A 72,089-nucleotide genomic window follows, 5' to 3' on the forward strand; every position below is an offset into this window, starting at 1 on the left:
GATCTCTGGCTGTAGGATCCAACACCTGTCAGATCTCTGGCTGTATGGTCAAACCTCTGTCAGATATCTCTGCATGGTCAAACACCTGTCAGATCTCTCTGCATGTCAAACATTATCAAATCTCTGGCTGTTGAGTCCAACATCTGTCAGATCTCTGGCTGTAGGTTGTCCATCTGCAGGTCCCTGGCAGTAGGGGCCAACAACACCTGTCAGATCTCAGGCTGTAGGGTCAAACATCTGTCAGATCTCTGGCTGTAGGTTAGGACATCTGTCAGATTTCTTGGTATATGGTCCAATGTCTGCCAGATCTCTGGCTGTACGGTCAATCATCTGTCAGATCTATTCCCCAAGGGTCCAATATCTGTCCGATGTCTGGCTGAACGGTCAAACATCTATCAGATCTCGTTGTACCGTCAAACATTGTCTGATCTCTGGCTGTAACTTCAAACAAATGTCAGAACTCTGGCTGTAGGCTCCAACAACTGTCAGATCCCTAACTGTACGGTCAAACATCTGTCAGATCTTTGGCTGTAGGGTCCAACATCTGTTATATGTCTGGCTTTGGGTCCAACATCGGTCAGCTCTCTGGCAGTATAGTCAAACATCTGGCTGTAGGGTGGAACATCTGTCAGATCTTTTCATGTAGGATCCAACATCCATCAGATTCCTGACTGTAAGGTCAAACATCTGTCAGAACTCTAGACGTAGGGTCCAATATCTGTAGGATCTCTGAGTGTACAGTCAAATATCTGACCGATCTATTGATGTAGGGTCCAACATCTGTCAGGTCTCTGCCTGCTCGGTCATACATCTGTCAGATCTCTGGCAATGGGGTCCAACATCAGTCAGATCTCTGGCTGTAGGTTAGAATACTTGTCAGATCTCTTGGTGTAGGGTCCAATATCTTTCCGATCTCTGGCTGCATGGTCAAACATCTGTCGGATCTCTGGCTGTAGGGTCCAACACCTGTCAGATTTCTGGCTGTAGGTTAGAACATTTGTGAGATATCTTGGCGTAGGGTCCAACATCTGACAGAACACTGGCTGTACAGTTAAACATCTATCTGATCTACGGCTGTAGGGTCCAACATATGTCAGATCTCTGGCTGCAGGTTGGAACATCTGTCAGATCTCTTGGCGTAGTTTCCAACGTCTGTCAGATCTCTGGCTGTACAGCAAACATCTATCAGATTTGGCTGTATGGCCAAACATCGTCAGAATTCTGGCTGTAGGATCCAACATTTGTCAGATCCCTGACTGTACAGCGAAACATTGTCAGATCTTTGCCTGTATGGTCAAACATCTGTCAGATCTTTGGCTGCAGGGTCCAACATCTGGCAGATTTCTGGCTGTGGGGTAGAACATCTGTCAGATCTCTTGGTGTAGGTTCCAACATCTGTCACATCTCTAGCTGTATGGTCCAATATCTGTCAGATCTCTAGCTGTACGGTAAAATATTTGTCAGATTTATCTGCATGGCCACAGATTGTCAGATATCTCACTCTATGGTCAAACATTTGCAGATCTCTGGCTGTAGGATCCAACATCTTTCAGATCACTGGCTGTACGGTAAAACATCTGTCAGACCTCTCTGCAAGATCATACATTGTCAGATCTCTGGCTGTATTGTCAAACAACAATCAGATCTCTGGCAGTAGGTTCCAGCATCTGTCAGATCTCCGGCTGTACAGTCAAACATTTATCAGATATTTAGCTGTAGTATCTAACATTTGTCAGATCTCAGTCTTTAGGGTCCAACATCTGTCAGGTCTCTGGCTGTAGGTTCCAGTATCTGTCAGATCTCTGGCTGTACAGTCAAACATTTATCAGATATTTACCTGTAGTATCTAACATCTGTCAGATCTCAGGCTGTAGGGTCCAACATCTGTCAGGTCTCTGACTGTAGGTTTCAACATCTGTCAGATCTCTGGCTGTAGGTCCAACTTTGGTCAGCTCTCCAGCAGGATGGTCAAACAACAGTCAGATCTCTGGTGGTAGGTTCCAATATCTGTCAGATCTCTGGCTGTATGGTCAAACATCTGTCAGATATCTAGCTGTAGGGTCCAACATCTGTCACACCTTTGTCTGTAAGGTCCAACACCTGTCAGATCTCTGGCTGTAGGGTGGGAAATCTGTCAGATCATTGGCTGTATGGTCGAACACCTGTCAGACCTTTGGCTGTAGGTTCCAACATCAGCCAGATCTCTGGCTGTCAGTTAGAACATCCGTCAGATCTCTTGGCTTAGGGCCCAACATCTGCTAGATCTCTGGCTGTAGGATACAACACCTGTCAGATCTCTGGCTGCATAGTCAAATGTCTGTCAGATCACTGTATGGTCAAACATCTGTCAGATCTCTCTGCATGGTCAAACAGTATCAGATCTCTGGCTGTTGAGTCCAACATCTGTCAGATCTCTGGCTGTAGGTTGACCATCTGCTGGTCTCTGGTAGTAGGGCCAACAACACCTGTCAGATCTCAGGCTGTAGGGTCAAACATCTGTTTGATCTCTTGATGAAGAGACCAACATCTGTCAGATCTTTGGGTGTAGGGTCCAACATCTGTCAGATCTCTGGCTGTAGGTTGAACATCTGCAGATCTCTGGCAATAGGTTAGAATATCTGTCAGATCTCTGGCTGTAAGGTCCAACATCTGTCAGATCTCTGGCTGTAGGTTAGAACATCTGTCAGATTTCTTGATGTGGGGTCCAACATCTGCCAGATCTCTGGCTGTACGGTCAAAAATCTGTCACATCTCTGACTGTACAGTGAAACTTTGTTGAATCTCTGCCTGTATGGTCAAACGTCGGTCAGATCTTTGTCTGTAGCGTCCAACAGCTGTCAGGTTTCTGGCTGTAGGTTAGAACATCTGTCAGATCTCTTGGCGTAGGGTCCAACATCTGATAGGTCTCTGGCTGTACAGTTAACATCTGTCAGATCTACAACTGTAGGATCCAACAACTGTTAGATCTCTGGCTGTACGGTAAAACATTTATCAGATATCTAGCTGTAACACCCATCATGTTAGAACATCTGTCAGATCTTTGGGTGTTGGGTCCAATATCTGTCAGATCGCTGGCTCCATGGACAAACATCTGTCTGATCTCTGGCTGTAGGGTATAACATCTGTCAGATCTTCGGCTGTACAGTCAAACATCTGTGAGATCTCTGGCTGTAGGGTCCAACATCTGTCAGATCGCTGGCTGTCGGTTAGAACGTCTGTCAGATTTCTTGGTGTAGGGTCCAACATCTACCAGATTTCTGGCTGTACGGTCAAACATCGGTCAGATCACTTGCTCTAGGGTCCAATGTCTGGCCGTACGTCAAACATTTATCAGATCTCGCTGTACCGTCAAACATTGTCAGATCTTTGGCTGTAGGTTCAAACAAATGTCAGAACTCTGGCTGTAGACTCAAACAACTGTCAGATCTCTGGCTGTACGGTCCAACATCTGTCATATCTTTGTCTGTAGGGTCTAACATCTGTCAGATCTCTGGCTGTAGGGTAAAACATCTGTCCAATCTCTGGCTGTACGGTCAAACACCTGTCAGATCTCTGGCTGTAGGTTCCAACATCAGCCAGATCTCTGTCTGTTGGTTCGAACATCTGTCACATCTCTTGGCTTAAGGTCCAACATCTTCCAGATCTCTGGCTGTACAGCTAAACATTGTTAAAGCTCTAGCTGTAGGTTCAAACATAGTCAGATCACTGGTTGTAGGATCCAACATCTGTCAGATATCTGGCTGTATGGTCAAACATCTGTCAGATCTCTCTGCATGGTCAAACATTATCAGATCTCTGGCTGTAGAGTCCAACATCTGTCAGATCTCTGGCTGTAGATTGAACATCTGCAGGTCTCTGACAGTAGGGGCCAACAACATCTGCCAGATCTCTGGCTGTAGGGTCAAACATAGTCAGATCACTGGTTGTAGGATCCAACATCTGTCAGATATCTGGCTGTATGGTCAAACATCTGTCAGATCTCTCTGCATGGTCAAACATTATCAGATCTCTGGCTGTAGAGTCCAACATCTGTCAGATCTCTGGCTGTAGATTGAACATCTGCAGGTCTCTGACAGTAGGGGCCAACAACATCTGCCAGATCTCTGGCTGTAGGGTCAAACATCTGTCTGATCTCTTGATGTAGAGACCAACAACTGTCAGATCTCTTGCTCCAGAGTAAAATAAATGTCAGATATTTGGTTGTAGTGTAGAACATCTGTCAGATCTTTGGGTGTAGGGCCTAACATCTGTCAGATCGCTGGCCTTATGGACACACATCTGTCCGATCTCTGGCTGCAGGATAGAACATCTGTCAGATCTTTGGCTGCATGGTCCAACATCTGCCAGATCTCTGGCTGTACGGTCAAACATCTGTCAGATCTTTGGCTGTAGAGGCCAACTTGTGTCAGATTTCTGGCTGTTGTGTAGAACATCAATTAAATATCTTGGTGTAGGTCCAACATCTGTTACATGTCTGGCTTTGGGTCTGCCATCGGTCAGCTCTCTGGCAGTATTGTCAAACATCTGTCAGGAGGGTCCAACATGTGTCAGATCTCTGGCTGTAGGTAGAACATCTGTCATATCTTTTGATGTAGGATCCAACATCTGTCAGATTCTTGTCTGTAGGGTCAAACATCTGTCAGAACTCTAGGTGTAGGGTCCAACATCTGTCAGATCTCTGCCTGCATGGTCAAACATCTGTCAGATCTCTGCCTGCACAGTCAAACATCTGTCAGATCTCTGGCGGTAGGGTTCAACATCAGTCAGATCTCTGGCTGTAGATTAGAATACTTGCCAGATCTCTTGGTGTAGGGTTCAATGTTTGTCCGATCTCTGGTTGTATGGTCAATCATCTATCAGATCTCTGGCTGTAGGTCCAAACCTGTCAAATCTCTGGCAGTACGGCCAAACATCTGTCAGACCTCGAGGTGTAGACTCCAATATCTGTCAGTTGTCTGGGTGTACGGTCAATTACCTGTCAGATCTCTTGCTGTGCGATCGAACGTCTATCAGATCTCCGGCTGTGCGGTCAAGCATCTGTCAGATCCCTGATTGTGCAGTCAAACATTGTCAGATCACTGTCTGCACAGTCAAACATCTGTCAAATCTCTTGCTTAAGTTTCAACATCTGTCAGGTCTCTGGATGTACGGTCAAACATCTGCCAGATCTCGCTGTATGGTCAAACATTGTCAGATCTCTGGCTGTACGGTCAAACATCTATCAGAGGTCTAGCTGCAGGGTCCAACATCTGTCAGATCTCTGGCTGTAGGGTAGAATATCTGCCAGAGCTTTTGGTGTAGTACCAATAACTGTCAGATCTCTGGCTGCATGGTCGAACATCTGTCAGATCTCTTGCTTTAGGATCCAACATCTGTCATATCTCTGGCTGTACGCTAAACATCTATCAGATATCTAGCTGTAGGATCCAACATCTGTCAAATCTCTGTAGAGTACAATATCTGTCAGATCTCTGACTGTAGTGTTCAACATCAGTCAGCTCTCTGGCCATACGGTCAAACAACTGTGAGATCTCTGCCAGTATGGGCAAACGTCTGTCAGCATTCTTGCTGGTGTGTTTAACATCTGTCAGCTCTCTGGCTGTACTGTCAAACATCTCTCAGTTAACTAGCTGTAGGTTCCAACATCTGTCAGTTCACTGGCTGTAAGGCCCAACATCTGTCAGATCCCTGGCTCGATGGTCAAACATCTGTCAAACACCACCTTCTCAAGGGCAATTAGGGATGGGCAATAAAAGCTGGCCTTGCCCACATCCCATGAACGAATTTTTAAAAATGTCAGATCGCCGGCTGTACGGTCAAACATCTGTCAGATTTCTGGCTGAATGGTAGAACATCTGTCGGATCTCTTGACATAGGGCTCAACATCTGTCATGTCTCTGGCTTTTGGTCAAACATCTGTCAGATCTCTGGCTGTACGGTCCAGCATCTGTCAGATCTATGGCTGTACGATCAAACATCTGACAGATCTCTTGGTGTAGGGATCAACATTTGTCAGATATCTGTCTGTACCGTCAAACATCTGTCAGATCTCTGGCTGCAGGGTCCAAAATCAGTCCGATCTCTTGGTGTAGGGTCCAATATCTGTTAGATCTATGGCTGTATGGTCAGACATCTGTCCCGATCTCTTGGTGTATGTTTCAACATTTGTCACGTCTCTGGCTATAGGGTCAAACATCTGTCAGATCACTGGATGTAGGGTCCAGCATCTGTCAGATCATTGGATGTGGCCTCTAGCATCTGTCAAATCATTGGATGTTATATCCAGCATCTTACAGATCACTGGATGTTGTCTCCAGTTGTCAGAGCACTGGATGTAGGGTCCCGCATCTGTTGGAACTTCGCAGTGCTGCGTGTTGGGATCCAGCATCCTGCTGGTGATGCCCTACATGGAGAGCTGCTGCTCCCAGCTGTGCGGCCGAGGAAGATCTGGAGGGGGTCCAGGTTCGAGAGAGAGAGTGAGAACAGCACTGACACCCTTTGGCCTCGTGTGCATCTCCTGAAACCCAGTTACAGTTGGCCAGTGGCACATAACAGAGAGTGGCTCAGTTGGGTTCTGATGCAACGATTAATTCACCTCAAGAAGGGAAAATATAAAATGTCCTGACAAAATGAATGAGTTTCAGAATTAAGTTTTATTTGAAATTTTAGCAGAAACACAAACAAGTACAAACCTACCCTCCCCCAATTATTAGTGTCACCTTTTGTGACTGAATAAACCCTTTAGAGTGAGTTTAGTATCGATACCCGACCCGATGGTACAGAGGGCAGAGAGTGTGTCTGCTGTGCTGTGTTGCTGAACATTGTCCTGTCTCCCAGTCTACACACAATCCTGGAACATAATGAGGAATTAGAAATGGAGCTGATCACTGCCCCGTGACCTGTAACTGAAGGATAAATCTTGGGCTCTCCCAGTGGCTCTTTTTTGGAAAAGGAAGTGTATATCTGGGCCGAACAGACCAGAAAATCCCAGATTCAGATCCTGATATCAGCCAGGGCAGCAGTTGGGAGCTACGATTGGTTTCAACCTCCCTGGGCCAGAGAGATGAACACTTGGCCAGGGTTCCTGCTGGAGTGACTCCCACTGGAAAGTGTGTCCGTGTGCAATTAGGTGAGGACAGACTTTGGCCATGTATGCCCTTGGACAAATAACTTGTCGACACTCACGGCCACATACGAAGAATGGGTACCTGGGTGAGCTAGTGGAGGGCACCGTTACCCATAGGACAATGTCCTGGCATGTGTCAGGACCTTTAAAAATTGAGGACGAATGTTGGCGATTCCTTGCACTTGCTCACTTAAATTGGCTCCTGATCCAGCAATGCCTCGATTTTAAAATTCTCATCCTTGTGTTCAAATCCCTCCATGGCCTCGTCCCTCCCTATCTCTGTAACCTCCTCCAACCTTATAACCCTCCGAGATCTCTGGGCTCCTCCAATTCTGGCCTCTCGTGCGTCCCCAATTTCCTTTGCCCCACCATTGGCAGCCGTGCCTTCAGCCGTCAAGGCCCTGAGCTCTGGAATTCCCTCCCTAAACCTCTTTACCTCTCTCCTCCTTTAAGACGTTCCTTAAAATCGACTTCTTTGATCAAGTTTTTGCTCACCTGCCTAATATGTCTTTATGTTGTTCGATGTCAATTTTTGTCTGATTAATGCTCCTGTGAAGCACCTTGTTAAAGGCACTATATAAATGCAATTTGATGTTGTGTGAGTCTCTCCACAGTTTGGAAAGTCCTAGCAGTCAAACTTATTTCAGTCGCATGTTAATTTTAAATTTTCTTAATCAGCGACTTTTCACCCTCAAAGTTTTTGGCTGAAGATTTTGAGATATATTTTAAAAAGTAATGACTTCATTCTCCCAATGGCCGTCAGAGCCTTCAGTTTTAATGAGGAGGAATCAGCTGATGACCATGTCTGGTCTCTTTCTGCCGAACGCCCACATCTCCCCTGCCATGGCAATCAGCTCGAAAACAGTTTTTGTTTTACTGACTGACAGAGTGCGTTTACTCTGGCCGCAGTGAGGAGTGACATTGTAAATATGTTTGAGATCTCCTCTGGCAGGAGTTCTGCGTTTGTCATTTGTCACATAGTGACTGACGTCGTCTCTCCCTCAAATTCGTAAACAAGCAGGGTGAAAACAATTGCTTTATAACTACGTTTGCCTTCGTCAGGAGCCAGGGTCTGTGGTCAGACTCCCTAGGTCACTGACAGCCACACCAGGGGTTGTGCAATCACAGGTCTGTAGTCAAAGTGCAAAGTATTCAAATAGTGATTTCAGAGCCTTGTTAACATTGGGCTGTTATACAAATCTCTGTCAACGAGGCTCAGTTACCCTCCTCTAGTTCACATTTCTCGAGCGTCTTTCACGACGATAGGACGTCCCAAAGCGCTTTACAGCCAATGAAATACTTTTGAAGTGTAGTCACTGTTGTAATGTTGGAAATGCAGCAGCAAATTTGTGCAGAGCAAGATCCCACAAACAGCAATGAGCTAATGACCAGATAATTTGTTTTAGTGATGTTGGTTGAGGGATAAATATTGGCCAGGGCACCAGGGAGAACTCCCCTGCTCTTCTTCGAATAATGCCATGGGATTTTTCACATCCACCTGAGAGAGTAGAAAGCCTCAGTTTGACGTCTCATCCCAAAGACGGCACCTCTGACAGCAGCACTCCCTCAGTACTGAAGTGTCAGCCTAGATTTTGTGCTCAAGTCTCTGGCGTGGGGCTCAAACCCACAACCTTCTGGCTCAAAGGCAAGAGTGCTACCACTGAGCCTCAGCTGACACGTGAACACGACGACATGTGTTGGCTGGTGTACAATACAAGTGACACCTGAAGGAATTAAGTGCTGACACCAGGTCAGAATCGACCCTCTGAGCACCAACACAATCTGTCAGATTTCCACTCTGTCCAGGCCTGAGCTTCCAGTGGTTACTCGAGACACAAATGTCCCTCCCACGTACACAAGAACTGCTGCAGCTGTACATCGAGTATCTACATCAATCCATCCACACAGAATATCAGCAGTACAGTTTCAGGTCGTGCTTGTCCTTCCTGTGGAATTCTCTCCCAGGCAGTGTCGTCGGCTGGGGTTTTTACTCTTGTACGAAGCAGTTCAGGTGCAAACTGACCCAGGGTTGGCAGACAATGCATTCGATGAAGGGAAGTCCTTGACTGGCTCATTGAGACATCAATACAGTTTCTAAAAATCATTATGTGTTTCCTGCAGCCTCATGGTTAATCGTTTCATTGCTATTCTTCAGTACTGGAGGTTGAAGAATCAGGCAGTAAGTTACTCTTCACTAATGGGAATGAAGAATCAGGCAGTGATTTACTCTTCACTAATGGAGAATGAAGAATCAGGCAGTGAGTTACTCTTCAGTAATGGGAATTGAAGAATCAGGCAGTGAGTTACTCTTCACTAATGGAGAATGAAGAATCAGGCAGTGAGTTACTCTTCAGTACTGGAGGTTGAAGAATCAGGCAGTGAGTTACTCTTCAGTAATGGAGAATGAAGAATCAGGCAGTGAGTTACTCTTCACTAATGGGGAATGAAGAATCAGGCAGTGAGTTACTCTTCAGTAATGGAGATTGAAGAATCAGGCAGTGAGTTACTCTTCAGTAATGGGGATTGAAGAATCAGGCAGTGAGTTACTCTTCAGTAATGGAGAATGAAGAATCAGGCAGTGAGTTACTCTTCACTAATGGAGAATGAAGAATCGGGCAGTGAGTTACTCTTCAGTAATGGAGATTGAAGAATCAGGCAGTGAGTTACTCTTCAGTAATGGATATTGAAGAATCAGGCAGTGAGTTACTCTTCAGTAATGGAGATTGAAGAATCAGGCAGCGAGTTACTCTTCAGTAATGGAGAATGAAGAATCAGGCCGTGAGCTACTCTTCAGTAATGGGGATTGAAGAATCAGTCAGTGAGTTACTCTTCAATAATGGAGATTGAAGAATCAGGCAGTGAGTTACTCTTCAGTAATGGAGATTGAAGAATCAGGCAGTGAGTTACTCTTCAGTAATGGAGAATGAAGAATCGGGCAGTGAGTTACTCTTCAGTAATGGGAATTGAAGAATCGGGCAGTGAGTTACTCTTCAGTAATGGAGATTGAAGAATCAGGCAGTGAGTTACTCTTCAGTAATGGAGATTGAAGAATCAGGCAGTAAGTTACTCTTCAATAATGGAGATTGAAGAATCAGGCAGTGAGTTACTCTTCAGTAATGGAGATTGAAGAATCAGGCAGTGAGTTACTCTTCAGTAATGAAGAGTGAAGAATCAGGCCGTGAGCTACTCTTCAGTAATGGAATGTGAAGAATCAGGCGGTAAGGTAGATTTCCAGGAGATTGCCAGCAGAATGCATCCTGTAAAAAACTCCTAACGGCAGCCCAAAATTCAGGATGGCAAACCAGACAGAAAATCCATAGAATCGTTTCTCAAGTCCATTTTCTAGCTGGGGGTGAGCTCCAAATGCAGGCATAATCCAGAGCTGGAAAGGAACAAAACTCAGTCACTCACTCTGTAGGGTCACATCTGCTATCAGCTACAAATCAGGACTCATTTACTAATGAAAAACATTGGGTTGTGCATAAACAAAACATACAGCTAGAGCACATCACAGTGTAATACACCTCTACACCTGGACAATGTAACCGAGTCTGTACTTTGAGACATTGCGACCTGTGGGTGTTTGATGGGACAGTGTAGAGGGAGCTTTACTCTGTATCTAACCCGTGCTGTACCTGCCCTGGGAGTGTTTGATGGGACAGTGTAGAGGGAGCTTTACTCTGTATCTAACCCGTGCTGTACCTGCCCTGGGAGTGTTTGATGGGACAGTGTAGAGGGAGCTTTACTCTGTATCTAACCCGTGCTGTACCTGCCCTGGGAGTGTTTGATGGGACAGTGTAGAGGGAGCTTTACTCTGTATCTAACCCGTGCTGTACCTGCCCTGGGTGTGTTTGATGGGACAGTGTAGAGTGAGCTTTACTCTGTATCTAACCTGTGCTGTACCTGTCCTGGGAGTGTTTGATGGGACAGTGTAGAGGGAGCTTTACTCTGTATCTAACCCGTGCTGTACCTGCCCTGGGAGTGTTTGATGGGACAGTGTAGAGGGAGCTTTACTCTGTATCTAACTCGTGCTGTACCCGCCCTGGGAGTGTTTGATGGGACAGTGTAGAGGGAGCTTTACTCTGTATCTAACCCGTGCTGTCCCTGCCCCGGGAGTGTTTGATGGGACAGTGTAGAGGGAGCTTTACTCTGTATCTAACCCGTGCTGTACCTGCCCTGGGAGTGTTTGATGGGACAGTGTAGAGGGAGCTTTACTCTGTATCTAACCCGTGCTGTACCTGCCCTGGGAGTGTTTGATGGGACAGTGTAGAGGGAGCTTTACTCTGTATCTAACCCGTGCTGTACCTGCCCTGGGAGTGTTTGATGGGACAGTGTAGAGGGAGCTTTACTCTGTATCTAACCCGTGCTGTACCTGCCCTGGGAGTGTTTGATGGGACAGTGTAGAGGGAGCTTTACTCTGTATCTAACCCGTGCTGTACCTGCCCCGGGAGTGTTTGATGGGACAGTGTAGAGGGAGCTTTACTCTGTATCTAACCCGTGCTGTACCTGCCCTGGGAGTGTTTGATGGGACAGTGTAGAGGGAGCTTTACTCTGTATCTAACCCGTGCTGTACCTGCCCTGGGAGTGTTTGATGGGACAGTGTAGAGGGAGCTTTACTCTGTATCTAACCCGTGCTGTACCTGCCCTGGGAGTGTTTGATGGGACAGTGTAGAGGGAGCTTTACTCTGTATCTAACCCGTGCTGTACCTGCCCTGGGAGTGTTTGATGGGACAGTGTAGAGGGAGCTTTACTCTGTATCTAACCTGTGCTGTACCTGCCCTGGGAGTGTTTGATGGGACAGTGTAGAGGGAGCTTTACTCTGTATCTAACCCGTGCTGTACCTGCCCTGGGAGTGTCTGATGGGACAGTGTAGAGGGAGCTTTACTCTGTATCTAACCCGTGCTGTACCTGCCCTGGGAGTGTTTGATGGGACAGTGTAGGGGGAGCTTTACTCTGTATCTAACCCGTACTGTACCTGCCCTGGGAGTGTTTGATGGGACAGTGTAGAGGGAGCTTTACTCTGTATCTCACCCTGTACCTGCCCTGGGAGTGTCTGATGGGGCAGTGTAGAGGGAGCTTTACTCTGTATCTAACCCGTACTGTACCTGCCCTGGGAGTGTCTGATGGGACAGTGTAGAGGGAGCTTTGCTCTGTGTTTAACCCGTGCTGAACCTGAGTTAGTTGGGACACTGTTGAGGGATGTTAACAGGGAATGGAACTTTGCACAGTGCCAAAATCCAGCGAGGAATGGGAGTATAGACTCAATAGAAAGATACTGAAGGATTTGGATGAACAGTCGCCGGGGGCACACATATATAATTCATACATAGTGAATGTGCGAGTGCAGGTAGATAAAGCCATAAATACCAACAGCATTTTGGGGTTTCATAAATAGGGGCACAGTGTACAAGAGTAAAGAGGTATTGATAAATTTGTACAAGATATTGGTTAGTCCACAGTTAGAGCACTGTGTGCAGTTTTGGGCACCCCATTATAGAAAGAACATTAAAGCCATAAACAGTGTACAGTGTAGATTCACCAGGATGATGCCGGGGATGGGAAACTATAGTTATGAGGAGAAACTTGAGATACTGGGAATATTTCCACTGAAGCAGAGAAGGGTAAGAGGAGATTTAATCGAGGTTTTAAAATTCTGAAGGGTTTGACAGAGTGAATAGGGAAAGATTATTTCCTCTGGTTGAGGAGTCATTGACGAGGGGACAGAATATAAAATTGCCACTAAGAGAGTGAGGAGAGAGGTTCGGAGGAATTTATTTTCAAAGAGATTTGTTGGATCACAGAATGCTTTGCCACGGGGAATGATTGAGGCAGAGACCATTGCATCTTTTGAGGGATAATGAATAAATATTTGAAGCAGAGGGGGATACAGGGCTGTGGTGGAGAGAAGGGCAGTGGGATTAGTTTTAGGTTGCTGTAGCAAAGAGCCAGCACAGACATGATGGAGTGAATGGGCTCATTCAATGCTGTAAACTTCTGATTATATGGATGTTAGTCAAAATTGCCTCGATCAATGTTTGTGTGGCTCGGGTTGATGTGTGGGTGGTTAGAGAGTTTTGCTAATTCTCATACAGCATTGGACAGACATGGAAAGAACTTGCCATGTCACATCCTCAGGACATCCCAAAGTACCTCATAACCAATGGATCACCTTTGAAATATAGTCACTGTTGTTTTGGAGGCAAACACGACAACCAATTTGTACACAATACGATCCCATGACCCAAGGGGTAACCTCACCTGTCCAATGGGGAACTGATGGGATCCAATTGCCCGTATATTTTACTCCCTGCCTGAATTTACTTTAATCGACTTCAATGGAAAGTGTAATCGGACAGGGTGAGGTGACAATCGGGAGGCTGATCCGAACTCCCAAACTCATCAGTTTCCCACCGGGCGAGTTAGGTTCAAATTACCGCCCAAGAGATAAACGACCAATTGAACTCTTTTAGTGATGTCGACTGAGGGATAAATATTGGCCAGGACACCAGGGAGAACTCCCTGCTCTTCTTCCAATAGTGCCATGGGATCTTTTACGTCCTCCTGAGAGGGCAGACGGGTCTTCGGTTTAACGTCTCATCTGAAAGACGGCACCTCTGACAGTGCAGCACTCCCTCAGGACTGCACTGAAGTGTCGGCCTGGATTCTGTGCCCAAGTCTCTGGAGTGGGAGTGGGACTTGAACCCACGACATTCTGAGGCGAGAGTGCTGCCATTTATCTGCAGCGTGTTGCAAGGCCTGGGCTCCACCTCTCAGGCAGTGCGTTAAACTGTAATTAAATGTTATTATGGATTTATTTTAGAGTACGTAATTACCATTTGCAGGGCCACTTCTTACACTTAGGACTCTCTTCAAAAATTGCTGCCTGTAGTTTACTTGCATCGCATTAACAGGGCAAATTCACCAGATTAATACTGGGGCTTGAAGGCTTAAATTAGGAGGATAGGCTGCATAGACTTGGTTTGTATTCCCTCGAGATTGGAAGATTGAGGGATGATCTAATCAACGTCTTTAAAATGACAAAGAGATTCGATAGGGTAGATACAGAGAAACTATTCCCTCTAGTGGGGCATTCCAGAACAAGGGGGCATAACCTTAAAATTAGAGCAGGGCCGTTCAGGGGTGATGTCAGGAAACGCTTCTTCACACAAAGGGGAGTGGAAATCTGGAACTCTCTCCCCCCAAAAGGCTGTGGGTGCTGAGGGTCAATTGGAGCTTTCAAGACTGAGATCGATAGATTTTAGTTGGGTAAGGGTGTCAAGGGATATGAGGTACAGATCTGCTATGTTCTAATTGAATGGCGGAACAGGCTCGAGGGGCTGAACGGCCACCTCCTGTTCCTATGTTCCTATTTGTACCTGATGCCTCTGACAACAAAAAGGTTCTGGTTTCTAATGACCCATTGGACAGATACATGGTGTCTCTCCACATGGACTAGGAAAGGTTTGATTCCTGCCCGGTATCCAGTTAGCTCATCTCAGCCAAGGTGGTGATCGAGATGCTGCAATCAGCCTTAGTGCCCTGAGCTAAGGAGGAGAGAATTAGGCCGAGTTTCTGCAGCATCCAGTGACTCCCTGCTATGTGTGGACACTTGCTGAGGACAGGATGAAGCCTGGTTGTGATGCCCCTGTAATCACTCTCTAGGTTCACATCGGAGAAATGGTCATTGAGTGAAGTGCTGGGGGGCATCCAGTGCCTGTGGAACTAACACCCCGGCCAGGAGAAGAGGGGAAAGTAGGAAAATTGCGATAAAAGACATCAAAGGGAACTTACCACTAGGTTGGACATGATCATAAATATGGAGATCTCCTTCAGGAACTTTCGTTTCCAGTTAAGTTTGCTGGCCGTTTGTAGAGAGAGTTGGGAGGTTCTTCTCATCTCCAGGTCAGATGAACTGTCAGTCGTTCCATTAGGTGGGTCAGTGTCATTCAGCTGATCTTGTCCATCGGTCGTTATGTCCATTGTTGCTTCGGTGGGTTCGTGGACACCATGGACTTGTTCTAAGGACAGAGATTCCTGCTCATTGACGTTCTGAGGGTCGATGGTGGGGTCCTTCTGACAAGTCCCCCCGGAGCTTAAACAAAGCTCCTCCGCAGCATGTTGTCTGTGCAAACCCTCGATAATGAAGAGGTTCTGCAGCACATGTTCAATGATTATGAACAAGGAATAGGTGAGATTGAGACGATCCACGGACCGCTCGGGATGGGTGGACACAACGGCCACGATGGAGAAGTACGAGATGCATAACTGTCCGAGAGCTGCTACCTGCAACAAGACTACGTCCAGTCTGCGAGTTGGGTTCTCCCTGGTGTCGACCTCCCTCTCCTCCCACCTGTGCACGGCCGTACCAGCCAGGGAGCAGAGAGACATGATGGAAAGCAAGACAATGTGGAAAACATAGAACAGCACAAAGGGTCGGGATTGCGAGGAGTCAGCTGAAACCTCGATCTGATACAGGATGAAGATACACAATCCGATGACTGTCACCACTAACCCCAGCACTGGTCCCAAAACAATGCCCTGACCTCGGAACTTGTAATTTGCATGAGTTACGTGGTGGTCTATGGTCCTTCCGATGTTTGACCACATGATGTAGAGCATGGTGGAGGAGATGAGGCAGTACTCTATGTTAAAGGGGTACATGATAACAACTCCCTTCCGAAAAACAGTGCACAGCTCACTCTGACAGCTGTGAGCTGTAATATTCACGTCACCTATAAAGACAAAGTAAGTTTAACGAGTCGAACGATATGAAAGGTTCTTATTACTTTTATTGTACCCACTCTTTGATGGGAATAAATAAAATTGCTTAGAATTTAGCAGGCCATTTGGCCCAACTGGTCTATGCTGGTGTTTATGCTCCACAGGAGCCTCCTCCCTCCCTACTCCATCTAACCCTGATGTGGAGATGCCGGTGATGGACTGGGGTGGACAAATGTAAGGAGTTGTCCAACACCAGGTTGTCGTCCAACAGCTTTATCTGAAATCACAAGCTTTCGGAGCTTTGCTCCTTCGTCAGGTGATAAAGCTGTTGGACTATAACCTGGTGTTGTGCGGCTCCTTACATTTGTCCATCAAACCCTAGCAGCATATCCTTCTATTCCTCTCTCCCTCATGTGCTTCCCCTTAAATGCCTCTATACTCTTCGCCTCAACTACTCCTTGTGGTAGCGAGTTCCACATTCCAACCACTCTCTGGGTAAAGTTTCTCCTCAATTCCCTATTGGATTTATTAGTGACTATCTTATATTCATGGCCCCTAGTTTTGGACTTCCCCACAATTGGGAACATTTTCTCTACGTCTACCCTATCAAATGCTTTCATAATTTTAAAGATCTCTATCAGGTCGCCCCTCAGCCTTCTCTTTTCTAGAGAAAAGAGCTCCAGCCTGTTCAGTCTTTTCTGATAGTTGTATTTTATTGGAGTATTTTATTGCAATTTTTCGCTGGGTACAATGTGTTATATATTACAGTATTAACCAGCAAAAAGGTCTCAACCATTAAAAAGAAATAAGTGTAAGTTGGGGGTGCAACTTATACACGAGTTAAGATTTTGTTCACGGCAGGGAGGCTCAAATTTTGGGTGTAGCTTATATGTGGGGGGGTATATCTGCGTATCTATATGGAGGCTCGTTCCATAGAGAAACACATACAGTACACGTAATACAATATGATTGGGAGGGAGTCTTGCAGTCTGTTTGGACTAATGGTTGACCCTGGAGATTGTTTCTGGGGAGCAGTGGAAACTCCAGGGCGACTGTGGTGCTTCCCGCTTGGCCAGTGGGATTTGGATCTGTCATCATGGGTTTATGAGTTGCTATATTCAGGTGGGGTGAGGTGTCTATCTCCCACATGGTGCCCAAGTTGTGTTGGGGATGCTACTGAAGTGCTCGCCACTGGTGGGATTGTCCTATTCTGTCTTTTATTTTAATTCAAGGGGAAGGGTTCCTCTGATTTTCTCTCTATTAATTGGTCTTCATGCTTCCCATCTACCAGAGCAAAGGTTGTCAGCCTTTGTCAGTGGGTAGAATTCTTGCCTCTGAGTCAGAAGGTTGTGGGTTCAAGCTCCCAATCCAGAGACTTGAGCACATAATCCAAGTTGATACTTCATTGCAGTAGTGAGAGAGTGCTGCACTGTTGAAGGTGCCATCTTTCGGATGAGATGTTGAACCAAGGCCTCGTGTCCTCTCACGTGGATGTAATGGATCTCATGGCTCTATTCAAAGAAGAGCATGGCAGTTCTCCCCGGTGTCCTGGTCAATATTTATCCCTCCACCAACATCACTAAAACAGATTATCTGGTCATTATCACATTGCTGTTTGTGGGATCTTGCTGTGCGCAAATTAGCTGCCACGTTTCCTACATTACAACTGTGACTACACTTCAAAAGTGCTTCATTGGCTGTAAAGCGCCTTGGGACGTCCTGAGGTCGTGAAAGGTGCTATATAAATGCAAGTTCCTTCTTCCTTCAAAGAGAGTAGTCTGGTAATTGTTTCCCTGTCTATGGTGCTCTGAAGATGCTGAATGAAAGTGACTCTCTCTATGATTTCCTCTCCGTTCTCCCAGTTGAGAAGCACTGGGCCCTCATTTTGCACCTTGCACAGGATCTCCTGCTCTAGTAAGGTTACCCACTGGACCAATTCCATTCTTGTCTTGTTTTGCAAAACAACCCCTAAAAGATACAAAGTAAGGAGCTGTGGCGGACTGGTTTATTATGGGATGCCTGTACAGCTGGACAGCAAGATACCTCTAAGCTGTGTGCTGCTCCCATTGTGTGTGGTCTGCTCGTCGAGCTGCAACTCCGTGTGAATAGAATCATCGGTGATCAGGGACATCCACAGTATCAGGTCTGTAGCCAAAGTCAGCATCAGCCCACACCTACATGGGGGTAAAGAGGCAATGCTTTTCTTTATTGAGGTGAATATATTCTAGTACTCCCGAAACAGCTAATGGGGATGTTGGGTGTGCTTGCTGCTTAAGTCCGACTGCACTTTCAGTGTAACAAAGGCTTACATCCAGCGCTGTTTTTGAGTTGTCAACTTTTATGAAGATGTTGGCCCAGCCTTTTGTTCACTAGGGTTGCCAATCCTCCAGGATTGTCCTGGAGTCTCCAGGAATTGAAGATTAACCTCCAGGACACTGCTGCGAGCAACAGCAGGAAACATCATATGGGCATTAAAGAAAATGGTGTTACATAGAATTACATAGAATGTAAAGCACAGGAACAGGCCATACAGCCCAACAGGTCCATGCCGGTGTTTATGCTCCACAGGAGCCTCCTCCCTCCCCACTTCATCGAACCCTATCAGCATATCCTTCTATTCCTTTCTCTCTATTGTGTTTATCTAGCTTCCCATTAAATGCATCTGTACTACTTGCCTCAACTACTCCTTATTCCACATTCTGTCAGGACATAGCTGCCACACTGGGCCTGCGGCAGATGGTGAGAGAACCAACATGAGAGAAAAGCCTACTTGACCTCGTCCTCACCAATCTACCTGTTGCAGATGCATCTGTCCATGACAGTATTGGTAGGAGTGACCACCGCACAGTCCTTGTGGAGATGAAGTCCTGTCTTCACACTGAGGACACCATCCAACGTGTTGTGTGGCACTACCACCGTGCTAAATGGGATAGATTCAGAACAGATCTAGCAGCTCAAAACTGAGCATCCATGAGGCGCTGTGGGCCATCAGCAGCAGCAGAATTGTATTCCAGCACAATCTGTAACCTCATGGCCCGGCATATTCCTCACTTAAGGGTATGGTAGCATAGTGGTTATGTTACTGGACTGGTAATCTAGAGGCCTGGACTAAAATCTAAATTCAATTAATTAAATAAAGTCTGGAATTAAGATACTAGTATCAGTAATGGTGGCCATGAAACTACTGGATTATCGTAAAACCCATCTGGTTCACTAATGCCCTTTAGGGAAGGAAACCTGCCGTCCTTACCCGGTCTGGCCTATTTGTGACTCCAGACCGACTGCAATGTGGTTAATTCTTAAATGGCTGAGCAAGCCACTCAGTTGTACAATCTCGCTAAAAAAAGTCATAATAAGAAGAGAACCAGACGGACCACCCGGGATCGGACCACTAGGCATCGGACACGACAAAGGCAAACCAAGCCCAGTCGACCCTGCAAGGTCCTCCTCACTAACATCTGGGGACTTGTGCCAAAATTGGGAGAGCTGTCCCACAGACTAGTCAAGCAATAGCCTGACATAGCCATACTCACAGAATCATACCTTTCAGCCAACGTCCCAGATTCTTCCATCACCATCCCTGGGTATGATACTAGCTCAATTGCTAAATTTAAATGTGAGATAGCTTTTTGGCAACCAAAGGTATTAAGGGATATGGGCCAAAGGCAGGTATAAGGAGTTAGATCACAGATCAGCCATGATCTTATCAAATGGTGGAGCACGCACAAGGGGCTGAATGGCCTACTCCTGTTCCGATGTTCCTATGTCCTGTCCCACCAGCAGGACAGACCACCAGAGGTGGCGGTACAGTGATATACAGTCAGGAGGGAGTGGCTGTGGGAGTCCTCAACATTGACTCCGGACCCCATGAAATCTCATGGCTTCAGGTCAAACATGGGCAAGGAAACCTCCTGCTGATTACCACCTACCGCCCTACCTCAGCTGATGAATCAGTCCTCCTCCATGTTGAACACCACTTGGAGGAAGCACTGAGGGTAGCAAGGGCACAGAATGTACTCTGGGTGGGGGACTTCAATGTCCATCACCAAGAGTGGCTCGGTAGCACAACTACTGACTGAGCTGGCCGAGTCCTGAAGGACATCGCTACTAGACTGGGCCTGCGGCAGGTGGTGAGAGAACCAACATGAGGCTATGGGCTCCGACAACATCCCGGCTGTAGTGCTGAAGACTTGTGCTCCAGAACTAGCTGTGCCTCTAGCCAAACTGTTCCAGTACAGCTACAAAACTGGCATCTACCCGACAATGTGGAAAATTGCCCAGGTATGTCCTGTCCACAAAAAGCAGGACAAATCCAATCCGGCCAATTACCGCCCCATCAGTCTACTCTCAATCATCAGCAAAATGATGGAAGGTGTCGTCGACAGTGCTATCAAGCGGCACTTACTCACCAATAACCTGCTCACCGATCCTCAGTTTGGGTTCCGCCAGGACCACTCGGCTCCAGACCTCATTACAGCCTTGGTCCAAACGTGGACAAAAGAGCTGAATTCCAGAGGTGAGGTGAGAGTGACTGCCCTTGACATCAAGGCAGCATTTGACCGAGTGTGGCACCAAGGAGCCCTGGTAACATTGAAGTCAATGGGAATCAGGGGGAAAACTCTCCAGTGGCTGGAGTCATACCAAGCACAATGGAAGATGGTAGTGGTTGTTGGAGGCCAATCATCTCAGCCCCAGGACATTGCTGCAGGAGTTCCTCAGGGCAGTGTCCTAGGCCCAACCACCTTCAGCTGCTTGATCAATGACCTTCCCTCCATCATAAGGTCAGAAATGGGGATGTTCGCCGATGATTGCACAGTGTTCAGTTCCATTCGCAACCCCTCAGATAATGAAGCAGTCCGTGCCTGCATGCAGCAAGAACTGGACAACAGCCAGGCTTGGGCTGATAAGTGGCAAGTAACATTCGCACCAGACAAGCACCAGGAAATGACCATCTCCAACAAGAGAGAGTCTAACCATCTCCCCTTGACATTCAACGGCATTACCATCACCGAATCCCCCACCATCAACATCCTGGGGGTCACCATTGACCAGAAACTTAACTGGACCAGCCACATAAATACTGCGGCTACAAGAGCAGGTCAGAGGCCCAACCACCTTCAGCTGCTTCATCAATGACCTTCCCTCCATCATAAGGTCAGAAATGGGGATGTTCGCTGATGATTGCACAGTGTTCAGTTCCATTCGCAACCCCTCAAATAATGAAGCAATCTGTACTCACTGTGTAAAAAAGTCTTTCCTCATGTCACCTTTGGTTCTTTTGCCAATCACCTTAAATCTATGCCCTCTGGTTCTTGACCCTTCCGCCAATGGGAACAGTTTCTCTCTATCTACTCTGTCTAGACCCTTCATGATTTTGAATGCCTCTATCAAATCTCCTCGCAATATTCTCGGTTCCATGGAGAACAATCCCAACTTCTCCAGTCTATCCACTTAACTAAAGTCCCTCATCCCTGGAATCATTCCAGTAAATCTCTTCTGCACCCTCTCTGAGGACTTCCTAAAGTGCGGTGCCCAGAACTAAACATAATAGTCACACACCATCCTGACTTGGAAATATATCGCCGTTCCTTCATCATCGCTCAGTCAAAATCCTGCAACTCCCTACCTAACAGAACCATGGGAAAACCTTCACCACACGGACTGCAGCGTTTCAAGAAGGCGGCTCACCACCACTTTGCACAGAAGGTGTAAAAACGATTTACTAGGATGATATCAGAACTGAGAGGTCATACCTATCAGGAAAGATTGAACTGGCTGGGGCTCTTCTCTGTAGAAAAGAGAAGACTGAGGGGTGACCTGATAGTGGTCTTTAAGATTATGAGAGGGTTTAATAGGGTAGACGTAGAGAAGATGTTTCCACTTGCGGGGGAGACCAGAACTGCGGGCCATAAATATAAGATAGTCACTAACAAATCCAATAGGGAATTCAGGAGAAACTTCTTTACTCAGAGAGCGGTTAGAAATTGTTTTAATTCATTCCCGGGATGTGGGCGTCGCTGGCGAGGCCGGCATTTATTGCCCATCCCTAATTGCCCTTGAGAAGGTGGTGGTGAGCCGCCTTCTTGAACCGCTGCAGTCCGTGTGGTGACGGTTCTCCCACAGTGCTGTTAGGAAGGGGAGTTCCAGGATTTTGACCCAGCGACGATGAAGGAACGGCGATATATTTCCAAGTCGGGATGGTGTGTGACTTGGAGGGGAACGTGCAGGTGGTGTTGTTCCCATGTGCCTGCTGCTCTTGACCTTCTAGGTGGTAGAGGTCGCGGGTTTGGGAGGTGCTGTCGAAGAAGCCTTGGCGAGTTGCTGCAGTGCATCCTGTGGATGGTACACACTGCAGCCACTGTGCGTCGGTGGTGAAGGGAGTGAATGTTTAGGATGGTGGATGGGGAGCCAATCAAGCGGGCTGCTTTGTCCTGGATGGTGTCGAGCTTCTTGAGTGTTGTTGGAGCTGCACTCATTCAGGCAAGTGGAGAGTATTCCATCACACTCCTGACTTGTGCCTTGTAGATGGTGGAAAGGCTTTGTGCAGTCAGGAGGTGAGTCACTCGCGCAGAATACCCAGCTTCTGACCTGCTCTTGTAGCCACAATATTTATATGGCTGGTCCAGTTAAGTTTCTGGTCAATGGTGACCCCCAGGATGTTGATGGTGGGGGATTCGGCGATGGTAATGCCATTGAATGTCAAGGGGAGCTGGTTAGACTCTCTCTTGTTGGAGATGGTCATAGCCTGGCACTTGTCTGGCGTGAATGCTCCTTGCCACTTATCAGCCCAAACCTGGATGTTGTCCAGGTCTTGCTGCATGCAGGCTCGGACTGCTTCATTATCTGAGGAGTTGCGAATGGAACTGAACACTGTGCAATCATCAGCGAACATCCCCATTTCTGACCTTATGATGGAGGGAAGGTCATTGATGAAGCAGCTGAAGATGGTTGGGCCAAGGACACTGACCTGAGGAACTCCTGCAGCAATGTCCTGGGGCTGAGACGATTGGCCTCCAACAACCAATCTTCCTTTGTGCTAGGTATGACTCCAGCCACTGGAGAGTTTTCCCCCTGATTCCCATTGACTTCAATTTTACTCGGGCTCCTTGTTGCCACACTCGGTCAAATGCTGTCTTGATGTCAAGGGCAGTCACTCTCACCTCCCCTCTGGAATTCAGCTCTTTTGTCCATATTTTGACCAAGGCTGTAACGAGGTCTGGAGCCGAGTGGTCCTGGCGGAACCCAAACTGAGCCTCGGTGAGCAGGTTTTTGATGAGTAAGTGCCGCTTGATAGCACTGTCGACGACACCTTCCATCACTTTGCTGATGATTGAGAGTAGACTGATGGGGTGGTAATTGGTCGGATTGGATTTGTCCTGCTTTTTGTGGACAGGACATACCTGGGCAATTTTCCACTTTGTCGGGTAGATGCCAGTGTTGTCGTTGTATTGGAACAGCTTGGCTAGAGGCGCAGCTAGTTCTGGAGCGACAAGGCTTGAGCACTACAGCCGAGATGTTGTCGGGGCCCATAGCCTTTGCTGCATCTGGTGCATTCAGCTGTTTCTTGGTATCACGTGGAGTGAATCGAATTGGTTGAAGATTGGCTTCTGTGATGGTGGGGATATCGGGAGGAGGCTGAGATGGATCATCCACTTGGCAGTTTTGACTGAAGATGGTTGCAAACGCTTCAGCCTTGTCTTTTGCACTCACGTGCTGGACTCCACCATCGTTGAGGATGGGGATGTTTGTAGAGCCTCCTCCTCCCATTAGTTGTTTAATTGCCCACCACCATTCATGACCGGATGTGGCAGGACTGCAGAGCTTTGATCTGATCCATTGGTTATGGGATCACTTAGCTCTATATATAGCATACTGCTTCCGCTGTTTAGCTTGTTTGTAGTCCTGTGTTGTAGCTTCACCAGGTTGGCACCTCATTTTTAGGTACACTCGCAACACTGGTTCTGCTCCTGGCATGCTGTTCTATACTCCTCATTGAACCAGGGTTGATCCCCTGGCATGATGGTAATTTTTTTTTTATTCGTTCATGGGATGTGGGCGTCGCTGGTGAGGCCAGCATTTATTGCCCATCCCTAATTGCTCTTGAGAAGGTGGTGGTGAGCCGCTTTCTTGAACCGCTGCAGTCCATGGGGTGAAGGTTCTCCCACAGTGCTGTTAGGAAGGGAGTTCCAGGATTTTGACCCAGCGACGATGAAGGAACGGCGATATATTTCCAAGTCGGGATGGTGTGTGACTTGGAGGGGAATGTGCAGGTGGTGGTGTTCTCATGTGCCTGCTTCTCTTGTCCTTCTAGGTGATAGAGGTCGCGGGTTTGGGAGGTGCTGTCGAAGAAGCCTTGGCGAGTTGCTGCAGTGCATCCTGTGGATGGTACACACTGCAGCCACTGTGCGCTGGTGGTGAAGAGAGTGAATGTTGAGGGTGGTGGATGGGGTGCCAATCAAGCGGGCTGCTTTGTCTTGGATGGTGTTGAGCTTCTTGAGTTTTTTTGGAGCTGCACTCATCCAGGCAAGTGGAGAGTATTCCATCACACTCCTGACTTGTGCCTTGTAGATGGTGGAAAGGCTTTGGGGAGTCAGGAGGTGAGTCACTCACCGCAGAATACCCAGCCTCTGACCTGCTCTTGTAGCCACAGTATTTACATGGCTGGTCCAGTTAAGTTTCTGGTCAGTGGTGACCCCCAGGATGTTGATGGTGGGGGATTCGGCGATGGTAATGCCTTTGAATATCAAGGGGAGCAGGTTAGACTCTCTCTTGTTGGAGATGGTCATTGCCTGGCACTTGTCTGGCACGAATGTTATTTGCCACTTATTAGCCCAAGCCTGGATGGTGTCCAGGTCTTGCTGCATGCGGGCTCGGACTGCTTCATTATTTGAGGGGTTGCGAATGGAACTGAACACTGTGCAGTCATCAGCAAACATCCCCATTTCTGACCTTATGATGGAGGGAAGGTCATTGATGAAGCAGCTGAAGATGGTTGGGCCCAGGACACTGCCCTGAGGAACTCCTGCAGCAATGTCCTGGGGCTGAGATGATTGGCCTCCAACAACCACTGCCATCTTCCTTTGTGCTAGGTATGACTCCAGCCACTGGAGAGTTTTCCCCCTGATTCCCATTGACTTCAATTTTACTCGGGCTCCTTGGTGCCACACTCGGTCAAATGCTGCCTTGATGTCAAGGGCAGTCACTCTCACCTCACCTCTGGAATTCAGCTCTTTTATCCATGTTTGGACCAAGGCTGTAATGAGGTCTGGAGCTGAGTGGTTCTGGTGGAACCCAAACTGAGGATCGGTGAGCAGGTTTTTGATGAGTAAGTGCCGCTTGATAGCACTGTCGACGACACCTTCCATCACTTTGCTGATGATTGAGAGTAGACTGATGGGGCGGTAATTGGCCGGATTGGGTTTGTCCTGCTTTTTGTGGACAGGACATACCTGGGCAATTTTCCACATTGTCGTGTAGATGCCAGTGTTGTAGCTGAACTGGAACAGTTTGGCTAGAGGCGCAGCTAGTTCTGGAGCACAAGTTTTCAGCACTACAGTCAGGATGTTGTCGGGGCCCATAGCCTTTGCTGTATCCAGTGCACTCAGCCGTTTGTAGATATCACGCGGAGTGAATCAAGTGGTTATGATCTGGAATGCACTGCCCGAGGGGGTGGTGGAGACAGATTCAACCATGGCCTTCAAAAAGGAACTGGATAATACTTGAAAGTAAATAATTTGCAGGGCTACGGGATAGGGTGGGGGAGTGGGACCAGCTGGATTGCTCTTGAATAGAGCCGGTGCGGACTCGATGGGCCGAATGGCCTCCTTTTGTGCTGTAACCTTTCTATGATTCTATGATTCTCTGATTCTGCAGTGCCTCTATATCCTTTTTATAATATGGAGACCAGAACTGTTCCGAGGACTCCAAGTGTGGTCTCACCAAGGTTCTATACAAGTTTAACATAACTTCTCTGCTTTTCAATTCCATCCCTTTAAAAATGAACCCCAGTGCTTGGTATGCATTTTAAGGCCTTATTATCCTGCGTCGCTACTTTTAGTGATTTGTGTATCTGTACCCCCAGATCCCTCTGGTCCTCTATCCCATTTAGACTCCTATTATCCAAGGAGTATGTGGCCTCCTTATTCTTCCTATTAAAATGTAATACCTCACACTTATCTATGTTGAAATTCATTTTCCAATTACACACCCATTCTGCAAGTTTATTAATGTCTTCCTGTATTGTGTCACAGTAAATGGTGAACATCAGTGGTCCCGGCACCGATCCCTGTGGAACACCACTTCCCTCCTTTTGCCAGTCTGAGTAAATACCTTTAACCCCTACTCTCTGTTTTCTGTTTTGTAGCCAGCTTGCTATCCATTCTGCTACATGTCCCGATTCCACAAACTCTGACCTTAGTCATGGGTCTACAATGCGGTACCTTATCGAAGGCCTTTTGGAAATCCAAATATAATTCATCGACTGCATTACCCTTGTCTACTCTTTCTGTTACTCCTTCAAAGAATTCAATAAGGTTGGTCAAGCATGACCTTCCCTTCTGAAATCCGTGCTGACTATTCTTTATTATATTTTCAGTTTCTAGATGTTTTTCTATTACATCTTTGAGTAAAGATTCCAATATCTTTCCTACCACTGATGTTAAGCTAATTGGCTTATAATTCCCTGGACTTCTTCTATCTCCATTTTTAAATATAGGAATAACATTAGCTGTCTGCCAGTCCTCTGGCACTATTCCTATTTCTAATTAATTTTTATGTATATGTAATAGTGCCTCTGATATCTCCTCCCTAACTTCTTTTTTAATATTCGTGGATGCAATCCATCCGGATCGGGGGTTTTATCCTCTCTAAGTTTGATTAGTCTATGAATTATCTCCCCCCTTTCTATCTTAAATGTCTTTATATCTGTTTTGATCTCTTCTTCTAATGTCATGCCCACCACATTAGTCTCCCTGGTAAATACTGAGGCAAAGTAATTATTTAATATTTCTGCCATTTTGCTTCATTACCTGTGAGTTTATCCCTTAGTGGCCCTCTCCCTATTCTGATTTTTCTTTTGTTATTTATGTGTCTGTAGAATACTTTACTATTTCTTTTTATATTCCTTGATAATTTAATTTTGCTTTCCTAATTGTTTTTTTACATTTCTTTCCTATCCTCTTCATATTCCCTTTTGTCATTCTCTCCTTTGTTGTCTGTGTACTTAGTGTCTGCCTTTTTCTTTAGTTTCAATTTTGCCTTTATTTCTTTATTCATCCGTGGTGTTTCATTACTGGCTAGTTTGTTCTTGATTTTTAGTGGGATATATTTTTCCTGATCTGTATTGATCACCATTTTAAATATTTCCCATTGCTGTTCTATTTGTTTGTTTATCAATACATTTTTCCAGTTTATTTTCCCCAGTTCCATTCTCATCCCCTGAAAATCAGCTTTTCTCCAATTTATTACTTTGGTTTTTGTCTTATTTATGTCCTTCTCAGTCTTTATCTTAAACCTTATTATGTTGTGATCGCTATTGCCTAGATGTTCCCCTATGCTTACTTCACTTATCCGTTCTGGTTGATTTCCTATTACTAGATCCAGCAATGATTCCTCTCTTATTGGGCTTCTAATATACTGGGTGAGAAAGGAGTCCTGCACACATTGTAAAAACTCCATTCCCTGTACCCCTCTTCTTGCCAGTTTATTTGTGGATAGTTAAAATCTCCCATGATTATTATTCTATGTCCTTTACTCATTTCACATATTTGCTTATGTATTTCTTCCTCCACCTCCTTTCCACTATTATGTAGTCTGTAGTTTACCCCCATTGATGTGATCGATCCCTTATTATCGTTTATTTCAATCCATATGGATTCTGTTTCTATCCTTCTGTTAGTTATGTCCCTTTATTCTACTGCCATTACATTATCTCTAATTGGTACAGTTACAGCTACTCCACCCCCTCCCTTCTTCCTTCCCTTTCCTTTCTGATTATGTTATAATCTGTAATATTTAGTTGCCAATCCTGTTCTTTATGTAGCCATGTTTCAGTTATTCCGACTCCATCTGGTTCCTCGTTACGGATTGTTGCCTCCAGTTCCCCTGTTTTATTTTGGACACTGTGAATATTGTTGTACAGGGAGTTTAATTCATCTTTAATAGTTGTTCCTTTTACTTTATTTTTAAGAGTCCTTTCGTACTTCTGTTTTATTACTGTATTTGTTCCTGGTTACCTTTATTCCTTACCCTGCTCTGACCTTTACACTCATCTCCAGTTTCTTTGATCTTTAAAGCTTTTGTTATTGCTCCAAGATCTCTCCCCCCATCTTGTTAGTTTGAAGCCTCATCCACCACCCTATTTATCCTTTCCACCAGGACTCTGGTCCTATTCCGGTTCAGGTGGAGCCCGTCCCAATGGTACAGCTCCTTCCTGTCCCAGTACTGGTGCCAGTGTCCCGTGAAATTGAACCCCTCCTTCCCACACCACTCTTTCAGCCACACATTCACCGTCCTGATCTGTGCCAATTAGCACATGGCTTGGATAGTAAACCTGAGATTACCATCCGTGAGGTCCTGCTTTTTAATTTAGTTGCTAGCTTCTGATATTCCCTTAGCTGGACCTCCTCCTTGTTGTTCTTCATTTTCTTTGAACACTTTTGTTTATAAGTTATAAAAATAATGGAGATGGGGAAAATGGCCGTTTGGCTGGGTGGGGTGGTTGGAGGCAGCAGGTCATGTGATGAAACCGCCAAGAATATGTCCAATCAGAATTGCCAACTCTATTGCTGTCAAGCTTCGTGTGGTTTTGCTGTGGGCCCTTTTCCCGGTAGGAAATTGATTCAAACTGCCCGTGAGAACCTGGTTAAAGGCGGAGTCAAAACAAGTAGGAACAGATTTATTAATTCACAGTGCCTCCATTAAGGAACCAGTTCACTGGAAGTTAGTGGACAGCACATTGCATTGACCTTAGCTAAATTAAGGGCAGCAGGCATGGATGGTATTCACATTGAATTCTGTGAAGTTACTCTTGATGGTGGGGCTAGGGGAATGACAATGGTCTCAGATAGAAACAGACTGTTTCCAGTGATTGAGGGGTCTAGAACGAGGGGATTAAATGCAAGAGTGAGGAGGAGAAGCTTTTTTACACAGAGGGTTGCGAGGCTGTGGCATTTACTACCGGAGGTAGAGATTGAAGTAGAGACAATGTCAACATTTAAGAATAGGTTAGATAGGTGGTTGATCCAGGAGGTCGTGGGTTCAAGTCCCACTCCAGAGACTTGAGCACAAAATCCAGGCTGACACTCCAGTGCAGTACTGAGGGAGTGCTGCACTGTCCGAGGTGCCGTCTTTCAGATGAGACCTTAAACCGAAGCCCCGTCTGCTCTCTCAAGTGGAAGTAAAAGATCCCTCGGCACTATTGGAAGAAGAACAGTGGAGTTCTCCCCAGTGTCCTGGCCAACATTTATTCCTCAAACAATATCACTAAAACAGATTATCTGGTCACGATCACATTGCTGTTTGTGGGACCTCGCTGTGCGCAAATTGGCTGCTGCGTTTCCTACAGTACAACAGTGACTTCAAAAGTACTTACTTGGCTGTAATGCGCTTTGGGATGTCCTGAGGTTGTGAAAGACGCTATATAAATGCAAGCTCTTTCTTTCTTCTTTGAAGGAAAGGGGAATAAAGGGATATGGGAACAGGGTGGGTATATGGGATTAGGATTACTGCTCGTGTGGAAGATAAACACCAACATGGACTGGTTGGGCTGAATGGCCTGTTTCTATGCTGTTATTTCTATGTAATTCTCTGGTGTTCCAGGGCATTGCTGTGGTCTCTTTAGAAAGGAAACCCTAGTGGAATGATACCGGTACTAAAAGATTGGGGAGAGCAAACAAGGCAAGGGAATACACAATAAATGGGAGGTATAGAGGAACAAAGGGACCTTGGAGTGCACGTCCACAGATCCCTGAAGGTAGCAGGACAGGTAGATAAGTTGGTTAAAAAGGCATATGGGATACTTTCCTTTATTAGTTGAGGCATAGAATATAAGAGCAAAGAGGTTATGCTAGAACTGTATAAAACACTAGTTAAGCCACAGCTAGAGTACTGTGTACAGTTCTGGTCACCACATTATAGGAAAGATGTGATTGCACTAGAGAGGGTACAGAGGAGATTTACGAGGATGCTGCCAGGGCTGGAGAATTTTAGCTATGAGAAAAGATTGGATAGGCTGGGGTTGTTCTCTTTGGAACAAAGGAGGCTGAGGGGAGATTTAATTGAGGTATATAAAATTATGACAGGACTAGATAGAGTGGATAGGACGTACCTATTTCCCTTAGCAGAGGGGTCAGTGATCAGGGTGCATAGATTTAAAGTAATTGGTGGAAGGATTAGAGGGGAGCTGAGGAGAAATGTTTTCACCCAGAGGGTGGTGGGGGTCTGGAACTCACTGCCTGAAAGGGTGGTAGAGGCAGAAATCCTCAACTCATTTAAAAAGTACTTGGATGTGCACCTGAAGTGCTGTAACCTACAGGGCTACGGACCAAGTGCTGGAAAGTGGGATTAAACTGGATAGCTCTTTTTTGGCCGGCACAGACACAATGGGCCGAATGGCCTCCTTCTGTGCCATAACTTTCTATGATTCTATGAAAAGGGTTAAATTACGATGACACAGAAGAAGGCCATTCGGTCCATCGTGTCTGTGCCGGCTGAAAAAGAGCTATCCAGTTTAATCCCACTTTCCAGCACTTGGTCCATAGCCCTGTAGGTTACGGCACTTCAGGTGCACATCCAGGTACTTTTTAAATGAGTTGAGGGTTTCTGCCTCTCCCACCCTTTCAGGCAGTGAGTTCCAGACCCCCACCACCCTCTGGGTGAAGAAATTTCTCCTCAATTCCCCTCTAATCCTTCTACCAATCACTTTAAATCTATGCCCCCTGGTTATTGACCTCTCTGCTAAGGGAAATAGGTCCTTCCTATCCACTCTATCTAGGCCCCTCATAATTTTGTGCACCTCAATTAAATCTCCCCTCAGCCTCCTCTGTTCCAAAGAAAACGACCCCAGCCTATCCAATCTTTCCTCATAGCTAAAATTCTCCAGTCCTGGCAACATCCTCATAAATCTCCTCTGTACCCTCTCTAGTGCAATCACATCCTTCCTGTAATGTGGTGACCAGAACTGTACGCAGTACTCTAGCTGTGGCCTACTTAGTGTTTTATACGGTTCTAGCATAACCTCCCAGCTCTTACATTCTGTGCCTTGGCTGATAAAGGAAAGTATCCCATATGTCTTTTTAACCATCTTATCTACCTGTCCTGCTACCTTCAGGGATCTGTGGACATGCATTCCAAGGTCCCTCTGTTCCTCTACACCTCTTAGTATCCTCCCATTTATTGTGTATTCCCTTGCCTTGTTTGCCCTCCCCAAATGCATTACCTCACACTTCTCCAGATTGAATTCCATTTGCCACTTTTCTGCCCACCTGACCAGTCCATTGATATCTTCCTGCAGTCTACAGCTTTCTTCCTCACTATCAACCACACGGCCAATTTTTGTATCATCTGCAAACTTCTTAATCACGCCCCCTACATTTAAGTCTAAATCATTGATATATATCACAAAAAGCAAGGGACCTCGTACTGAGCCCTGCGGAACCCCACTGGAAACAGCCTTCCAGTCACAAAAACACCCGTTGACCATTACCCTTTGCTTCCTGCCACTGAGCCAATTTTGGATCCAATTTGCCACTTTCTCTTGGATCCCATGGGCTTTTAGTTTTCTGACCAGTCTGCTATGTGGGACCTTGTCATAAGCCTTGCTAAAATCATAGACTAGGCTTGTATTCCCTTGAGTATAGAAGATTAAGGGGCGATCTGATTGAGGTGTTTAAGATGATGAAAGAAGTTGTTAGGGTAAATAGAGAGAAACTATTTCGTCTGGTGGGAGAGTCCAGAACAAGGGGGCATATCCTTAAAATTAGAGCTAGCCATTCAGAGGTGATGTCAGGAAACACTTCTTCACACAAAGGGGAGTGGAAATCTGGAACTTTCTCCCCCAAAAAGCTGTTGAGGCTGGGGGTCAATTGAAAATTTCAAAACTGAGATTGATAGATTTTTGTTAGGTAAGGGTATTAAGGGTCAGGGAACCAAGGCGGGTAAATAGAGTTAAGATACAGATCAGCCAAGATCTAATTGAATGGCGGAACAGGCTTGAGGGGCTGAATGGCCTACTCCTATGTTCCTATCTTCTTAGTAATCTGAAAACCTACCGAGGAATCTCACTGATATCAGTGGCTCTTAAGGTGGTTATTTGGATTGTCACAGCCGCATATCAAATATTTTGGAGTTCCACGGAGTAATATGAAAGGAACTGTCATGGCGAATGTGTGAAAAGACAAAAAAGAAAGAACTTGCATTTATATGGCGCCTCTCATGACCTTAGGACATCCCAAATCGCTTTACAGCCAATGAAGAACAGACAGTGTAGGAGAGGTGGATGTTTTATCTCAAATTGCGGAGTGTCTGTAGTTCAGAGGAAGTCCACACGTTGCCTTTACTGGTTCTCATAAGGCTGTTGACAAAGTGCCTTATGCGGCCTTCATGGAGAGACTGGAAACTATGGGAGTACGGGGTAAATTTTATGAATTAGTGCTCCCAGGATGGAGCGTCGCTCAACGGGAGGGCAGAGTGGACAATTGGGCATGGAGGTCCGTGTGCCCTTTCATAACGCTCCTGATTTTTCAGTCATTAATATCAATAACTATAAAATTGTGAGACTCACATATCAAGCACAATGTCCAATGCCCCCCCACCACATTGGACAGGGGCTCCACATCAGGCCTGCTAACGCATAGAATTTAGCCATACGTCACTGAATCTCAGACTTTATCCAGGGTATGTACTTTAGCTCCAAGACCCATGTAAGGGTAGGCGGGAGACTCACTGACCCTCTCTCTCGAAAGAGGAGTGAAGTGAGATCTGTCACCCATCCTATTCTTCAATGATGAAAATGTCCAAAAGTGACGTCACAAGACAAGGAGGAGCACCGAGGGATGTCAGTAAGTATTTAGTTCATTGGTTAGTGTTTTTAGTGGTTATTGTCATTAGTGGTTAATGTCTTCAGTGCTTGGTTAGTGTTTTTTAGTGGTTAGTGTTTTAATGTTAGATAAACAATAAAGTGCCTTAAAGCCAACAAACAGTTTAAGTAACAGTTAGCTAACATGGCAGGACAGCTGGGGCCTGTGGGAACTACAGAAAAACTTCCTGTGTCTTGGACAACCACATGTGCAGGAAGAGCTTAAGCTCAGAGTTTCTGAGCTTGAGGGGCGGGTGGCATCACTACAGTGCATACGGGAAGCTGAGAGTTTAGTATTTAGCACGTTTCAGGAGGTGGTCACCCCAGAACTACAGAGAGTTCAGGTGGAGGGGGAGTGGATGACCAACAGACAGACGAGGAGGAACAGGCAGGCAGTGCAGAGAGCCCCCTGGGAGTGTGGCACTCGCAAACCAGTACACTGGTGAGGGTGCTGACAATTCGAGGGAATGCAGTCAGGAGCAAATCCACGGCATCGTGGAGACTTGGCTGCACAGGGGGGAAAGGAAATGCTGCTGTTATAAGGGATTCGATAGTCAGGGGGATAGACTGGCGTTTCTGCAACTGCCGACGTGAGTCCCCCATGGTGAGTTGCCTCCCTGGTGCCAGGGTAAAGAACATCACTGAGAGGGTGCAGAACATTTTGAGGGGAGAAGAAGAACAGCCAGAAGTCGTGGTCCATGTGGGAACCAATGACATAGGAAGGAAAAGGGTTGAAGTCCTGCAGACAGAGTTTCAGGAGCTAGGGGGGGAGTTACAAAGCAGGACCTCACTGGGAGTAATCTCTGGATGACTCCCAGTGCCACGCGCTAGTGAGTATGATAAGACAGGTTGATGCACAGCTGGAGCAATGGAGCAGGAGGGAGGGCTTCAGATTCCTGGCACTGGGAGTCATTCAGAGATGACTCCCAGTGAGGTCCTGCTTTGTAACTCCCCCCCTAGCTTCTGAAACTCTGTCTGCAGGACTTCAACCCTTTTCCTTCCTATGTCATTGGGACGCAACCAACAGAGTACCCTTCGTCGTCCAGTACTTCCCCGGAGCGGAGAAACTACACCATGTTCTCCGCAGCCTTCAACATGTCATCGATGACGATGGACACCTCGCTAAGGCCATCCCCACGCCTCCACTACTCTCCTTCAAACAGCCACCCAACCTCAAACAGACCATCGTTCGCAGCAAATTACCCAGCTTTCAGGAGAACAGCGTCCACGACACCACACAACCCTGCCACGGCAACCTCTGCAAGATATGCCAGATCATCGACACAGATACCACCATCACACGAGAGGACACCACCCACCAGGTACATGGTTCATACTCCTGTGACTCGGCCAATGTTGTCTACCTCATACGTTGCAGGAAAGGATGCCCCGGAGCATGGTACATTGGCGAGACCATGCAGACACTGCGACAACGGATGAATGGACACCGCGCAACAATCGCCAGACAGGAGGGTTCCCTCTCAGTCGGGGAACACTTTAGCAGTCAAGGACATTCAGCCACCGATCTTCGGGTAAGCGTTCTCCAAGGCGGCCTTCAAGACACACAACAACGCAAAATCGTCGAGCAGAAATTGATAGCCAAGTTCCGCTCCCATGAGGATGGCCTCAACCGGGATCTTGGGTTCACGTGACGCTACACATAACCCCACCAGCAAAAGGGAAAAAAAAGTTATCTGTTTTTAATACTGTCTCTCTCTCTCTCTCTGCCATTCGGGTCTCTTTCTCTCTGTCTGTGTAATTGACACAATGTATATTCAGTGTACTGGGACGTACTGTTCTCCGTGACTGGCCTGTTTGAACGCCAACGACACCTTTTGATTGGTGTGATGGTGTCCCAGCCTAATATAAGATATGCGATTTGAGAACCTTTCACTCATTCACCTGACGAAGGGGATAATCTCCGAAAGCTTGTGATTTTAAAATAAAATTGTTGGACTATAACCTGGTGTTGTAAGATTCCTTACATTTGTCCACCCCAGTCCATCACCGGCATCTCCACATCATGAATACAGAAAGGACAGAGGAGATATAAAAAAAGCGAATAAGAGGGGTAAAGAGGGATTATGAGAATAGATTAGCGGCTAACATAGAAGGGAATCCAAAAGTCTTTTATAAACATATAAACAGTAGAAGGGTCGTCAAAGGAAGGGTGGGGCTGATTAGGGACAAAAAAGGAGATTTTCTTCTGGAGGCAGAGGGCATGGCTGAGATACTAAATGAATACTTCGCATCTGTCTTCACTAGAGAAGAGGATGCTGCCATTGTAGCAGTAAAGCAGGAAGTAGTAGTGATATTGGCTAGGATAAAAATAGATAAAGAGGAGGCACTTAAAAGATTAGCAATTCTCAAAGTAGAAAAGTCACCCGGTCCGGATGGGATACATCCTGGGTTACTGAGGGAAGTAAGGGTGGAAATTGCGGAGGCTCCGGCCACAATCTTCCAATCCTTTTTAGATATGGGGGTGGTGCCAGAGCACTGGAGGGTTGCAAATGCTACACCCCTGTTCAAAAAATGGCATAGAGAGAAACCCGGCAATTACAGGCCAGTCAGCCTAACGTCGGTGATGGGAAAACTTTTAGAGACAATAATCCAGGATAAAATTAATTGGCACTTGGAAAGTATGGGCTAATAAATGAAAGTCAGCACGGATTTGTTGAAGGAAAATCGTGTTTGACTAACTTGATTGAGTTCTTTGATGAAGTAACGGAGAGGGTTGATGAGGGTAGTGCGGTTGATGTTGTGTATATGGACTTTCAAAAGGCATTTGATAAAGTACCACATAATAGATTTGTTAACAAAATTAAAGCCCATGGGACTAAAGGGATAGTGACAGCGTGGATACAAAATTGGCTAAGGGACAGAAAGCAGAGAGTAGTGGTGAACGGTTGTTTTTCAGACTGGAGGGAAGTATACAGTGGTGTTCCCCAGGGGTCAGTATTAGGACCACTGCTTTTTTTGATATATATTAATGACTTAGATTTGGGTATAGAAGGTTTAATTTCAAAGTTTGCGGATGACGTGAAGCTCAGAAATGTAGTAAACAATGTGGAAGATAGGAACAGACTTCAGAAGAGTATAGACAGATTGGTGAAATGGGCAGACACATGGCGGACGAAATTCAACGCAGAGAAGTGTGAATTGATGCATTTTGGTAGGAAGAATGAGGAGAAGCAATATAAACTAAATGGTACAATTTTAAAGGAGGTGCAGGAACAGAGAGACCTGGGGGTGGACATACAGAAATCTTTGAAGGTGGTGGGACAAGTTGAGAAAGCTGTTAAAAAAGTATAAGGGATCCTGGGCTTTATTAATAGAGGCATAGAGTATAAAAGCAGGGAAGTTATGCTAAACCTTTATAAAACACTGATTAGGCCTCAGCTGGAGTATTGTGTTCAATTCTGGGCACCACACTTTAGGAAGGATGTCAAGGCCTTAGAGAGGGTGCAGAAGAGATTTACTAGAATGGTACCAGGGATGAGGGACTTCAGTAATTTGGATAGACTGGAGTAGCTGGGCATGTTCTCGGGCTTGTTCGCCTTAGAACAGAGAAGGTTAAGGAGAGATTTGATAGAAGTGTTCAAAGTCATGAACGGTTTTTAGAGTAAATAAGGAGAAACTGTTTCCAATGTCAGAAGGGTCGGTAACCAGAGGACACAGATTTAAGGTGATCGGCAAAAGAGCCAGAGGCGATATGAGGAAACATTTTTTTACGCAGCAAGTTGTAATGATCTGGAACGCACTGCCTGAAAGGGTAGTGGAGCAGATTCAATCATAACTTTAAACACTTGAAGGGAAAAAATTTATAGGGTATGGGGAAAGAGCAGGGGAGTGGGACTAATTGGATAGCTCTTTCAAAGGGCCGGCACAGGCACGACGGGCCGAATGGCCTCCTCCTGTGTTGTACCTGCTATGATACTATGATAAGGGATGGCCTGTTCTGGCATCCCTCAAAGTATCTGCCTTTTCACAGATGACATTGTGTAGTTGTTAGACTGAGCCTAGCCTGCTCTACTCACAATCTTGAACAAGGTTGGGCAGTGGAGGGGTATAGTATTATGGCTTTTCACAAGTCAAGAGGAGATCGCAAAGTTATTGATTGATGCAATTATTGATTCATATTGGTACCAGTGAGTACAATGCTTGCCATGATTGGCCTGTGGAAAAGCAAGGAGCTGCTGCTGAAACTCCATATCTCCAACTGATAGAACCACCAATCATTGGGCCATGCCACAGTTAGGAGAATGGTGGCAATGCACTGACAAATTTGATGCCACTCAGTACCCGCTGTCTGCCAGAGGGGCACAAATCTGCACTCGCCAGTTGTCTAAATGACCAATTAGTAACGATCCTCCTTCTCAGGGGCAGGGAATCGGGGTCTGTTTGTGGTCAATATGCCTTCTAGGTGATGCACCTGACGATGGAAGATCGGAGCCAGGTCAACCCTCTGGCAGAGGTAATTGGCACCTGAGCCCGGCAGGTCCTTAGTAATCCAGAGCACTACTGGTTCATCAATGGGCCCTGGAGGGCTAGGCCTGTCACTGGGGGCCGGGATTCTTTCCACTCAGTTTCAGAATAATCCTGCAAGTCAATATCTCAACGGGTAGGATGGTCCTAGCTGAACAGTGCTCTGTATTGGTAAACTGTGCAGATAAGCTTTAGCAATACACTTGGGAGGTCCTTAGGCCTTGCCTTGACCAACCTGCATCTAAGCTCTCTGGACTTGGGCAAGTGGGGAGTGCCTCTACGTAGAGACAGTGCGCACTCCATATAGGGCCAGCAGGAACTCTCATACTTGCCAACTGGAAAACTTGCAAAATATGACCAACAGCTTCAAAATAACTGACATAGTTTCCACCAAAAGCTGACAGCTCAACAATAGCTCTTGATATAGACATATGACACATAAAAACAAGGAGTTAGACTGAGAGTACAGCGGGTCACAGTCTTGGCACAATTAGCAGTAGTGGTAATTTAGAAATTACTGAAAGGGAGGTGTGAGGAATATTTTCTATGGGATCGTGTGCCTCCCACAAGAACATTGTGATTTTTGACACCTGATTTGGGGTATTTATTAGCATTTTGCAGACTACAATAATTGTGAATGTGAAACTTGTTATCTGCTTGGCCAAAGCTGCTCACTATTCCAGGATTATCTGGGAATGCAAAGATAACTCCCGGCTTCACTTTTCCACTACCAACCATCTACTTAAACCCCTCTCCCCTGCCCCCTCCACCCTCACCTCCAACAACAAATGCGAGGAGCTCATGGACTTCTTTGTCACGAAGGTTGAGACCATCTGTTCAGCTGCCTCTGCCGCTTCCCTCCCTTCCCCTAGCCCACCAAGCCAAACTTCCCCCAAGGGTCCCCCCTGCCCTAGCCCTGAAGTCGCATCTTTCTCTAGTTTCTCTCCTATCTCCCCTCATGCCCTCTCCAAGCTCATCTTGTCCATGAGACCCACCTCCTGCTCCCTCAACCCTATTCCCATCAAACTGCTGACCACCCAACTTCCCTTCCTGGCCCCATGTTAGCTGATATTGTTAACCTGTTCCCTCTCCTCAGGTACTGTCCCCCTCCCCTTCAAATCTGCCGTCATCATCCCCCTCCTCAAAAAACCCACCCTTGACCCCTCCGTCCTTGCTAACTACCGCCCCATCTCCAACCTCCCTTTCCTTGCCAAAGTCCTTGAACGTGACGAGGCCTCCCAAATCCGTGCCCATCTTTCCCGCAAATCCATGTTTTGAGCCCCTCCAGTCAGGGTTCCACCTCTGCCACAGCACTGAAACAGCTCTTATCGAAGTTACAAATGACATCCTATGTGACTGTGACCATGGTGAACTATCCCTCTTCATCCTTCTTGGCACAGTTGACAATCCTCCTCCAATGTCTCTCCTCTGTTGTCCAGCTGGGTGGGACTGCCTTTTCCTGGTTCCATTCCTACCTATCCAGCTGTAGCCAAAGAATCATCTGCAATGGCTTCCCTTCCCACATCTGCATTGTTACCTCTGGAGTCCCCCAAGGATCAATCCTCATCCCCTTCCAATTCTCATGCTGTCCCTCCGCAACATCATCCGAAAACACAAAGTCAGATTCCACATGTGTGCTGACGACATCCAGCTCCACCTCACCCCCACCTCTCTCGACCCCTCCACTGCCTCTGATTTGTCCCACTGCTTGTCTGACATCCAAAATTGTATGAGCATAAATATCCTCCAATTAAATACTGGGAAGACTGAAGCCATTGTCTCTGTCCCTGCCACAAAGTGGTAAGAATGTGGAATGCACTCCCACAAGGAGTAGATGAGGTAAATATCATAGATACATTTAAGGGGAAACTAGATAAACACATGGGGGAGAAAGGAATAGAAGGATATCCTGATAGGGTTAAATGAAGTACGGAGGGAGGAGGCTCATGCGGAGCATTAATGCCGGCACAGGCCAGTTGGGCTGAATGGCCTGTTTCTCTGCTGTAGTTTCGAAGTAACTCGATGTAACTCAACGTAAACTCCGTTCTCTAGCCACCGACTCCATTGTCCCCCTTGGCCACTGTCTGAGGCTGAACCAGACTGTTTGCGACTTTAGCGTTGTATTGGCCCTGAGATGAGCTTCAGACCACATATCCGCTCCATCACCAAGACCGTCTACTTCACCTCCCTAACATTGCGCATCTCCACACCTGCCTCAGCTCATCTGCTGCTGAAACCCTCATCCATGCCTTGGCTACCTCTAACTCGACTATTCTAATGCTCTCCTGGCCGGCCTCTCATTTTCCACCCTCCATAAACTTGAGCTTATCCAAAACTCTGCTGCCCATATCCTAACTCGCACCAAGTCCCGTTCTCCCATCACCCCTGTGCTCTCTGACTTACATTGGCTCCCGGTCAATTTTAAAATTCTCATCATTATGTTCAAATCCCTCCATGGCCTCGCCTCTCCCTATCTCTGTAACCTCCTCTAGCCGTTCAACCTTCTGAGATCTCTGCGCTCCTTCAATTCTGGCCTCTTGCGCATCCCCCATTTTAACCACTCCACCATTGGTGGCCGTGCCTTCAGCTGTCTAAGCCTAAGCTCTGGAATTCTCTTCTTAAAACTCTCCGCCTCTCCACCTCTCTCTCCTCCTTTAAGTCGCTTCTTAAAACCTATCTCTTTGACCAAGCTTTTGGTCACCTGTCCTAATATCTCCTCATGTGGCTCGGTGTCAAATGCCGTCTGATAACACTCCTGTGAAGCACCTTGGAACATTTTACTACGTTAAAGGCGCTATATAAATGCAAGTTGTTGTTTTGTTAGTTACATGAAAAACATCATCACTCCAACTCACTCCTTATCTTACTTCTAAATCTTGGCAATTCCATAAATACGGTGACAGAAATTATCAAATAAACCCAGTTAACACATTCACACTGGGAATATCCGCTTCATTTAAAAAAAAGCTTCACATCAATATTGAAGAAAATAGGACAACAGCCAGATAAGTCCCAGAAAGTTCCTTTTAGGGGGAAAATAGAAAGTTTTTCGAAGGTGCCATTTAGTAGCTTGTTATATATAAAACTTCTTTGGGGAGAAACACTAAATAAACACACCTGCAATTGGGACTCTCAGAAACCATCAGCTTATTAAAAAAGATTTCTGCCTTAAGTTTGTCAGCAACAAACAAAGGGAGAAAATAATATCTGTTTAGATTCTGACCAGCCATCCAGGTAATGCTGACAATCAAGTTGACTATTCTTGTGAAATGCTGACATACTGACACGTGGCTTGAAAGGCTGAGAGTTTTCATGCATGAGCTTTACCTGTGTGACTTTCTCAGTAGTTTGGTTTAGAGACTCTTATAGATGGGGATGGGCCTGCATGTACGTTAAATACGACCTAAACAACTGCACCATCTTCAGCCAGAAGTGCCGAGTGGACCAGTACAGCTACAACACTGGCATCTACCCGACAATGTGGAAAATTGCCCAGATACGTCCTGTCCACAAAAAGTAGGACAAATCCAATCCGGCCAATTATCGCCCCATCAGTCTACTCTCAATCATCAGCAAAGTGATGGAAGGTGTCGTTGACAGTGCTATCAAGCGGCACTTACTCACCGATAACCTGCTCACCGATGCTCAGTTTGGGTTCTGCCAGGTCCACTCGGCTCCAGGCCTCATTACAGCCTTGATCCAAACATGGACAAAAGAGCTGAATTCCAGAGGTGAGGTGAGAGTGACTGCTCTTGACATCAAGGCAGCATTTAACCGAGTGTGGAATCGAGGAGTCCTAGTAAAATTGAAGTCAATGTGAACCTGGGGGAAAACTTTCCAGTGGCTGGAGTCATACCTAGCACAAAGGAAGATGATAGTGGTTGTTGGAGGCCAATCATCTCAGCCCCAGGACATTGCTGCAGGAGTTCCTCAGGGCAGTGTCCTAGGCCCAACCATCTTCAGCTGCTTCATCAATGACCTTCCCTCCATCATAAGGTCAGAAATGGGGATGTTCGCTGATGATTGCACAGTGTTCAGTTCCATTCGCAACTCCTCAGATAATGAAGCAGTCCGTGCCTGCATGCAGCAAGACCTGGACAACATCCAGGTTTGGGCTGATAAGTGACAAGTAACATTCGTGCCAGACAAGTGCCAGGCAATGACTATCCCCAACAAGAGAGAGTCTAACCACTTCCCCGTGACATTCAACGGCATTACCATCACCGAATTCCCCACCATCAACATCCTGGGGGTCACCATTGACCAGAAACTTAACTGGACCAGCCATATAAATACTGTGGCTACAAGAGCAGGTCAGAGGCTGGGTATTCTGCGGTGAGTGACTCACCTCCTGACTCTCCAAAGCCTTTCCACCATCTACAATGCAGCAGTCAGGAGTGTGATGGAATACTCTCCACTTGCCTGGGTGAGTGCAGCTCCAACAACACTCAAGAAGCTCGACACCATCCAGGACAAAGCAGCTCACTTGATTGGCACCCCATCCACCACCCTAAACATTCACTCCCTTCACCACCGGTGCACTGTGGCTGCAGTGTGTACCATCCACAGGATGCACTGCAGCAGCTCGCCAAGACTTCTTCGACAGCACCTCCCAAACCCGCGACCTCTACCGCCTAGAAGGACAAGAGCAGCAGGTACATGGGAACAACATCACCTGCACGTTCCCCTCCAAGTCACACACCATCCCGACTTGGAAATATATCGCCGTTCCTTCATCGTCGCTGGGTCAAAATCCTGGAACTCCCTTCCTAACAGCACTGTGGGAGAACCTTCACCACACGGACTGCAGTGGTTCAAGAAGGCGGCTCACCACCACCTTCTCAAGGGCAATTAGGGATGGGCAATAAATGCCGGCCTTGCCAGCGACGCCTACATCCCACGAACGAATAAAAATAAATTACAGCCCCAGTTTCACACTGACCTTCTTTGTTGTCAGCTGTGGCTCAGAGGGTGGCACTCTTGTCTCTGAGTCAGAAGGTTGTGGTTTCAAGCCCCACTCCAGAAGTTTGAACACATAATTCAGGCAGATACTTCAGTGCAGCATTGAGGGAGGGGAGTGGCTGTACTGTTGGAGGTGCCGTCTTTCGGATGAGACGTTAAGCCGAGGCCCCATCTGCCCTCTCGGGTAGATGTAAAAGTATCCTGTTGCACTATTTCGAAGAAGAGCAGGAGAGTTCTCCCAGTCTCCTGGCTAATATTTATCCCTCAACGAACATCACTAAAATAGATCATCTAGTCATTTATCTCTGCTGTTTTTGGCACCTTTCTGTGCGCAAATTGGCTGCCAGGTCTCCTACATTACAACAATGACTAAACTTCAAAAGTAGTTGTGCAGGGCTTTGGGACATCCTGAGGTTGTAAATGGAAATTCTTTCTTTCTTTACAGATACAGATACAATCTACGAACACAGACCCCAAACGTTCCCTCTCTGGCCTCTATTGTTACTCGGAGTTCCCCTCAGCTCCTTCCTGGTTCCTCCGTGGCCTCCTGGATTGTTCAGGCTCTTGTTTGGATACTCCGGGTGCCTGAGCCTTGATGTTTCCACTCAGCTCTAATTGCGCTCAGGGTAAGGTCAAAAGAGAATGGGATTACTCCTGGAGTTGTTGTTTTGAGACCCTGCTTCAAGGAGTGGAACCTGCAGCCCTGGCTGTTCCAAGAAGTTCAGAGTGTTGTACCTGCATAATTTCTCCTTGGCAAAGCTGCTAGTTTCTATACTCACACTTTGAGGTGCATGGCCCTGCTCCTGGAGCATCCATTTTGTATGTTGCTCTCAGGCCTCAAAATTTTTCTGTGCTCTGCGAGATCTCCTGAGCTTGTGCCGCACAATTCCATATTTATTTCGTAAGAGATTAGACTGTTGTGTTGGACCTGCACTGTGCCTTGAGGGAGCGTCTGAATCAGGGATCAGACTTATCATGTCCCTCCCTATCTCTGTGACCTCCTCCAGCCCTACAACCCTCCGAGAACTCTGGTTTCCTCCAACTCTGGCCTCTTGTGCATCCCCCACTCCCTTCACCCCATCATTGATGGCCGTGCATTCAGCCGTCTAGGCCCTAAGCTCTGGAATTCCCTCCCTAAACCTCCCGCCTCTCTCTCCTCCTTTAAGACACTCCATAAAAACTATCGCTTTGACTAAGCTTTTGATCACCTGTCCTAATATCTCTTAACGTGGCTCGATATCAATTTTTGTTTGATAATCGCTCCTGTGAAGCATCTTGGGACGTTTTACTACATTAAGTTCACTATATAAATGCAAGTTGTTGTTGTCGTAGTAGTAGCATAACCCAACTGAATGGGAGTTTTCCACCATGTTGGGGGTATAGAGTGAATTTTCCAATTGCATGAGCATGGTGTGGAGCCTCACTCCCTGGGGGGTCGTATTAGAGAAATTGCTGGTGTGTGGCCTATTATTTACTGACCATTAATTTTAATCCCTCTCATTTGTGATACCCTCCATGCTGTGTGGGGACCTGGTGAATGCTCAGTTTTACGCACAAAGGGACAGCACAGGACTGGGTAGCCGATAGGTGCAGCGGAGAGGGAACTCCGCTCTTAGAAGTTTAGTGATGCATCACACCAGCCAGTCAATGACCTTTCTGAATGAAATTGCTAATTCATTGCCAATTAACAGCAAGTTGTGCTTAGTTGTCTATTTGGAACTGGCTGAATCTGCACAAAATCATTTTACATGAAACCCTTACTGTCAACAGAGAGTGAGGGACCCTTCATTTCATTGCTCTAAGCCCCAAGGGTGAAAGTGCTGTGCTCCAATTCACTGGGGCAGCCATTCCTTGTCTGAAATATTAATCTTAGCAATTGAAGAGCTGTTCCTACCTGGTGATATTACGGTGTTTATGGAAGCAATCTTTTGAGTGAAACCACAATATGTAGGTCTGAAAATAATGAAAAATAAGCAGCAGTTAAACATTGTCCAATGGGATTCAATAGTTGTTCTTCAATAAGTAGCTAAATTTCACCGTAGCTCCTTGAGCTCTCACGAGGCCCCTTTGTCGTTATGTGACTATTTGTAACTGTGACATAAGAAGAGGAAGTTTGAAGTTCCATCCCATCTGTGTATAGGGTTTGAATTGGATGACAGAAACGATGGAGAGCAAACCAGTCTTTGTGTGAAGTCCCAGGAAATTCTGGTCTATATTTCTCTGCTGTGCCTTGGAGATAAGGACACAATTTCCCTGTGCCGAGTTAGGATGGCTCAGATTTTGGGAGTTCTGCTATTGCCTCAAGTGCCCCTGGCTTAGGGAAAAAAAAATCAGGCATGTTTCCCAGACCTGGTGCCTATCCCATGATCGCCAGCTGGAATGTGTGGTCAGCTTGCTGCGGTAATCGCCACTCCTCAATAGCCTGTTGACATTTGCTAACTGGGGTCACATCTGAGCAGTGGCCTCTTGGGCAATCCAGTGCAACATTGTGAGTGCCAAACCTCAGAAAGAGTCAGCAACTGCAGGAGAGGACATGCAGGAAAGGGGTGAAAAAGAGTTTTTACATTTAATATAGCATAACTTTTCCTGGTGGATATCCTTCTAGCTACACACATTAGATCAAAATACCTCAGCTGATAAATTGTTATCACACTTGTCTTCTGCACAAAGAAAGGAAAAATGATTGTCACCAGGTTAGACTGGAATCTTGGAGCAGTTTATAGTTTGGATAAACTGGGTGAACGTGACAGTCACATCCATCAATCCAATCACCAACTCATCCAATCATTATCAACCCAAACACCAAACCATCCAATCATCATCAACCCAATCACCAACTCATCCAATCATTATCAACCCAAACACCAAACCATCCAATCATCATCAACCCAATCACCAACTCATCCAATCATCATCAACCCAATCACCAACTCATCCAATCATTATCAACCCAAACACCAAACCATCCAATCATCATCAACCCAATCACCAACTCATCCAATCATCATCAACCCAATCACCAACTCATCCAATCATCATCAACCCAAACACCAAACCATCCAATCATCATCAACCCAATCACCAACTCATCCAATCATCATCAACCCAATCACCAACTCATCCAATCATCATCAACCCAATCACCAACTCATCCAATCATTATCAACCCAAACACCAAACCATCCAATCATCATCAACCCAATCACCAACTCATCCAATCATCATCAACCCAATCACCAAACCATTCAATCATCATCAACCCAATCACCAAACCATCCAATCATCATCAACCCAATCACCAAAACATCCAATCATCATCAACCAAATCACTAAACCATCCAATCATTATCAACTCAAACACCAACTCATCCAATTATCGTAAGGGCATAAGAAATAGGATCGGGAGTAGGCCACACGGCCCCTCGAGCCTGCTGTGCCATTCACTAAGATCCTCAGCTCCACTTTCCTGCCCTATCCCAAAGTCCTTGATTCCCTTCGTGTCCAAAAATCTATCGATCTCAGTCTTGAATATATTCAACGACTCAGCATCCACAGCCCTCTAGGGTAGAGAATTCCAAAGATTCAAAACCCTCTGAGCAAAGAAATTTTTCCTCACCTCAGTCCTAAATGACTGACCCCTTATCTTGAGATAATGTCCCCTAGTTCTAGACTCTCCAGCCAGGGGAAACAGCCTCTCAGAATCTACTCTGTCAAGCCCTCTATGAATGTTATATGTATCAATGAGATCACTTCTCATTCTTCGAAACACCAGAGAATATAAACCCATTTTACTCAATCTCTCCTCATTGGATAACCCTCTCATCCTAGGAATCAATCTCGTGAACCTTCGTTGCACCACCTCTAAGGCAAGTATATCCTTCCTTAGGTAAGGAGACCAAAACTGTACACAGTACTCCAGGTGTGGTCTCACCAGCGCCCTATATAATTGCAGCAAGACCTCCTTACTCTTATACTCAAACCCTCTTGTAATAAAGGCTAACATACCATTTGCCTTCCTAATTGCTTGCTGTACCTGCCTGTTAACTTTCTGTGATTCATGTACAAGGACACCCAACTCCCTCTGAATACCAACATTTCTTAGTCTCTCACCTTTTAAAAAATATTCTGCTTTCCTGTTCTTTCTACCGAAGTGGATAACCTCACATTTCCCCACATTATACTCCATCTGCCACCTTCTTGCCCACTCACTTAACCTGTATATATCCCTTTGCAGACTCTTTGTGTCCTCCTCACAGCTTAGTTTCCCACCTAGCTTTGTATCATCAGCAATTTTGGATACATTACACTTGGTCCCTTCATCTAAGTCATTAATATAGATTGTAAACAGCCAAAGCCCAAGCACTGATCCTTGCAGCACCCCACTAGTTACAACCTGCCAACCTGAAAATAACCCGTTTATTCCTACTCTCTGTTTTCTGTCCGTTACCCAATCATCAATCCATGCTAATATATTACCCCCAATCCCATGAGCCCTAATCCTGTGTAACAACCGTTTATGTGGCACCTTAGCGAATGCCTTTTGAAAATCCAAATATACTACATCCACTGGTTCCCCCTTATCAATCCTGCCAGTTACGCCCTCAAAAAACTCTAATAGATTTGTCAAACATGATTTCCCTTTCATAAAACCGTGTTGACACTGCCTAATCATATTATGATTTTCTAAGTGCCCTGTTACTACATCCTTAATAATAAATTCTAACATTTTCCCTACTACTGATGTCAGGCTAACTGGCCTGTAGTCCCTTGTTTTCTCTCTCCCTCCTTTCTTGAATAGCGGGGTTACATTTGCTACCTTCCAATCCACGGAGACCATTCTAGAATCTAGGGAATTCTGGAAGATCAAAACCAATGCATCCACTATCTTTGCAGATGCCACTTTTAAACTCCTCCTACAATCTCTTTTTACATTTCTAGTTTACTCTCATATTCTATTTTCTCCCTCTCGACCAATTTTTTGGTCATCCTTTGCTGGTTTCTAAAACCCTCCCAATCCAATCATCATCAATCCAACCACTAAACCAACCAATCATCATTAACCCAAACACCAACTCATCCAATCATCATTAACTCAAACACCAACCCATCCAATCATCACTGATATAGGCCATCAGGTCCAGGGGATTTGTTGGCTTTTAGTCCCATTAATTTCTCCAGTACTTTTTCTTTACTAATCTTAATTACTTTAAGTTCCTCAATCTCATTAGACTCTTGGTTCCCCACTATTTCTGGTATGTTTTTTGTGTTTTCTACTGTGAAAACAGATACAAAATATTTGTTTAATGTCTCTCCCATTTCCTTATTCTCCATTATAATTTCTCCTGTCTCAGCCTCGCTAATCTCTTCCTTTATACATACTTGTAGAAGCTCTTACAATCTCTTCTTACATTTCTAGTTTACTCTCATATTCTATTTTCTCCCTCTCTACCAATTTTTTTGGTCATCCTTTGCTGGTTTCTAAAACCCTCCCAATCCAATCATCATCAAGCCAACCACTAAACCGTCCAATCATCATCAACCCAAACAGCAACCCATCCAATCATCATTAACCCAATGACTAACCCATCCAATCATCATCAACCCAAACACCAATCCATCCAATTATCATCAACCCAATGACTAACCCATCCAATCATCATCAACCCAAACACCAATCCATCCAATCATCATCAACCCAAACACCAACCCATCCAATTATCATCAACCCAATGACTAACCCATCCAATCATCATCAACCCAAACACCAATCCATCCAATCATCATCAACCCAAACACCAATCCATCCAATCATCATCAACCCAAACACCAACTCATCCAATCATCATCAACCCAAACACCAACCATCCAATCAGCATCAACCCAATGACTAACCCCTCCAATTATCATCATGGAGCACTAATACTCCAATACCTTTCATAATTCGATGTAACATTACACATTTGTTTCAAGTGTTCAATTTACATTGTTAACATCAAAGAATATAAAATTCTTCAACCTGAATCTGTACCACAATTTGTCTTGTGAAACATTGGCCAGTTACATTAGATGCTGAAAAGGAGTGATAATCTTGGGGAATATTTTAATGTAAAGTAGTCTGCCAGTTGTCTAATTAATAAATATATATATGTATGTGTTTACAAAAATATTATTTGTCAAGTGAAAAGAATGTTTGACAGCTGCATGGCTAACAGCCACAAGAAACGTTCTACTGGGAGTTGGAGGGGAGCCCATGAGAATGAAGCAGCAGTCTAGTGGGAGTTGGAGGGGAGCCCATGAGAATGAAGCAGCAGTCTAGTGGGAGTTGGAGGGGAGCCCATGAGAATGAAGCAGCAGTCTAGTGGGAGTTGGAGGGGAGCCCATGAGAATGAAGCAGCAGTCTAGTGGGAGTTGGAGGGGAGCCCATGAGAATGAAGCAGCAGTCTAGTGGGAGTTGGAGGGGAGCCCATGAGAATGAAGCAGCAGTCTAGTGGGAGTTGGAGGGGAGCCCATGAGAATGAAGCAGCAGTCTAGTGGGAGTTGGAGGGGAGCCCATGAGAATGAAGCAGCAGTCTAGTGGGAGTTGGAGGGGAGCCCATGAGAATGAAGCAGCAGTCTAGTGGGAGTTGGAGGGGAGCCCATGAGAATGAAGCAGCAGTCTAGTGGGAGTTGGAGGGGAGCCCATGAGAATGAAGCAGCAGTCTAGTGGGAGTTGGAGGGGAGCCCATGAGAATGAAGCAGCAGTCTAGTGGGAGTTGGAGGGGAGCCCATGAGAATGAAGCAGCAGTCTAGTGGGAGTTGGAGGGGAGCCCATGAGAATGAAGCAGCAGTCTACTGGGAGTTGGAGGGGAGCCCATGAGAATGAAGCAGCAGTCTACTGGGAGTTGGAGGGGAGCCCATGAGAATGAAGCAGCAGTCTACTGGGAGTTGGAGGGGAGCCCATGAGAATGAAGCAGCAGTCTACTGGGAGTTGGAGGGGAGCCCATGAGAATGAAGCAGCAGTCTACTGGGAGTTGGAGGGGAGCCCATGAGAATGAAGCAGCAGTCTACTGGGAGTTGGAGGGGAGCCCATGAGAATGAAGCAGCAGTCGAGTGGTCGAACACTGTCAATGAAACTGGTAAGAGCCTCACCTGTGTGCTGAAGAAAATCGCTTCCACAATGGGGTAAACTACCTTCACCAAAGAGGCACCGTCCTTGTACTGAAGGTGGTATCCAGTCTTGAAAACATCTAGCACGACACTGCAGACCCCAAACAGCAATATGGCCCCTGAAATCAGACCGAGACCATGAATTATTTATACAGTGTCGGCAGGGAGAATAGCCAGACATACCTTCACCTTGTGAAGCCCCGACAACAGCATTTTTCTGTTAGGAAGGAAGTAACTTGTATTTCTAAAGCGCATTTCACATCCTTAGGACATCCCAAAGAGCTTTACAGCCAATGAACTGTAGTGCAGTCACTGTTGTAATGTAGGAAACATTTGTGCACAGTAAGATCCCACAAACAGCAATGAAGTAAATGAGCGGATCATCAGTTTTAGTTGGTTGAGGGATAAATATTGGCCAAGGCACTGGAAGAACTCCATTGCTTTCTTTGTAATAGTGTCACGGGATCTTTTATGTCCACCTGTGAAGGCAGACAGAGCCTCGGTTTAACGTCTCATCCAAAAGACGGGACCTCCGACATCCCAGAGCTCCCTCAGTACTGCACTGGAATGTCAGCCCGGATCAAGTGCTGAAATCTCTGAGTGGGACTATGAACTGACTCTGAGGCGAGAGTGCAACCACTGAGCCACAGCATGGCATTAACCAACCTTGTGGCCTTCCTGAGATTGCCAGGTTACCAGTGCAAATTAATGGGCAGTCAAGTTCATTATGAACTGGATTAAGGCTTCCCCGACCAATCTCACACAGCATCCTCACAGCTGACGGGGCATTTGCATTCCATTTGGTGGGCTGGATTTGAACCCAGGACAAAGAGGTGAAGACTCCTCCCTGAAATGCACTCACTCACTTCTCAGCTGCTTGTTTCAGAATGGCAGAGATTTAGGAGCAGGACACCCGCCCACCATCTCAGCTTGGAGATACTGCCTGGTACAGGAGACCAAGAAAATTAAAATCACCCAAATAAGGAAGGAGTCTCACCTAAACAAAAGCAAATTCAATTTGGGATAGCAGATTGGGGATGACAAGGCATTCTGAGCCCTGGACCATGGTTTGGATCAATGGAAGACAGTCTATATGTCTAAACAGCTAATTTAAATCCGGGCCGCACCAATCTCCGCATTTTAAACTGCGAAAGCTTTACAAACAAAATATATTTACTCACCCCTTAGCCAGATGGCGCCAGCGTGCAGGTCAAAGTGAAGGACAGAGCGGGCAGCAGACTGGTGATACATCATCCAGCCGACGGTCAGGGCACTGAGTGTCATCAGAAGGATCAGGACGTGACTCCCCTGCACCGCCATGCGGTTGAAGATGGCACTCAGGACGAAAGCAGCTCCCAGAAACACGACGTTCACAGCCAGGAGCCCGGACAAGAATTTGCTGCTTTTCTCAGCTGCCATTGGATTCTTGCAAGCTCCCTCGTTTTCTGGCCCCCTTGTGAAGTTTTCCAAAATCAGCTTTTTGGGGAGGCTTGCTTGAATCCCAGCAACGATTGTTTCCCCTTCCACTCTTTCCGCCATATTCCGAGTTCTCTGAGTTCAGGCTCAGCTCGTGTCTCTGGAGAGTGACAAAGGCAAAGGGCCAAGTGAGGATCAGCCACTTGTAATATACTCGGGCTGACAGACATTCCTCACAGCAGTAGGGCCTGCTCGTATCGGGCAGAGGTTCAGCGATTCGGACATTGAATCATTCCCTACTCACCTGAGCAGCTCAATTCTCTCCAGCTCCCCCGACATTCAGATGCAGTCACTGCATTGCGACACCGCTCGTTTGGATCATAAGGTTAAGTTCCTTGTTCCACAAGAGGATATAGTTTCTCTGTATCTACCTTATCGAATCCCTTTTTTGTTTTAAACACCTCAATTAGATCATCCCTCAACCTCCTAAACTCAAGCAAGTACAAAGCTAGTTTATGCATCTCGTCTTGAGTCAGCTGATTTCAGCCAGTGCAGAGGGAGCTACAATTAGCCTCAGTACCTCTGGACTAGGGAGGGGAAAAATCAACTAGGGTTCAATGTCCAGTGACCCCCACTGGAATGGGGAGAGCAGGAGAGAGAACGGGGAGAGCGGGAGAGAGAACGGGGAGAGCGGGAGAGAGAACGGGGAGAGCGGGAGAGAGAACGGGGAGAGCGGGAGAGAGAACGGGGAGAGCGGGAGAGAGAACGGGGAGAGTATGATGGAGATCAGGAGAGGAGAGCAAAGGGTGAATGTGGACAGCAAGAGAAGAGAGCAGGGGGAGAATGTGGACAGCAGGAGAAGAGATCAGGGAGGGGGAGAATGTGGAGAGCAGAAGAAGAGAGCAGGGAGGGGGAGAATGTGGAGAGCAGGAGAAGAGAGCAGGGAGGGGGAGAATGTGGAGAGCAGAAGAAGAGAGCAGGGAGGGGGAGAATGTGGAGAGCAGGAGAAGAGAGCAGGGAGGGGGAGAATGTGGAGAGCAGAAGAAGAGAGCAGGGAGGGGGAGAATGTGGAGAGCAGGAGAAGAGAGCAGGGAGGGGGAGAATGTGGAGAGAAGGAGAAGAGAGCAGGGGCAGAATGTGGAGAGCAGAAGAAGAGAGCAGGGAGGGGGAGAATGTGGAGAGCAGGAGAAGAGAGCAGGGAGGGGGAGAATGTGGAGAGAAGGAGAAGAGAGCAGGGGCAGAATGTGGAGAGCAGAAGAAGAGAGCAGGGAGGGGGAGAATGTGGAGAGCAGGAGAAGAGAGCAGGGAGGGAGCGAATGTGGAGAGCAGGAGGGAGAAAGCAGAGAGCGGGAGAAGAGAGCAGGGGCAGAATGTGGAGAGCAGGAGAAGAGAGCAGGGAGGGGGAGAATGTGGAGAGCAGGAGAAGAGAGCAGGGGGAGAATATGGAGAGCAGGAGGGAAAACGGGGGAGAATGTGGAGAGCAGGAGGGAGAACAAGTGGGAGAGTAGGAGAATATTGGGAGAGTAAGAGGGAGAGCAGGAGGGAGAATATAGGATTCCACTCAGCCCCTCGAGAATGTCCTGCCATTCAATCAGATCATGGCTGATCTGTACCTCAACCCCATTTTCCCGCCTTGTCTCCATATCCCTCGATACCCTGACCCAACAAAAATCCATCGGTCTCAGTTTTGAAAATTTCAATTGATCCCCAGCATCCACAGCCTTCTGTGGGAGAGAGTTTCTGGTTTCTACTCCGCTTTGTGTGAAAATGTCCCCAATGTGAACTCATTCTTTCCCAGGACATCAAAAGAGTGGAACTCCTCACCTCTCTCAGTCTACCTTTCATCCTACAATCGACACCCTTTTAAACCCCAGCGAATCACGACATCCTGACTTATCGTTTTTCTTACTAGTTCCTATCCTGCACTGAGGCCCTAGGCTCTTCACTTTAACGACACTTAAATCAAGATTCTATTCCAGTGCAAGCCTGGTGGATTGGTGAACCCAACTATCGTCAAGGAGAGGGAAAATTTGAATTCTGCAACTCTCAGAGTTCCGGTACGATGAATGAATCATTCCCTATGGATTGTTCCCGACAGGAAAAGCCATTAACTGGAGAGAGATCTCACCAAATTAATGCAGCAGTAGATCAAAAGCACACTGACTGCTATCGCTCTTGATAAGCATAGTGCAAGGCAAAAGCTACACTCGGAACACGAAACTCAACAACACAGGTTCCACCCTGTGAGTATGAAGAGAGTAGACATTTACCTGTTTCTTGGAAAGTAAAGTTCATTTGTCTTAACAGATCCAAATCGCAGTTCCTACCTGACTTAGGCAGATTGTAATGGAGTTTCCGCAGAGATCTTAGCCTGGGTGTGTCGAGAGAGATTGCACCTTAACTCCACTCAGATAAAAGGAGTTCAGAAGTCGATCGGCTAATGAAGTATTCAATTAACACGAGCAACGTGAAAAGCCCGAGTCAGCAAACCGCCCTCTTACTGTTCCTCCGATTCTGAGCATGAAAGATTCAACATTTTTTTTAAATTTGTACACGGGATGTGGGCGTCGCTGGCGAGGCCGGCATTTATTGCCCATCCCCAATTGCCCTTGAGAAGGTGGTGGTGAGCCGCCTTCTTGAACCGCTGCAGTCCGTGTGGTGACGGTTCTCCCACAGTGCTGTTAGGAAGGGAGTTCCAGGATTTTTACCCAGCGGCGATGAAGGAACGGCGATATATTTCCAAGTCGGGATGGTGTGTGACTTGGAGGGGAACGTGCAGGTGGTGTTGTTCCCATGTACCTGCTGCTCCTGTCCTTCCAGGTGGTAGAGGTCGCGGGTTTGGGAGGTGCTGTCGAAGAAGCCTTGGCGAGTTGCTGCAGTACATCCTGTGCTTGGTACACACTGCAGCCAATGTGCGCCGGTGGTGAAGGGAGTGAATGTTTGGGTGGTGGATGGGGTGCCAATCAAGTGGGCTGCTTTGTCCTGGATGGTGTCGAGTTTCTTGAGTGTTGTTGGAGCTGCACTCATCCAGGCAAGTGGAGAGTATTCCATCACACTCCTGACTTGTGCCTTATGGATGGTGGAAAGGCTTTGGGGAGTCAGGAGGTGAGTCACTCACCGCAGAATACCCAGCCTCTGACCTGCTCTTGTAGCCGCAGTATATATGTGGCTGGTCCAGTTAAGTTTCTGGTCAATGGTGACCCCCAGGATGTTGATGGTGGGGGATTTGGAGATGGTAATGCCGTTGAATGTCAAGGGGAGATGGTTAGACTCTCTCTTGTTGGAGATGGTCATTTCCTGGTGCTTGTCTGGTGCGAATGTCACTTACCACTTATCAGCCCAAGCATGGATGTTGTCCAGGTCTTGCTGCATGCAGGCACGGACTGCTTCATTATCTGAGGGGTTGTAAATGGAACTGAACACTGTGCAATCATCGGCGAACATCCCCATTTCTGACCTTATGATGGAGGGAAGGTCATTGATGAAGCAGCTGAAGGTGGTTGGGCCTAGGACACTGCCCTGAGGAACTCCTGCAGCAATGTCCTGGGGCTGAGATAATTGGCCTCCAACAACCACTACCATCTTCCTTTGTGCTAGGTATGACTCCAGCCACTGGAGAGTTTTCCCCCTGATTCCCATTGACTTCAATGTTACTAGGGCTCCTTGTTGCCACACTCGGTCAAATGCCGCCTTGATGTCAAGGGCAGTCACTCTCACCTCACCTCTGGAATTCAGCTATTTTGTCCATGTTTGGACCAAGGCTGTAATGAGGTCTGGAGCCGAGTGGTCCTGACGGAAACCCAAACTGAGCATCGGTGAGCAGGTTATTGGTGAGTAAGTGCCGCTTGATAGCACTGTCGACGACACCTTCCATCACTTTGCTGATAATTGAGAGTAGACTGATGGGGCGGTAATTGGCCGGATTGGATTTGTCCTGCTTTTTGTGGACAGGATATACCTGGTCGATATTCCACATTGTCAGGTAGATGCCAGTGTTATAGCTGTACTGGAACAGTTTGGCTAGAGGCACGGCTAGTTCTGGAGCACAAGTCTTCAGCACTACAGCCGGGATGTTGTTGGGGCCCATTGCCTTTGCTGTATCCAGTGCACTCAGCCATTTCTTGATATCACGTGGAGTGAATCGAATTGGTTGAAGACTGGCTTCTGTGATGGTGGGGATATCGGGAGGAGGCCGAGATGGATCATCCACTTGGCACTTCTGGCTGAAGATGGTTGCAAACACTTCAGCCTTGTCTTTTGCACTCACGTGCTGGAATCTGCCATCATTGAGGATGGGGATGTTTACAGAGCCTCCTCCTCCCGTTAGTTGTTTAATTATTCACCATCATTCACGACTGGTTGTGGCAGGACTGCAGAGCTTTGATCTGATCCATTGGTTGTGGAATCGCTTAGCTCTGTCTATAGCATATTGCTTCCACTGTTTAGCATGCATGTAGTCCTGTGTTGTAGCTTTACCAGGTTGGCACCTCATTTTTAGGTACGCCTGGTGCTGCTCCTGGCATGCTCTTCTACACTCCTCATTGAACCAGGGTTGATCCCCTGGCTTGTTGGTAATGGTAGAGTGAGGAATATGCCGGGCCATGAGGTTACAGATTGTGCTGGAATACAATTCTTCTGCTGCTGATGGCCCACAGCGCCTCATGGATGCCCAGTTTTGAGCTGCTAGATCTGTTCTGAATCTATCCCATTTAGCACGGTGGTAGTGCCACACAACATGATGGACGGAGTCCTCAGTGTGAAGATGGGACTTCGTCTCCACAAGGACTGTGCGGTGGTCACTCCTACCAATACTGTCATGGACAGATGCATTTGCGACAGGTAGATTGGTGAGGACGAGGTCAAGTAGGTTATTCCCTCATGCTGGTCCGCTCACCACCTGCCGCAGGCCCAGTCTAGCAGCTATGTCCTCAGGACTCGGCCAGCTCGGTCAGTCGTGGTGCTACTGAGCCACTCTTGGTGATGGACATTGAAATTCCCCACCCAGGGTACATTCTGTGCTCTTGCTACCCTCAGTGCTTCCTCCAAGTGGTGTTCAACATGGAGGAGGACTGATTCATCAGCTGAGGGAGGACGGTAGGTGGTAATCAGCAGGAGGTTTCCTTGCCCATGTTTGACCTGATGCCATGAGATTTCATGGGGTCCAGAGTCAATGTTGAGGACTCCCAGGGCCACTCCCTCCTGACTGTATATCACTGTACCGCCACCTCTGGTGGGTCTGTCCTGCCGGTGGGACAGGACATACCCAGGGATGGTGATGGAAGAGTCTGGGACGTTGGCTGAAAGGTATGATTCTGTGAGTGTGGCTATGTCAGGCTATTGCTTGACTAGTCTGTGGGACAGCTCTCCCAATTTTGGCACAAGTCCCCAGATGTTAGTGAGGAGGACTTTGCAGGGTCGACTGGGCTTGGTTTGTCTTTGTTGTGTCTGGTTTTATTCTTATTATGACTTTCTGTAGCAAGATTGTACAACTGAGTGGCTTGCAAGGCCATTTCAGAGAGAGATTAAGAATCGACCACATTACTGTGGGTCTGGAGTCACATATAGGGCAGAACGGGTAAGGACGGCAGGTTTCCTTCCCTAAAGGACATTAGTGAAGCAGATGGATTTTTACGACAATCCAGCAGCTGATACTAGTTTTTTATTAATTCCAGATTTATTTTAATTTAATTTAAATTCCCCAGCTGTTGTGGCGGGATTTGAACTTCATGACTCACGGATTAGTCTTGGCCTCTGGATTAATAGTCCAGAGCTGGGCTAAGAATTCCTGGTTGCCCTGGGCCCCTCCACACCCCCTGCACACCCCCACCCCCGATACATCAAAATACAATCGGCCTGTCGAATGTTTACACAGTGCGTTAATACTACAGCGAATTGTGTCACAATCTACGAGGCTTAAATGAAACTGATCCAGCGGTTCTATGCGTTTTTTCTGTGTTATGGTGAGTTTTACCAAGTGGCCCATATTTAGTCTCGGCCCCCGGGCACGGGTCCCACGGGCCCGTGAGTTAATCCCACCCCGCCCCAGTGCCAACATCTAAAACACTGAGTCGGTGCTGAGAAGTGAAATAGAGAGTACAACACACCTTGCTGAGGAGGAAATGCCTCTTTTTTTAAAATCAAACCCAGAACAAAATAATTGATCTCTTCCATTCTCGCTCTTCGAAATAACATTTAAACCATTTTCCCACCCATCAAGAGATGGTTTTCCGATTGGCGCCCAGCTGAAAGGCTATGAGCTTGAACCTTAGAAAGGGCTTGATGCAATATTATATTCTAAGCTGCTCCCCTAATGCCCTGGTGGGTAAAGGCGCTAAGTCATCCAGCCCATTAGATCGCTGGCTGTCAGTGTTCAATTAACACAATAGATGGAGCGTTAGACTTGGTCTTGGTGCCTCTGGGCTAGGGAGAGGAAAGAACATCCAGGGTTCCTGCCCTTGATCGTGGCCCATTAATCGCTGCTAGAAAGTCCGCATGTGTGGAATGGTTGGGAGTTGTCTGTGCTGTATTGTGTGGTAGACGAGCCCTTTGGCACTCACCGGGCTCACATTTGAAGAGTGGCTACTGGAGTGAAAAAGTTGTTGATGCTCGTGAGGAGAGGAAGAAAAAAATTTTTAAAATTAATTGGGGTATGAATTGGTTTTGGGCAATAGCAAATTGTCCACCTGGTTTACAACCTGCCCACTTTCCTTTTCCATTGCACTCCCGCCTGGACGGATTTATGTTCCATTGTGTCCTCCTCCTCTTATCACCGTTTATAGAAAAACGAAGAACCCAGAACTTCAGATGAAGATAACGTAATATTTGTTAGAGTTCTCACCTCAACCACCATTGGACAGTTTCTGTTGAAGGCTGCATTGCCCATCAATCGTCCCTCACCTGACTGGCCCACCATTCCCATGGTATCCATATCTCCTTAGAGTCTTCAGATGCTTGGCTTTCACCTCCTCGTCTTGCTCCTCATGAGGTCACTCTTGGGTTTCAGCTGTTTACATCTCTGTACCTCTTTCTTTCAGCCAACCATGTCCCTTAATCCCATCGTGAAACTCAACTTTTACAGGCTCCCCTGGAGCTGATTCTCCCAAATTTGAGTTTACTTTATCTAACCCCATGAGATTCTTCTCTAACTGCACCTCCCTTGAAGGACCTCTATCTCCTACGATCCTGGTCTCACTCCTCGAGGGGTCTCCTCTCTCTTTTCTCCCTCACCCAGTGCCGTGTTTCTCAGTTGAACAAACAATGCCAGCACAGACCTCCCTATTGTCCCGCTGAATCCTTAAAGTCCCACCGACTTCCTGGGTTATAAGTAATGATTGGTATTTGGAGACGCCAATCAAGGCATTCTCCACCTTGAATGGTAGACTCATTGGTGTTGGTTTAGGTGAAAACAGGTGGAGTGGTTAAAGAGTGGTCTTGTCAAGGGTAGGAACGAGATTGTTTCGTTGTACTGGATTATATCTGGGGAGGTGCAAGATGCCTGGTTTAGGGATCTTCCTGTTGGAAGGGAGCCCCAAACAACCTGCCTGCAGGGAAATGGCAAGTCAATGCGTCAAGTTTAATCCTATTCCAAATGTTGACTTTCAAAGAACTTCCATTCAGCTGCCTCTGCTGCTACACCTTTCCCCTTTTCCACCAATTCAAGCCTCCCCTAAGAGTACCCTCTGCTGTAGCCCTAAACCTGTGTCTCTTTCTAGCTTTCCTCCCGTCTACCTTCCAAGCTCATCTCGTCCATCAGACTCACCTCCTGCTCCCTTGATCCCATCCAACTTGTCTGACGTTGCTAGCTGTCAGTGTAAATGGTTCCCTCTCCTCAAGAATTGTTCCCCTCCCTTTCAAAACAATCATCATTATCCATCTCCATCATCAAATTCCCTCCACTCTGTCCTTGGAAACTGTCACCCCATCTCCAATCGGCCTTTCCTCTTCAAAATCCTTGACTGTGTTTTTGCCTACTTTCCTGCAACTTCCTGTCTGAATCTCTCCAATCAGGCTTCCGTCCCTGCCACAGCGCTGCAACAGCCTTTATCAAAGTCACAAATGATATCCTCTGTGATCGTGGTGAACTATCCCTCCTCATCCTTCTCGACCTGTCTGCAGCCTTTGACATGGTTGACCACACCATCCTCCTCCAATGCCTCTCCTCCGTTGTCCAGCTGGGTGGGACTGCCCTCGCCTGGTTCCATTCCTATATATCCAGTCGTAGCCAAAGAATCACCTGCAATGGCTTCTCTGCCCGCCGCTGGTTACCTCTGGTGTCTCCCCAAGGACCTACCTTGGCCCCATTCTATTTCTCATCTACATGCAGCCCTGTGGTGACATCACTCGTAAACACTGGGTCAGGTTCTACATGTACGCTGATGTCACCCAGCTCTACCTCACCACCCGTCTGGTCCTCCACTATCTCTGTGTGTTGTCAGACTGCTTGTCCTATATCCAGTCTCAGGTGAGCCGAAATTTCCTCCAGTTAAACATTGGGAAGACTGAAGCCATTGTCTTCAATCCCCGCCACGAACTCCATTCCCTCGGCATCGATTCCATCCTCCGCCCTGGCCACTGCCTCAGGCTGAACCAGATTATTTGCAACCTTGCTATCCTATTTAATCCTGAATTGAGTTTCCGACTCCATATCCTTTCTGTTACAAAAACCACCTACTTCCACCTCCGTAATATCGCCCGTCTCCGCCCCTGCCTCAGCCCATCTGCTGCTGAAACCCTCATCCATGCTTTTGTCACCTCCAGGCTCGACTACTCCAATGCTCTCCTGGCCGGCCTCCCGTCTTCCACCCTTCATAAACTTGAGCAGGTACAGCACGGGTTAGATACAAAGTAGAGATCCCTCTACACTGCCTCATCAAACACTCCCGGGTCAGAGTATCTCAAGGCCTCAGTAAACCTATAGGATTCACGCCCTCTTGAACTGTCTCTTCAATGTGCTTTTCAACTTTCTCTTATGGTACTTGTCGACTATCGGTCTCGTGACAGTGTTTAGCCTTAGGTGGAGTTTCCCACTTGATGTGCGTTCACAAGCAACCTGACAAATGTGTGAGATAAATTTTAAAAGAAATTGCAAGACAAGCTTTAAATAAAATATCCTGAGTGTGATGTGTGGCCTTGAGGACTGATTTGAGCAGTGTGGGAACAATTAGTTGAGTTCTTTGCTTACAAATTAATTTTTAATAATCTGTGACCATAAAATCATTTAAATTATCTACAGACTTCAGCACAGCAAATACCAGCTTGGATCAATATTAAAGATCCCCCTGCAGGCACATTTTAAACAGCACGAGCTGGGACCTCACAATATGTGACTAGCCTTTGACCCTAACCGTTAATGTTTCTGTAGTCGGTGTGAGTACAGTTTCTATAAAATATCAGTGAAACATGCCCAGTGTGACAGTTTCTCCTCTTTACTGAAAAGCTTGGAGTTTGTGTTTCACTTATTTTGGCACAGGTTTAGAAAAGCTGTTTGTGTTCACAGTGTCAGCCGTAGCTTGGCAGGTAGCACTCATTGCCTCTGAGTCAGAAGGTCATGGTTCAAGTCCCACTCTGGTGTCTTGAGCACATGACCTAGACTGACGCTCCCAGTGCAGTACTGAGGGAGTGCTGCACTGTATCTGTCGGAGGTGCTGTCTTTCAGATGAGTCGTTAAACTGAGGTCCTATCAGGTAGATGTAAGTGATCTCATGGCACTATTCAAAGAAGAGCAGGGAGTTCTCTCTGGTGTCCTGGCCAATATTTATCCCTCAACCAACATTACCAAAAAAGATTATCTGGCCATTATCACATTGCTCTTTGTGGGATCTTGCTGTGTACAAATTGGCTGCTATGTTTCCTACATTACAACAGTGACTACACTTTAAAAGTACTTAATTGGCTGTAAAGCACTCTGAGATGTCATGAGGTCATGAAAGGCGCTATATAAATGCAAGTCTTTCTTTTGTTGGTTTATTCTTGGCCTCATCTCACTAAAGTGTTCATCAGTCAGTCTACTACAAAATAGGAAAACTATAAATAGGGGACAGTTGCAAGATTACAGTATCTGGTACACACAGCGAGGGGTCACATTGCTATAGCCCCTAGTCATGCTACATTATAACCAGATATTGGGCAGTAAAGGTACACTCCTGATTGTAGGGGACACAGGGTCCACTTACGGGAGAGATGCTAAACTCGAGAAAATATCTAGTGCAGACCTGCAATTGGTAACACTCGCTGAGCATATCGGGATATTGTGTGCTGCGAGCAAGTGACGTCCCTGTACATGTGACCGGTCAGCAATGCTCCTCACCAATAGCGCACGTTCATAAACCAGATCCTGTTGCGTGCCCAACGAACATCTAACAGCACAGAGTCACCGCCAAGTAACATTTTAAACAATGGTTTTATTCCACCTGAGGAAATTTCTTGTCACAATTAAAAGCCCTCCGCGTTACTTTATACATTATCATTAAAGCACTGAAGTTAATCTCTTTAGGCTTTGCCATTCAATGTTTACACTTGTATTTTGTATGGCAGTTTGTAATGAGACAGTTCATGGGATGTGCACTGCCCATTGTTTAACCAGGGGCCCAGCTATAGGGACATTAATAACCAAGGAGACATAAAGGCTGGGGGAACTCTCAGCACTGTTTGTATGACACACTCCCCCTGTCTCTGTCTAAAATTGACACTGGAGGGGTGACTTTACTGGCAGGGAAATCGTGGGGTGGGATTATGTAAATGTTTTCTCTATGCTCCAGGGACGGGCTGAGAGATGGGGGTGGGGGGAACGCAGTGTATGTGCTGTAACCAGTGATCCTTCCCAACTCAGGAGACTGGGATCCTTTTTAATTACTCTCGCCAGTCTTCTCCCTGCCTCTCCTGACTCTTTTTTGGGTTTGTTCGCACAGCTGCCGGGTGCCTTCTGCTATCCTTTCTGCACCTTTCTGGGCAGTGAGTATTGATGGGCTATTAAACCATGGGGGGAATCGCTGCCAAGCCCCAACCTGCCTTAACCCAACAGTCATACATGCGCATTCGCCAGGAGGGGTTACCAGAGAGTGTTCAGGGGCAGGATCCCTGGCTGATGTCTTTCCCTCTCATGCACACATAAGCTGAGGCCAGTTGCAATGTGCCCTATCACGGCCTTGCTCGAGTTCAGAAAGCTCAGTAACTGACTGCAGAGTGTGCCAGGGCCCCTCTTGGTCCACTGGTGCAGTCCCAGTGGGGAGTGGGTAGAAACATCTAGGGGAAATGGCTGATAGAGATTTGACAGAAAGAAACATCCTACTAACAAGGTTTTGCCAATCTGTTGTGTTGGTTTGGTCAAAGTGTCTGTTTTTCCGATCGGTTTGACTGCGTGCTGAAGCTGATCTTTGCTGGGTCTCTCGTATCAGTTTTAAGAAGTGACATAAATTTCCAAGAGGCTGGCCGCTGAGTGCATCCTGTAGAATATTCCCATCGGAAGGCCAACGTTGACTATGGTTGCCCACATTCGGAAACCATAAAACCTTTCCTCCAGACCGTTAGCAAAATGGGGCCGAGCGCCAAAGGCAGGCATGATCCAGAACTAAGGAAAGAAAATCAGCATTTCAAAACTTCTGTTAACTTCATGGGAAACCAATTCAGTTAAAAGCTATTGACCAAGGGTCACTGACCTGAAACGTTAACTTTTCTATCTCCGCAGATGCTGCTTGACCTGCTGAGTATTTCCAGCAGTTTTATTTCAGTTAAAGGCTAAATCCCAATCTAAGGACACTGATATGACTGCCCTGCGATCCACTGTAACTTGTACCTTGTACCAATATAACCAACACTCAAGTTATGGATTTCCTGAGGTGGGGGAGGGTAACAATGGTCCCGCTAAAGTTTATTTTCCTTGCTCAGGGTCTCAACAACAACTTGCATTTATATAGCGCCTTTAACATAGTAAAACGTCCCAAGGTGCTTCACATGAGCGTTATCAAACAAAAATTGACTCCGAGCCAAAGAAGGAGATAGTAGGATAGATGACCAAAAGCTTGGTCAAAGAGGAGGTTTTAAGGAGGATCTTAAAGGAGGGGAGAGAGGTAGCGAGGCGGAGAGGTTTAGGGAGGGAATTCCAGAGCTTAGGGCCCAGGCGGCTGAAGGCACGGCCGCCAATGGTGAGACAAAGGAAGTGGGGGATGGACAAGAGGCCAGAATTGGAGGAACGCAGAGATCTCGGAGGGTTGTAGGGCTGGAGGAGGTTACAGAGATAGGGAGGGGCGAGGCCATGAAGGGATTTGAACACAAAGATGAGAATGTTAAAATTGAGGTGTTTGGGGAACGGGAGCCATTGTAGGTCAGTGAACACCGTGACCCCAAGGACTGGACTGCAGAGGTTCAAGAAGAAAGCCCACCACCACCTTTTCAGTCCAACTGGGGACGATGACCTCAACAACATGTATTTTAACAGCACCTTTAATTTAGAAAATCGTCCCAAGCTGCTTCACAAGAGCGTTATCAGACACAAATTGACACCGAGCCAAAGAAGGAGATATTAGGACGGGCGACTAAAGAAGTGACGGGTGGGTTTAAAGGAGGAGAGAGAGGCAGAGAGGTTTAGGGAGGGAATTCCAGAGCTTAGGGCCTAGACAGCTGAAGGCACGGCCGCCAATGGTGAGGCGAAGAAAGTGGGGGATGCACAAGAGGCCAGAATTGGAGGAGTGCAGAGATCTCGGAGGGTTGCAGAGCTGGAGGAGGTTACAGAGATGGGGCGGTGAGGACATTATCTTGCACACTTTTCCTACTTTATAACAGTGACTAAAATTCAAATGAAATTAATTGGCTAGAAAAGCACTTTGGGATGTCCTGAGGTCATGACAGTCTTTCTTTATATCCTCCACGTACAGTGGGATGTGGAGGCTGCATTGACTTTCCATGTGAGTCTCTCCCATTCCAGCAGTGCCCTCTCCTCAGTGGGTCGGTTGCCTTTCTAGCCATGGAGAACATTTCTCAAATTCCTCAACCCTTCTGAATAACCTGAGTGGTCCGATCAGTTAAATTGATCTCTCTACCCCTCACTCCCTCCACCAGAGCTCCAAGTTGCCCACACCACAGTTGGATTGCTGCACTGAACGATATTTATAGCCCAGTCGTGTCTATTAAAGGGTTAACGGTTGATCCAGGACCAATGGCGCAGGCGCTTTCTGATTGGCTGCTCAGTCGTCAGTTGCAATACATTTTAGCTCCTGCAAACATGCTTCGCGACGAGTTTAGTTAAAAGGGAAAAGTGACCTCTGATTTAATACACAATCAGTCCAATAGCAGCAGCTCAAAGTGTTTAAAATGATTAAGGGACTCGATAGAGTAGATACGGAGAAACTATTTTCCTCTGGTGGGGGAATCCAGAACAAGGGGGCATAACCTTAAAATTCGAGCTAGGCCGTTCAGGAGTGAAATCAAGAAGTAATTTTTCACATAAAAGGCTGTGGATGCTGGGGGACAATTGGAGCTTTCAAGACTGAGATCGACAGATTTTTGTTAGATAAGAATATCAAGGGATATGGAGCAAAGCAGGGTAAATGGGGTTGAGGTGCTGATCAGCCATGATCTAATTAAATGGAGAACAGGCTCGCGGGCCTGAATGGCCTACTCCTGTTCCTAATGTTCCTATAAATTCATGGTGAGAAGGGGAAAGGCAGAATTAATTCATGAAAACTGTTGGAAAGGTTAGTTCAGGCTAATGTCCTTTGCCTTTACCTAAAACCCCACCAAAAAACAGATTAACTGGTCTTTTATCTTGTTTGCTGTTTGTGGGACATAAGAAACACAACATAAGAAATAGGAGCAGGAGTAGGCCATATGGCCCCTCGAGCCTGCTCCGCCATTCAATCAGATCATGGCTGATCTTTGACCTCCACTCTACTTTCCCGCCCGATCCCCATATCCCTTGATTCCCCCAGAGTCCAATAATCTGGACATTGCTGGGCACAAATTGTCTGCCACAGTCACCTGTATAAGTGACTGCACTTTGAAAAGTAATTCATTGGCTGTTCCGAGCGAGTGAAAGGCTCACGTTCTCAAACTTACAATGACATTGCACAAGAGTAAAAACGAGGAGATCTCCTTCAGAATCCTTCTCTTCCAACTGGGCCTGGGTGGGAGAGAGAATCGATCTCCACGGGTATTGTGTGTACGCTCCAAACTGCTTGGAACAGCCTCTTGACCATTGGTTGAGTGGGAGTTAGTTTGGGAAGGGTTCCTCTGGAAGGGGTGTTCCATGGCCTTCTCTGGGAGGCGGTGGGAGGCATTCGTATTGGTGTACACTTCGCTGACGGAATCCCTGACACTCGGACGGGAATTCCCGACACCCAGGCGGCTCTCCTCTACAAACGGTTGCCTGTGCAAACTTTCAGCGATGAAGATATTTTGCAGGACATGCTGGGCGATCGTCAGGAGGGAGAAGAGAAGATTCAGGACATTCAACAGCTTGTGGGGTTGGAGGGTCACGATAGCCACAACACTGAAGTACGATATGAGAAACTGGCCCAAAGCTGCCCCCAACAGGAGGCCTACGTCTAGACTCCTGGTAGGGTTTTTATGACTGTTCCAGTTCCTTTCATCAAACCTGTAGATGAGCGAGCCAACCAAGGAACTGATGGACATCAGGGTGAGAGCCGCAATGTTAAAGATGTAATAGAGAGTTAGAGCATGTGTCTTTGTTTCTTCATCCGTCACTTCCACCTCATAGATAATGAAGATCCCTAGTCCTATTAGGAGCACAGCAACCCCAAGGATTGGGCCCAGGAGGGTGCCACGGGAGCGGAATTTCATCTTGCCATGTTGTCCATGGTTGTCTACCCGTCTGCCAACATTCTTCCACATCACGTAACCCATTGCTGAGGCAAACAGACTGTACTCAATATTGAACGGGTACAAGTAGTAATAACCAGTCTGGAAGATGTGGCACACATTTGTGGAGCACAGACAGCCACTGTTCTCACCAGCTAAAGAACAAAACACAGAGCACAGAGTTACTTGGTTCATGAGGTAGGCCATTGTCTGAGTTTCAGGGTGTTTGATTGGTATGTGTGGAGTAATGCAGCTTTTCACAGTCTCTCTACATTGTTCAGATTAAGGAATGATCATAGCAGTGAGTGCTCCTCACTCAACATCTACACTGACTCAGTGCCAATAACACTGGGGTACAGTACTGGTGGGTACAGGTCTGTCGCCATATAACACTGGGGTACAGTACTGGTGGGTACAGGTCTGTCACTGTATAACACTGGGGTACAGTACTGGTGGGTACAGGTCTGTCACTGTATAACACTGGGGTACAGTACTGGTGGGTACAGGTCTGTCACTGTATAACACTGGGGTACAGTACTGGTGGGTACAGGTCTGTCACTGTATAACACTGGGGTACAGTACTGGTGGGTACAGGTCTGTCACTGTATAACACTGGGGTACAGTACTGGTGGGTACAGGTCTGTCACTGTATAACACTGGGGTACAGTACTGGTGGGTACAGGTCTGTCACTGTATAACACAGGGGTACAGTACTGGTGGGTACAGGTCTGTCACTGTATAACACTGGGGTACAGTACTGGTGGGTACAGGTCTGTCACTGTATAACACTGGGGTACAGGTCTGTCACTGTATAACACTGGGGTACAGGTCTGTCACTGTATAACACTGGGGTACAGTACTGGTGGGTACAGGTCTGTCACTGTATAACACTGGGGTTCAGTACTGGTGGGTACAGGTCTGTCACTGTATAACACTGGGGTACAGTACAGGTGGGTACAGGTCTGTCACTGTATCACACTGGGGTACAGTACAGGTGGGTACAGGTCTGTCACTGTATCACACTGGGGTACAGTACTGGTGGGTACAGGTCTGTCACTGTATAACACTGGGGTGTAGTACTGGTCTGTTATTGGTTGTAGGAGAAAGTTGAGGGGCTGATTTAACAGCTGCACACATTAAATAATGTTTGAGTTTGGTGTTGATTGTGTTTACTGAGAACACTGGATGGACGTCAGGTCAGATCCAATACAGATTCACACGGTACATTTACATTTAGAAAAATCAGTTGATGTGTGTGAGTCATGCTGATAACAGCAGATGAAATGAGCTCTCCCAGTGATTTAAATAAACAGATTGATATAATACGACAGTGACAGGTAGGTTGGTCGTATTTAACTGTTGACTGCCCCATATCGTGCCCCTTCCTCTCCGGTCAGCATTGACTCCTGTCGGAATACTGGTCAGCTGGTCTAGCCACCCTCAGGTACCACCAACTGTCCGTTCTTCATGTGTGACCATAGTGAGTCAACAGCCCATTGTACCATTGGGGGCATCACTGCAGCGTCCGACCCGACATACACCCTTAGAGCACTGGATGGTAATCAGCAGCAGGACCCCTGGCACTAAGGCCAATTGAAGGCTCCCTCCCACCCAACTCAGTTCACACTGCGAGTCGAACTTGGACGGCATTTTACCAACTGAGCTGTTTCAATATTACTAGAACGGAGACTTTGTACTGACACTTGTGCGGGGAAGCATGGTAGCATGGAGAAAACCCATGCTGGACCTGCCCTGGGAGTGTTTGATGGGACAGTGTAGAGGGAGCTTTACTCTGTATCTAACCCGTGCTGTACCTGCCCTGGGAGTGTTTGATGGGACAGTGTAGAGGGAGCTTTACTCTGTATCTAACCCGTGCTGTACCTGCCCTGGGAGTGTTTGATGGGACAGTGTAGAGGGAGCTTTACTCTGTATCTAACCCGTGCTGTACCTGCCCTGGGAGTGTTTGATGGGACAGTGTAGAGGGAGCTTTACTCTGTATCTAACCTGTGCTGTACCTGCCCTGGGAGTTTTGATGGGACAGTGTAGAGGGAGATTTACTCTGTATCTAACCCGTGCTGTATTTGCCCTGGGAGTGTTTGATGGGACAGTGTAGAGGGAGATTTACTCTGTATCTAACCCGTGCTGTATTTGCCCTGGGAGTGTTTGATGGGACAGTGTAGAGGGAGCTTTACTCTGTATCTAACCCGTGCTGTACCTGCCCTGGGAGTGTTTGAAATGGAAAGTGTTTCATTCCCCAGGGCAAACATCTGGATGAGCACAAAATGTTACCAAGGAACACATAAGAGATGACACATGGTTCCGCAGACTCATCAAATATTTACCTCTGAGGATCTGGCTTTGGTTGTCTGGGTGTTTCTCAATCTCTACCCCAGTCTGATGGATGGACTCATCTGCTACAGCCGACATCCACAGCATCAAGTTGGTAACCAAGGAAATGGCCAACCCACACCTGCATACAACATGACCCTATGGAATCAGTCTGTGCATCACAACAAATGAGGCCGAGGATAAACTGTCCACTTTAGCCAAGATACATGAAAAATGATCCGAATGTATTAACAGTAACAACTAGCATTTATATACTGCCTTTAATGTCGAGAAACATCCCAAGGGGCTTCACAGAGGCGTAAAGAAAAAATGGACGTTGAGCCAAAGGAGGAGATATTAGGATAAGTGACCGAAAGCTTGTTCAAAAAGTTGGGTTTTAAAGAGGGTGTTAAAGGTCTAGAGGAGTTGGAGTGGGGGAGGGGTTTAGGGAGGGAATTCCATTCTGCGGGGTCTAGGCAGCTGAAGATAAGGCCACTAATGGTGGGGGCGAAGGGAGTGGAGATGCACAAGAGGTCAGAATCAGAGGAACAAAGAGTTCAGGTGAGGGTCGTAGGGCTGGAGGGCGTTACGGGTTTAGGGATAGATGAAGCCATGAAGGGATTTAAAGACAAGGATGAAGGTTTTAAATTTGAGGCATTGGGGGACCGGGAGTCAATGTAGGTCAGCGAGGGCAGGAGTGATGAGTGAGAGGGATTAGGTGCGAGATAGGATACATGCAGCAGAGATTTAGATGAGTTGAAGTTTATGAAGGATAGAAGATGGGAGGCCGGCCAGGGGAGCATTGGAATATTCGAGTTTGGAAGTGACAAAGACATAGAAAGAAGAAAGACTTGCATTTCTATAGCACCTTTCGCGACCTCAGGACGTCCCAAAGCACTTTACAGCCAATGAAGTACTTTTGAAGTGTGGTCACTGTTGTAATGGAGGGAAACGTGGCAGCCAATTTACGCACAGCAAGATCCCATAAACAACAAGATAATGACCAGATAATATGTTTTAGTCTTGTTGGCCGAGGGATAAATATTGGCCAGGACACCTCACCTTCGAAATAGTGCCAAGGGATCTTTTACGTCCACCTGAGAAGGCAGTCGGGGCCTCGATTTAACATCTCCTCTGAAAGACGGCGCTTTTGACAGTGCAGCACTCCCTCAGTGGGACTTGAACCCACAACCTTCTGACTCAGAGGCAAGAATGCTACCACTGAGTCATGGCTGACACATGGATGCTGGTTTCAGCAACAGGTGGACTGAGGCTAGGGCGGAGGTGGACGTGGATGTAGGTAGCCTTTGTGATGGAGTAGTTATGGGTTTGGAAGCTCAGTTTGGGGTCAAATAGGATGTCAAGGTTCGAACAGTCTGGTTCATCCTGAGAGAGTGGATGCGGAGGAGGATAGTGGCGAGAGTACAGAGTATGTGGTAGGGTTCGAGGAGCATGGCTTCGGTCTTCCCAATAATTAGCTGTACGAAATTGCAGCTCATCCAAGATTGGATGTTGGACAAGCGGTCTGACAACACAGAGACAATGGAGGGGCCGAGAGAGATGGTTGAGAGGTAGAGCTGGGTGCCATCACGGTACATGTGGAAGCTGACCCCATGTTGCCAAGGGGCAGCATGTAGATGAAGGTGAAGAGGGGCCCAAGGACAGATCCTTGGGGGGCTCCGCAGGTGATGTGCGGGGGTGAGAAGAGAAATCATTGGTAGAGATGGGTATGGGTGGACCCAAGTGAGGATCGTTGCACTGAGCTGGACAAGGCAGGAGCGGCGTTGGAGGACCATGGTGTGGTCAGCCAAGTTGTAGGCTGCAGAGAAGTGAAGAAGGGTAGCATTTAGAACACTTGAAAAGGGCTGAGTGAATTTCTTGATAGGGACAGGACTGAAAATGAGATGATGCAGTGCAGATAAAGATAAAGGGCTGAATGGCTGATTCTTACCATGCTTTCTGAAGTCCTTTAGAATACCACCTCAATATACATAAAGATGTCCTTGACTCTCATTATATATTGATTAGCATTGAGGAATCATTTGGCCTCTTTCTCAACCCAAGAGCTGGTAAAATCTAAAGATCTGACCCTAAGTGCCTGACAGTCTTTGAGTCCATCGGCACCAGCAAGGAACATGACCACAACCCTCCATCATATGGCCTCCCCCTCAGCAGACAATCGATTGGCTTGAAGTCCGCCCAACTTTCCACCTGATTTATGCTCGTAAATCGTGTGGATTCGATCGGAGAATTCAGGAGCTTCCGTGGTCAGTGACTAATCTGCTATTAACGAATAAAATGAAAGACAATGAACATCTGCTGAGATTAAAGTGCTGCTCCCCGTTGGTGAGTAAAGGCAACTGCCTGGTGTGAAACTGAGCTCTACAGACCAGCAAGCCCAAGTGCTCCTGGTGGAAAGTGCATGTGTGGATGGCGGGTGAGAGCAGGTGAGCACAGTCAACTGGGAATTCCCCTCACAGATACCTTGCTGGCACTCACTTTCTAGGTTTCCACAAGAAGGATGTGCCACTTGGTTGAGGTAGTGGTAGGCTGTTGAGTACTGGGGAACTGTACCCCTGCAAGTCTTAACATCTTCAGGAGAAGAAGAGGGGAAAGAAGGGGAGACTTTTGCAGAAATAAGAGAATGCACTGTGAGGCATCAGACAGATGTGGACACAAAACTGTGAGGTAGACTTAACGGTTGATCAATAAATTGTGTTCAATGGCCCCATGCAAAGTAGGGTCAAGCCTACCCAAATTCAGCCTTGCTGCTAACTTCTGATCACCTCACACTCACTAGTAAACAAACCTAAGGCCTGCCCCACCTGGTCCTGTTCCCAACAACCAGGTCCAGTGTCCTCATTTTATTTGCCTCCTAACCTCACTGTGATCCATTCTTGCTTATTGAGCTGATTTCTCTATTGACCTCATGCAGTCTCAGTACCGGCTCAATCTCATCTTTTGGCATGGCCATTCACTGGCGATCTTCCAGTTTTTATTACACACCTCTGGTACTCAACCCTCGAACATTTGGATGATTTATTTGATCATTTTCTCGAATATCTCCACAATCTGACACTGTGCTCCCCCTTGGCAAACTGGTTGTCACCCATCAGTCTCTGCTCTTGGCCAACTTGTGCTGCATTTGATGGCCTATCCACTGACTCCTTTCCAAATCAGGGGTTCCCCGGGACTCTCTCTCTCACCCACACTGTTCTTTCTCTATGTCTATGACCTCTTCCACTCCACCTCACCCACCTACTATTTTGTCAGTTATCCCATTCAACTTCTTTCAGTACACACAACCTCCATTCCTCTTACAGTGATTCATTTGGTCTTCTTGCTGTTCCATAGACCAGTGAGAATCTTGTTTTGTTCAGTTCTTCAATGACACAGCTTCTTCATGTCCAACCAACAACTCCACCTCTTCCTTTTGGTGCTTTCACTGTCATGCCTTCTTCATCAATTGGCAATATTGACCTCAATATCACCTCTAACCTCATTTGGAATTTCCTGCATATTCTTCATTGCAATTCTTCCTCAAAGAAGCTTGGTTTCCTCTTTCCCCATAACAACTCTATAAAGCCCAGGTCTGTCCAAAACTAGAATCCCATAGCTGGGGAGGCCCTTCGAACATCTCTCTCACTCCTGGACATGATACAAAAAGATGCTTCTGTCTGATAGCCAATCTTCTCTCACCTCAAAGCATCCAACCTCGCAGTCACAACCATTCCTTCCTGCCTCTATTTTGTTGGTACTAGTATGGTCATTGAACTTTCATCTCTTGTTCCTCCTAAGTTGTTCCTCCCTACATTCTCACTGTATTAAAATCAAGACTCATTGCATCATCCTCTGCTCTTAACTCACTCTTTTTTACATGACTTCAACAGTATGGAACTCCTCGCTTCCCTCAATCTTCCTTTAGAATCCTAGAATGGTTAGAGCACAGAAGGAGGCCATTCAACCCTCGAGTCAGTGTTGACCTCAACATCACCTCTGGCCTCATATGGAATTTCCTGC

General features: G+C 46.7%; 2 protein-coding genes across 2 annotated transcripts in view; both read right to left on the bottom strand.

Moving 5' to 3' along the window:
* Positions 1–10,227: 10,227 nt before the first annotated feature.
* Positions 10,228–51,053, bottom strand: LOC137341422 (proton channel OTOP3-like). Its single transcript, XM_068004535.1, has 6 exons — positions 50,696–51,053; positions 49,497–49,633; positions 44,263–44,321; positions 17,891–18,021; positions 14,918–15,858; positions 10,228–10,508 (listed from the first exon to the last, which is right to left on the bottom strand). The coding sequence occupies exons 1-6, from the start codon at positions 51,051–51,053 to the stop codon at positions 10,338–10,340; spliced, it is 1,797 nt and encodes a 598-aa protein (XP_067860636.1). The 3' UTR covers positions 10,228–10,337.
* An 11,272-nt stretch (positions 51,054–62,325) lies between these two features.
* The window catches only part of LOC137341331 (proton channel OTOP2-like), a 20,582-nt gene continuing 10,818 nt past the window's right edge, over positions 62,326–72,089 (bottom strand). The window contains exons 4-6 of the mRNA XM_068004456.1: positions 68,084–68,211; positions 64,980–65,896; positions 62,326–62,496 (exon numbers count right to left, since the gene is read on the bottom strand). Coding sequence (XP_067860557.1) covers positions 62,326–62,496; positions 64,980–65,896; positions 68,084–68,211 — 1,216 coding nt within the window. The remainder of the gene's footprint in view (positions 62,497–64,979; positions 65,897–68,083; positions 68,212–72,089) is intronic.

This window comes from Heptranchias perlo, chromosome 23, assembly GCF_035084215.1.
Source record: "Heptranchias perlo isolate sHepPer1 chromosome 23, sHepPer1.hap1, whole genome shotgun sequence".
In the NCBI taxonomy this organism is placed as follows: Eukaryota; Metazoa; Chordata; class Chondrichthyes; order Hexanchiformes; family Hexanchidae; genus Heptranchias; species Heptranchias perlo.

Excerpts from the sequence above, each read along its gene's own strand:
- LOC137341422 (XM_068004535.1), bottom strand. The coding sequence starts at position 51,053 with ATGGCGGAAAGAGTGGAAGGGGAAACAATCGTTGCTGGGATTCAAGCA. Across the intron at positions 49,634-50,695 it reads TGGCGCCATCTGGCTAAGGG|GGGCCATATTGCTGTTTGGG; the intron begins GTGAGTAAATAT and ends GTCTGATTTCAG. Across the intron at positions 44,322-49,496 it reads CGATTTTCTTCAGCACACAG|ACCTACATATTGTGGTTTCA; the intron begins GTGAGGCTCTTA and ends CATTATTTTCAG.